This window comes from Pollicipes pollicipes, unplaced genomic scaffold (assembly GCF_011947565.3).
Source record: "Pollicipes pollicipes isolate AB1234 unplaced genomic scaffold, Ppol_2.1 Scaffold_1600;HRSCAF=1878_pilon_pilon_pilon, whole genome shotgun sequence".
Classification (NCBI taxonomy): domain Eukaryota; kingdom Metazoa; phylum Arthropoda; class Thecostraca; order Pollicipedomorpha; family Pollicipedidae; genus Pollicipes; species Pollicipes pollicipes.
This window is the reverse complement of record NW_023595962.1, coordinates 26,960,662-27,031,990: the sequence shown is the minus strand read 5'-3', so window position 1 is coordinate 27,031,990 and position 71,329 is coordinate 26,960,662. Positions and strand designations below refer to the sequence as shown.

At 52.7% G+C, this 71,329-nt stretch overlaps 2 protein-coding genes across 5 annotated transcripts; both read left to right on the top strand.

The window, feature by feature from the left end:
• Positions 1–6,173: 6,173 nt before the first annotated feature.
• On the top strand, positions 6,174–16,788 carry LOC119091222 (alpha-(1,3)-fucosyltransferase C). Of its 4 annotated transcripts, none has more exons than XM_037213887.1 (4): positions 6,174–6,329; positions 14,128–14,242; positions 14,582–14,862; positions 15,594–16,788. In XM_037213887.1, the coding sequence occupies exons 3-4, from the start codon at positions 14,695–14,697 to the stop codon at positions 16,485–16,487; spliced, it is 1,062 nt and encodes a 353-aa protein (XP_037069782.1). In that variant the 5' UTR covers positions 6,174–6,329; positions 14,128–14,242; positions 14,582–14,694; the 3' UTR covers positions 16,488–16,788. The 4 variants fall into 4 exon arrangements, with proteins under 4 accessions (XP_037069782.1, XP_037069772.1, XP_037069764.1 ...); XM_037213877.1 differs by having other exon boundaries at positions 13,993–14,242; XM_037213869.1 differs by lacking the exon at positions 14,128–14,242.
• A 36,576-nt stretch (positions 16,789–53,364) lies between these two features.
• Positions 53,365–54,819, top strand: LOC119091968 (uncharacterized). The gene is made up of 2 exons (XM_037214913.1): positions 53,365–53,444; positions 53,956–54,819. The coding sequence occupies exons 1-2, from the start codon at positions 53,389–53,391 to the stop codon at positions 54,416–54,418; spliced, it is 519 nt and encodes a 172-aa protein (XP_037070808.1). The 5' UTR covers positions 53,365–53,388; the 3' UTR covers positions 54,419–54,819.
• The last annotated feature ends 16,510 nt before the right edge of the window (positions 54,820–71,329 follow it).

Genomic DNA, 71,329 nt, shown 5'->3' with positions numbered 1-71,329 from the left:
GTTCCTTCAGGATACATTCTCAAAAGTATGTAAGGTGTTGGATGCAGCTGAAGTCTGAGCTTCACACTGTGGATCTGGTCCACTTCTTTTCTCGCTGGCTTATGTATGCTGCCTACAATGCCATCCATGATCAGGTGGCACTTTTAGCATACAAAACCAGGAGCAGGCACATAAGAACTGGAAAACAATCAAAATTGATAAAACTATCTGAAATCAATAAAAGCTCACAAAACTTGGGGCATGCATGATACCATAAAATGCTAGCTGCCCCCTCCCATATCAATCACACCTTCATGTAATTTGAATCACCAACTGCAGACTGTTTAAGTCACCCCCCCCCCCCCCCATCCTCCCCCATCAATGACATGGAATGCAGGAGAGCTGGAAATGTCCAAGGGAGCATCAGATATCAAACACCACTTTGTGATGAGCATTTGGCTGGCTGCATTTGTCACCAGCCAAATGTGCATCTGGGAGGGGGGAGGGGGACAACTGTGCATTGCTCTTCAAGATGACAGCCAGGCCACAAATGGCAAATACATAGACCTTTGATCTAGGCAATGCTCAATAGGAGTTTGAACTAGAATACTTGCAGGAATAAGAGTAGACCAAATGTAATGAATTTCTTGAAGTTAAGACAATCTGTTGGACTATGGTTCTGCCATACCTTCATTATCCTGCAACCCCTCTTTTCACCATTCTAGATCTCAATGCACCCCCTTTTCAACAATTCTAGATCTGTCATTGTCACCAGCTATGCACGATGCTAAGACGGACATGGAAACTAGTTCACCACTAGAATGGCTATGGCAACCCATTGTGATTACTTCACTACACTTAAATTTGGATATTTCAGTTTTCTTTAACACATTCTGCAACCATGCCTGATCTAATATGATGATCATATCCTGTGGTTGATCACACCCTGCAATATATCAAGCCCTGACATTGCCCACCTAACAGCTGACTATGACATGATGGGGCTTTACATCTTATCAAATGCCAAGGTGAACAAACCAACACAGTTAGCAGGTAATGAGCTTGGGGGCATTAGTTGTTACAACAAAACTGTCTTTGAGCTATGTACTCATACTGCTCCAAAAGAAAGCAAGCAATCATAATGAAGCAGAAGGACCATAAGATCTCATCACAACCCATAAAAGAGAACTTGTAATTGCTAATTGGCTCAACACCAAATTGTGGGGCTTTCTCTATATGAAGAATGGAAGACCATCTGGCAGTTATTGAAGCTTAATGATCAGTATGGTTGCAATGGTAAACAGTTCTACATTTAAAGAATTACCTAAATGCATATCAGTTCTACCATTCAATTACCATAAAATTTTATTGCTCAAAAGATCACTGTTTGTAAGGCAGTAGCAGTACCACTCCTTTGCAACTACTACAAGGCTTGTCTTATGGGTATTAGGTATCTGCATTAAAAATGATGCTCTATAGCCATGAACAACAATCTGCAAGCAAGTGTTCTGTGATGATGACACAGTAGTAGTGTAAAGAAGGTGAGTTTGGGCATGGAATGGAAACCCAACTTGCCATAGTTTACAGAACCTTTTGGAATCACAGATATCATAGGAAGCACAACATGTCAATCATGCAGAGCATGGTTTTCAATATCTGATGCTAACCCGTTTGCAACAAATCCAAGCAATACAATGGATGCCCAGGCAACATTGGTGTGCCGAGCCTCATGCTTGTGTAACCAAACTGAGGCCAAGCCAAATTGTACTGAATTTGCACTTCATTCCTTAATGAAGAGTTTTTAGAGTATTTTACATGAAACCACCACTGTGGAATCATGACCTGAAATAATGGTGCTGTTAACATTGCATCTGGTAGAGTTGGGTGCAGCAACTGAGCACCACACTCTATGCACTAGGATTTATAGCATACATAGTTCCCTTCAATTTTTGTAGCACTGGGGAGATGGAAGTACAGGGGGCAGATGACAGGTAACACGCCACTAAGGCATTTGTCTTGTCTGTATCCAGAGCTTGTACCCCCAAAATTGGATATTGCTAGCTGCTGATTGGACGCGCACCACCCCTTAGCAACAATCCATATAAACAACTCGGCATGCATTGCCCCTAAATCAATTGAACGTCAATCATATAATTGATATCCAGGACTACTTCTTTATACTTTGTCATACCTATTAAGTACAGGAGACGGCAACCCCACGGGCCCAGCTACCACAACTAATCGTCCCCCAACCCATTACATCACAGGCACTCCGTGCTCAATGCCACAAAGGCACAAATGCCGGGTAGAATGAAATTCAGTACATCAATTGCAGTATAGAACTAGAAATACACTAGATGCGCAATTAAAGTATATTTTTAGTTTATTCCACATATTTGGTAGCAGGTAATGGCAGGCGGCGTGGCGAAAATATTACACTATGAGTGCATTTAAAAACTAAGCGTGCATTCAAAGTGTTTGAGATCGTGAGGTTACATAAACAGCAGCTCGGAGCGACTGGGATCGGCAGGCCAAGTGCCTTGTACAATTTTGATGAAGCGGCTTACAAGAACGTTCGCAGGATGGATAAACGATAAAGTCTTGAGAAATATGTCTACATACCACGCGCAATGGAAGAGGAACTCATTATGGCAACTAACGCCAGGCAGCTAGATCAGCAAAAGCAAAAATGGCAAATTGGAAAATCAATGCACAGAACGATCAAAGTAAGAAACTGACAAGGAATGTCCACACACCTACCGACACTACACCGACAGGGACCTACGTCTTTCGTCTACCCCGCAGGGTGGCCGTGGCTAACTCGCGCGCTACTTCACATGCCGATGTGGCCACAAAGAGAGAGAGAGAGAGAAGAGAGAGTAGAGAGAGAGAGAGAGAGAGAGAGAGAGAGAAGAAGAGAGAGAGAGAGAGAGAGAGAGAGGAGAGGAGAGAAGAGAGAGAGAGAGAGGAGAGAGAGAGAGAGAGAGAGAGAGAGAGAGAGAGAGAGGAGAGAGAGAGAGAGAGAGAGAGAGAGAGAGAGAGAGAGAGAGAGAGAGAGAGAGAGAGAGAGAGAGAGAGAGAAGAGAGAGAGAGAGAGAGAAGAGAGGAGAGAGAGAGAGAGAGAGAGAGAGAGAGAGAGAGAGAGAGAGAGAGAGAGAGAGAGAGAGAGAGAGAGAGAGAGGAGAGAGAGAGAGAGAGAGAGAGAGAGAGAGAGAGAGAGAGAGAGAGAGAGAGAGAGAGAAGGAGAGAGAGAGAGAGAGAGAGAGAGAGAGAGAGAGAGAGAGAGAGAGAGAGAGGAGAGAGAGAGAGAGAGAGAGAGAGAGAGAGAGAGAGAGAGAGAGAGAGAGAGAGAGAGAGGAGAGAGAGAGAGAGAGAGAGAGAGAGAGAGAAGAGAGAGAGAGAGAGAGAGAGAGAGAGAGAGAGAGAGAGAGAGAGAGAGAGAGAGAGAGAGAGAGAGAGAGAGAGAGAGAGAGAGAGAGAGAGAGAGAGAGAGAGAGAGAGAGAGAGAGAGAGAGAGAGAGAGAGAGAGAGAGAGAGAGAGAGAGAGAGAGAGAGAGAGAGAGATGAGAGAGAGAGAGAGGAGAGAGAGAGAGAGAGAGAGAGAGAGAGAGGAGAGAGAGAGAGAGAGAGGAGAGAGAGAGAGAGAGAGAGAGAAAGGGGGGCGTCACCGGTCCGTGTTGTTCTGATATCCACGGACGGGCCTTCTCGATATCTAATAAATACTGAAACTGAACTGCGCTGATAAACTGAAAAAAGATAATCCGACATGAACAGAATTTGGCTCAGAGCCCTGCGTTTTCCATGCGCATGCAATATTTATTTTGTCCGTCCTGATGGCTTTTACCGTCCCGATAGCTCTGTTGGTAGGAGCGCCTGTCTTCCGATGCACTCACCCGTGGCGGGGTGGGTTAGAGTCGCTTCAAGCGCTCGCTATTTGTCCTTGACAGATATAGTCTGCGGTCGGTGGCAGCGGCTGCGCTAAAAATCAGATGACGTCAGAGGGTTGGGTGCACCGTGCCGAGCATTGCGGCACTTAAAGCTTTCGCCACCAAATTCTGCCGTAACCATGGCGTGGCGTGTCGGTTGGTAGGGGTCATCGCTCACACAACAAGCACTGCTTAGCGTGAGCTTTGATCTCAGGAATCCGTCCATTCAAAAGGTATGGATTAAATCTTTTGAATGAAAAACTACCTCCAAGTATCCCCATGGCCTACTCTATTTACCAACCTTAAGTACACTTATGTCTACACTACATTACACTACACATATTAGCTTAACCTAGAATACACTTGGCAATGTCCTTCCGCGCGTGCCGGTGGGATGGCGGCGGCGGAGGTGGTGTCGGTGCTGTGGCGGCGATGGGGGTGTGAAATCTGGTCTGAATATCTGTGTGGCTACGGGACGGTAGTACGGAGTCATGGACGCCCACAAGCCGCCGCACACAAGTTGTACGCGGCACGCACCTTACCTGACCGGGTTATTTTGGATCGGGCGACGTAGAAGGGGGAGGGCTTGGGGGCTTGGATGAATGGGTGTGTGATGGATAAGTGAGTGGCAGGTTCTGTACGGTTGGAGGATGTGCGGAAACCAGAGGTCGTAACAGAGGTGGTGCGGAACACGGGGAAGGGAGCACAACAACGGCCGGGGGTGATTGCCGGCGGCCGGCTGCGGCTGACCGCGTTGGCAGGCCCGCGTCGCGCCGGCCGCTCCGGTGGCCGACCGACCGCCCCGTACGGCCGTGTTGGGCAGCCCTCCCGCGTCCTCGGAGGCTTCCCGGGCCACTTGTAAGTTACCCAGCCCCAAACCGTGCTCCCTTGTGCACGGTTTTGACCCGGTTCGGCGGGGCGGGAGGGGGGGAGGGGGAGCTGGCCGGGATGGGACGCGGTCTCTCCAGCGTCCCAGCCGTCTCGGTTCCCGCCCCGGTATGGCTCGGATGCATACTCCGTGTCCGGGCGCGCCTGTCGACCAGGCAGCGCAGCAGTGGGACCTCCCTCCGAAGCGGACTAGTCGTTCATGGTTGCATAGAATATGGGCTGGCGTGAGCCTGACTCCGTGCTGACCGAGGCTCGCGGAGGTTAGTCGGTGTCCCTGGCGGCTTACGCTCCGCCACATCATCGACTGTGAATTAGCTGCCTGCTGACCGCTGCGGACGGCACGCGCAGCGGTCAGCAGGGGGAAGCGCGCGCCTCGGAGGCGTATTGGCCGTGGCGGGGACACGGCGGTGCGTCGTGTCTACTGTGCCATATTTGGCGCCGTGGTGTCGCGCTCGTCAGAGTCGCCTCCCCGTGATTTGTCAGAGTCGTCCACCCATGACTTGCCAGAGTCGTCCCCCCATGACTTGTCAGAGTCGTCCTCCCATGACTTGTCAGAGTCGTCTCCCCATGACTTGTCAGTGTCGTCTCTCCATGACTTGCCAGAGTCGTCTCCCCATGACTTGTCAGAGTCGTCTCCCCATGACTTGTCAGAGTCGTCTCTCCATGACTTGTCAGAGTCGTCTCCCCATGACTTGTCAGAGTCGTCTCCCCATGACTTGTCAGAGTCGTCTCCCCATGACTTGCCAGAGTCGTCCTTCCATGACTTGTCAGAGTCGTCTCCCCATGACTTGTCAGAGTCGTCTCTCCATGACTTGTCAGAGTCGTCTCCCCATGACTTGTCAGAGTCGTCTCTCCATGACATGCCAGAGTCGTCTCCGCACGACTCGTCGGGAGAGGTCTGGGAGAGACTGGGGAGAAATCTGGTAGTTCGTCCTAGTTATCGAATCAGCGTCGACCCGAACTGTTTGCTGGATAGGTCGCGGGTGTCGGCCAGAGACCGCTGCCGCACCTCTCGCCCATGCAACACGGCTGGAACTCCTCCCTCCAGAGTGGGTTGGTTGTCCATGGTTTGTAAAGCATACGATCGTTTCGTCCATTGATTAGAAATTCAGACGGCTTACTCCACTCTCAAGGTCGTCGGATGGACACACGTCTTATCATCGTACAAGCCTCCCACTAAATCCGAAAGTCTGCCCGTGCTCGAGCTGGCCACTTTGTATTACGGCTCATCCGGCCGATACCTGTTTGAGTGCGTGTGATGTCCGGATATCCCGCCGACTGAGGTGGAAACCTCTAGGTCCTGGGGAGTCCCATAGGTGGCGTTAGCATTCCTGCCAGGATTAACGCTCTATCGTCTGCGTCACATGCTGGAGGGCTTCCAGGACGGGTGTGGCGCGGTGCGCGGCCGGAGCGAGGCGTGTGATGTGTGGGTGCGAGGCAGTGGCAGGGGTAATGTAATGTCGTGCGTTATCGCGCTCGCACGCTCTTGGGGCGGCCCCGCTAGTCCACGGTGCGGTCTTCAGATACCGGCACAAGGTACGTGCATATGCTCCCCCAGTTCAGCAGATTGGGGTAGCGAAGGCGAATCAATCTGATGTGTTTGTGGGAACCCAACAGTGGTGGAGGGGCGAGTCCGCTGCGGGATTCGAACGAAGCAACGGCGGAATGATACTTGGGCAGAACCCACTCCATGGGGAAAACGTCACTATGGTGAGATAATATCACATTCCGGCTGGGTGGCGGCGGCGGCGACTGTCAGGCGGCATGGGCGGAGCCGGCGAGGCCAGCGGCGCCGGGCCGATCCCGTGCCGCGCGTGTCAGCTGGGTTGCGGTGGCAGCGGCGGGCGGCGGCGGGGCGGCGGCAGCAGCGCGGCGCGGCGGTGGCGGCGGGGCTGCGGCGGCGGCAGCGCGGCGGCGGGCGGCGGCGGCGGCGGCAGCGCGGCGGCGGCGGCGGCGGCGGCGGCGGCGGCGGCAGCGCGGCGCGGCGGCGGCGGCGGCGGCGGCGGCAGCGCGGCGCGGCGGCGGCGGCGGCGGCGGCGGCGGCGGCAGCGCGGGCGGCGGCGGCGGCAGCGGCGGCGGCGGCGACGGCCCTTTCGTTGGCCTTACCTGGCCGGGCCATTCTTGATGGGGCGATCACTAGCGGGGGGAAAGGAAACGGACATGGAATGGGTGGCCGGTTCCGTACGGTCGGTGGATGTGCGGGAAACCAGGGGTCGTAGCAGAGGTGGTGCGGAACCGGGGAAGGGAACACAACAACGGCCGGGGGTGATTGCCGGCGGCCGGCTCCGGCTGACCGCGTTGGCAGGTCCGCGTCGCTCGCCTGTCAACCTAGCAGCAGATTGGATGTCAACTGGCAATTGGATATCAATCTAGCAGCAGATTGATATCCAATTTCCAGTTGGATATTGCGGGGCGTCTCGATTGCCTTCAAATTTGGTGTGCAGGGCCTTCTCAACACGCTGATTCCAAAAATCACTGCCTTTGGGGTGGAATTTTGCGTAATTTTCGAGTTATACGCGACGTAACATCCCAATGTGATATTGCGGGGCGTCTCGAATGCCTCCAGATTTGGTGTGCAGGGCGTTCTCAACACGCTGATTCGAAAATCACTGCCTTTGGGGTGAAATTTTGCGTAATTTTCGAGTTACATGCTACGTAACATCCCAATGTGATACTGCGGGGCGTCTCGATTGCCTTGAAATTTGGTGTGTAGCGCCCTCTCAACACGCTTATTCCGAAAATCACCGTCTTTGGGGTGGATTTTTGCGTAATTTCCGAGTTATACGCCGCGCAACACAACAGTTGGATATTGCGCATATTAGAGTTACACGCCCCGCAATATCACATTGGGATGTTACGCGGCGTATAACTCGGAAATTACGCAAAACTCCACCCCAAAGGCAGTGATTTTCGGAATCAGCGTGTTGAGAAGGCCCTGCACACCAAATTTGGAGGCAATCGAGACGTCCCGCAATATCACATTGGGATGTTACGCAGCGTATATACGTATTACTCAAAAATTACGCAAAATTCCACCCCAAAAACAGTGACTTTCGGAATCAGCGTGTTGAGAAGGCCCTGCACACCAAATCTGGAGGCAATCGAGACGCCCGCAATGTCAAATTGGGATGCTACGTGGCGTATAGCTCGAAAATTACGCAAAGTTCCACTCCAAAGGCAGTGATTTTCGGAATCAGCGTGTTGAGAAGGCCCTGCACACCAAATTTGGAGGCAATTGAGACGCCCGCAGTATCGCATTGGGATGTTCCGTAGCGTATAGCTCGAAAATTCCGCAAAATTCCACCCCAAAGGCAGTGATTTTCGGAATCAGCGTGCTGAGGAGGCCCTGCACACCAAATTTCCAGGCAATCGAGACGCCCCGCAACGTCACATTGGGATGCTACACAGCGTATAATTCGGAAATTACGCAAAATTCCACTCCAAAGGCAGTGATTTTCGGAATCAGCGTGTTGAGAAGGCCCTGCACACCAAATTTGGAGGCAATTGAGACGCCGCGCAATATGACATTGGGATGTTACGCAGCGTATAACTCGAAAATTACGCAAAATTCCACCCCAAAGGCAGTGATTTTCGGAATCAGCGTGTTGAGAAGGCCCTGTGCACCAAATTTGAAGGCAATCGAGACGCCCCGCAATATCCAACTGTCAAATGGATATCAATCTGCTGCTAGATTGACAGGAGTCCGCGTCGCGCCGGCCGCCTGGGTGGCCGACCGGCCGCCCCGTACGGCCGTGTTGGGCAGCCCTCCCGCGTCCTCGGAGGCTTCCAGGGCGTACCGAAACGCTGCGATGCGCTGATGGGTACATCGGTGGTCTCCGATGGGTTCGCTCTGCAGCCTGCGGGCCGCAATGTTCTCATAATTGAATATGCTTCGAAAGTCGGAAAATTCACGGCGTTCTGCACGTGCACAGACTTCAATGAAAGATCAATCGTGACTCTTCATTCTGTTGCGACAACCGAGTGTTAGACGAAGCCACGTGTTTCTGAAATAGCTCCCTGGGCAATAAACCAATGGAATTGATAATTACAGCAATTTCCATTGACCTACCAACCGTCAGGTCTGAAGGTCAGACCGAGGTCAAAAGCAACTTGCATTTTTACTCGAGAGCCTGCCTACTGGGATAGTTTCTGAAGTTCATTTCGAATCTAATAATGACGGGGACCGCAGCAGTCATGTTCCAGGGGATTTTTTAGTGATGGGCAGGTCACTAACGTAATAAGATTTAGGTAAAAACTTTGTTCCCGAAACATGCTGCCAAGCGTCATCCTTGACGCTGGTTTGATTAGCAAAATAGCAGCCATTTCGTAGGTTTTGGTCACATTGATCTTTCTAATGTCAAGCAAGGTCACTAACCTTGATTGAACACAGCTGACCTTTCGCTTGGAACAGGCGATGGCATGAGGAGGTCTGGGGGCACGTCGGACACCAATTTGGAGTTTGGCCTTGTTTGACCTCGTATGACCTCAAGGTCATGACCCGTGTAGTATCCGGTCGGCTCTTGCTGTCCGCCCAAACACTAAGTCAGGTGTTACCGTGAGTATTTGCCCAATACTTTGGTGAAAACAACAAAAGCAATAATATAACGTCCGAGGCGTCCGAACACGCCGCGCCCCCGCCACGCGCTACCACCCAAGGCCAACTCTCTCGCGCCATCCACTTACCTGGCGCGTAGGCGCCCTAAACAACTGCCATATACCACAACCCGTGAACCTCAAATTTTGAAGAAAGTGTGCTTTCATATACCGGTCAACCTACCCTGGTTATCTCATTTTTTAGATATCAAGGAGTCCAAATGACACCCACCTGAGTGAAAGATATTCAACTGGCCTCCCGGGCGTGTGCTAGATAATCTAAAATCCTCTCGGGCGTATGCTTAAGTTCTGTCCGGTTTTCGGCGACTTTAAGTTGCATCCCCGTAGTCATAATTAAACGTAAAAAGTATTCAGTCGGTTGTTAATTGTTTTGATATGGAGGCACGTCTTCCCATTTAAAGCCAGTGTAACAGAAGCAAGGGTGATATCTGATGATGATACAGACATTGATGATGATGATTATAATAGTGGATATAGCGATGCGTTTGGGACCTAGTGAAGCAGCAGTAAAGGCACTTGCTGCATCTCATTGGCCAAAATCTCCTCTTTTTTTGCTCATATGCAATGAGCGTCTCGGAAGACCATTGAGAGGCTTAACACGCGCCCGGGTGGCCGATTGGATACCGTTCGCTCGGGTGGAGGTCAGTTTGACCCCATTGAGATCTCAGGAACTAAGGGAGCTAGAAACACCAAATTTACAGGATGTATTGACCTGTCCGTGAACTGACTTTGCCCAGAGTTTGATATTTCTAGGTTATGACCTTCGCTCAAGTAAGGTCAAATAAAGTCGAATTTCAGGTTGTTTTCCAAAGGGCCTCTGGAACCTAGATAACTCTTTTTAACAAAAGACCACATTCTCATCTTAGGTCAGTGACCTCGACCGCTTTGAGCTTTACAGCTGGGTAAGCGACGGAGATTGCGCTAGGCGGTATGTTCCTTAAGAAGTGCTTACTTAGGTCATTCTAGGCCAGTGTTCTATTCCGACCTTTAAGAAGTCCGTGGAAGTTGTATAATGTGGTTCCTGTTATCAATAAATTCGAAATGAAGACCAGAAGCTACCCTATACAGCAAGCCGTAGAGTAATAAAGCAGGTTGATCTTGACCCTGGTCTAACCTTTATACCTGGCCTTAGGTCAACGTAATTTGCTCATTTAATTGTTGTGTCGCCTAAGAAAGCATCTCAGAGATGTATGGCTTCGTCTAACGTTTCATTGTTGGATCAGATTGAAGTATTCCGTAGAAACTACATTCGCTAAAACCATGTCATCACTTTGACCTGCCATAGGTCAGCAACCTTACAAGGTAGATCTAACTTGTTGATGTCAGACGATCTGCTACTTCATTGACTAAAGCTATGCAAAATTTGGCGCGGCTACGCCGCGTCGTTCAGAAACAATTCTGGAGAAACCTTCAGGGGGTCAGTTTGACCCCCCACCCGAGCGCGTTTTGAGTGAGCGTCGGAGGGGGGGGGGCAAGGTTCCCCCGAAAGTAAACAAAGTGACGTCCATAGATGTCGAGTCAATCAAAATTGACATAACATCGGTTCAGAGCAGTGTGAAAGCAGGCCTTTAACACATGAACTTTATGGGCTAGTAGGAAAGCTGCGCTGTCGGGCGGCTGTGCTACCAAAGTGCTGGAGAGTGGGAGGGGGGGGGGGAACTTCATCATGACTTGCCGTGATCATTGCAATCAACTCTTGCCCTAAGGCTACATGGTAATGATGAAAGGATGAACAATGATCGAGTTTAGCGATGAGCTATGGTACTAGAGATCTCCTAGATGCACAATCAGGGGATAAAATTTCAGTTTCCATAATTATGTAGTGCTCTGAAATAGCATATAGCAAGGCGTAAACGTCTTAATGGTTATTTGCACAACTGCACTTCAATCAGGGACGGATCCAGGCTTTCGTCAAGTAAGAGTGACCACGCATCATTGAGTTAGATAGGCCACTAGAGTTTGGGGCCCCCTCCAAAAAATATCCTTGCATTCCTGTCATTTCATGTTAAGACAAAGAGTAGGTAGCATTTATATATATATATATATATATATATATATATATATATATATATATATATATACTATATATATACATATAGGAGGCCAAATTGAAGGTAGTTATTGAAAGTTCCTCGAAACTTGCATTTTCCGAGAGCACCAAAATCCGGGTTGCACTACAATTGGTTTTCCTTCCACTATGATAAAGTCCCGGATAAACCCCTTCGGCGAAGGGTTATCAAAGAGCCAAAAGCTCCATTTTGGGGCATTGTGGCTTTTATTTTCAAGAGACACACAATTACAGGCGGCACCATGAATGGCGCTAATACCTTCATTTTAATATGACCATGAATTCCAGGGACACCAAAAATGCCCCCAAATCTGTATTCTTGACTATGAATTCAAGTTCCAAGAACGTCACTATCAGAGGCGCACACTGGGGGGGGGGGGGGGAGGGGCAGCAGGAGAACGTAGCCCGCCCTTTGGTCCGGATGTCCGAAGATCTCAAGAAGCCCTTTGAGCTCATTGTGGCCGACGACGAAGGACCCCATTGGAAGATCCAAAGGTCTGGCCGGAGACCATATAAAAGCATCCCAGTCCGAAGGTCAGGCCCTCAGAGTCGGTCAGAGTATCTCTTGTACCGATTGGAGGCCCTCAGGGACATTGAGGGCCTCTATCCCAGTCAGCTGACTGAGGCTATCAATATCAAAGTGTCAGCTCCGTGCCCAGCTGCGCCCTGGCGGCATCTTTCCTAAGCAGTGACAAGATCTCGTCGCTGCCTTCTGACTGGCGGCTGCAAAGGCCAATCAGGAGGCCTCCTGCGTCGGTTAGGCCCCTGCCGTGGTGCAGGGCCCCTTGTGCTAGACAGGGCCCACAGCGTTTAGAGGGAGTCTCCCACCTTTGCAACAGATTTTAGAAACATTCTGTGGTGAAATCTCAGGGCCAGTTGCGTTTACTAAAAACACTGGGTAGTGTCATTGCGGCACCATCAAGATGTACTGAGGATGATTATTTCCATTACTTTCTTTACAATTTACGCTGTCGTGTTTCAAGCTTATTTAGAATGCATTAGACAAACTTAAGATGAATTAGTGTATTGTAGACATTACCGAGCACGCACCATGGAAAAAGCAAGGCAAATGGAAAGTACTATCTTCATAGTGGTGAACAGGGAGTCCAATGACACTTTTCTCGCCGGAGCGACTGCTTCAAACAAAAATTATAAGCTTTTCAGAAGGATTTCAAGAGAAGCGATAATCTCGATCAAGTTAGACGCGTCTGATCTAACAGTGCGTGAAAAACACAAAGATGGCATGCTCCCTTTTAAAAGGCGCCTTGTAACGGCAATGAGCCTCAGGTCTGCCAGAGGCACATTTTCTGAATACGAACAGAGATCGGACCCCTTATTTCAAAGCGTCTCTTGCGTTGGTTGTGGGCATCTTGACACACTTAAATGAGATTTGAGAAATGACGATGCCAAGGTTCTCATCCATAGGAGAGGCCCTGTGTCAGTCAGAGGCCCCAGAACCAAGCGCGGAGACCTCCATACCGCTTCGACGTGGGACTTATAAGCCAAATCGGTGTATCGGTGCCAATTACTGAAATCCCTGCGCCGGTGAGGGATCCTTCCGCATCAGTCAGCGGAAGTCATCAGTCATCATCAGTCATCAATCCGGTGTCAGATGCCCTGGCCAGAGGGCCTGCCGCATCAGGTCTCTGGCCCCCCTGGCTCCTGATCGATGCGGGCCTGCGTGTCAGGACACTAAGTGTCCCGTATAAGCAGGCGCTGGGGGCCGCGGGCGGGGGCGTAATGGCCTTCAGCATTGAGCGCCTGCCGCGCAGCCGCTAACCGATCTCTCATTGGACGAATGCCTTTCTACGTCATTCTGCCTGTCGCACCTGCTGCGCCGCCGCTAATCGATCTCTCATTGGACGAATGCCCTTCTACGTCATCCTGCCTATCGCACCTGCCGCGGCGGTAACATCGACCGAATGTTACCTGTGTGAGCAAAGCCTATCTTTTCGGAGCGCGGCGAATGGCCAACCACAGAGCAACGGGCCCGTGACTTGGGTGACACGCGCGAACTCCGTAACGAGGGGGTAGGTGTTCCGTGACTCGGTGGGCGTCGGCAGTCCAGTGACAAAACGTGGGTAGAAGACGCGGCATTTTTTCAACATTTTCGAGCTTCGAACGCGCGTCGATCGTGATAATCCACCAGCACTTAAGTAGGCGCATTTGCTGAGGAGGTCCCATGGAGCTTGGCCAGGGAAGCATATGCTGACGACGGATAGCGACAGGGGCTGGACCTGAAGTGTCGGAGATCCGCTCACTTTGCCTGAGCCCTCTGACAATGCCAGGAGATATCAATCAATCTTAGATCTACTTGGACATGCGAAATCCAACATTCACGGTGGCGAGGAATCTGGTTGCCTTGTTCTTTTTCCAAACGCGCCCGACAGCTCACGGCACGTGTTGGGTGACAGCTCACGGCACGTCTGTCACGTGCTGTGTCTGTCACGTGCTCTCTGACTGTGGGCGGTACGTCTGTCACTAATGTTGTAACCAGATATTTGTGTTATGAACCAGGCGTCTCTGCTATGAGCCAGATGTCTTTGAGCCAGATGCTCTGAACCAGATGAACGCCAATTACAGCTGGCGTGACGCCCATAAAGCGATCATTATCCGTCGCCTTTGGGAAGAAGAATCTTTCAATGTTTGCAGGATATTCGAAAAAGTTTAAATTGGTCACAAAAAATCTTAGCATCCTGAAATTCATGGTTCCAAGATATCCTAGAGAAACCTTGAGAGAAGCGGACGCACCGAAGCCCTTGGGCCGGTAAGCGGGCGGCTGGTTTTGTCTTCCGAAATGATCCCCGCTTATACAGGCTTTCTCTGTCAGTAAAGGTCTTCTCTGTTGCATGAAGCAAAACTTCTTGCCTTGTTGACCCTAAGCGTCTTTCTCTTGACTCTTCACATCTCTCTGTCGGCTTAAACTTCTTGCCTTGTTGACTCTTAACTGACTTGCCGACTAGCTGACTTGTTAACGTCCGAACTTCAGCACCCGTGGCAGTTTCGTTGCATTGTCTGCATGTTCTCGTCTCATCTTATTCCAAGGTATCGCTGCCATCGACACGTGCTGGTGCTATTCGAGAGAGTATGACGCTCTGTATTTCAGGTTCTCACAGGGCTGCGCACGTGCTGGGCAGACGATGGCGGCGTCTCTTGCTGCTGCTGCTGGTACCAGCCTGTCTCATATATGTGTTCTACGACTCTCTGGAGCCCCACTTCATGGCAGTGGGGTGGCTGGTGCAAAACCGCTACTGGCACCAGTGGTTTTATCGGGCACCGGAGCTGTCCAGCGACCTGGAGAATGCCAGTCTGGTCCTCTACTGGACGCCGGCCTTCCACGACGCCGCTTTTAATGGCTACGGCATGAAGCCATTCGCGCACTGTCCAGTACGTCTTAGCTTTACGAGGTGTAATTTTTAGCTTACCAGCCGCGTTACGAGACTGTCTCGTACGTGAAAGGACAACCGGCGAGATTTGTAAGGCGGTGACGCACACCGCGTCATGCGATGCATGTTGGTGTATGTGCTGTGAGCTGCCATGTGTGTGTGTGTGTGTGTGTGTGTGTGTGTGTGTGTGTGTGTGTGTGTGTGTGTGTGTGTGTGTGTGTGTGTGTGCGTGCGTGCGCGTGCGTACGCGTGCGCGCGCGCGCGTGTGCGTGTGCGTGTGCGTGTGCGTGTGCGTGTGCGTGTGCGTGTGCGTGTGCGTGTGCGTGTGTGCGTGTGCGTGTGCGTGTGCGTGTGCGTGTGCGTGTGCGTGTGTGTGTGTGTGTGTGTGTGTGTGTGTGTGTGCAGGTGACGACAGGCAGGATCACGCTCATTTGGGCTAGCTTAAGCGTGAGCTTGCGTTTCTTGCGAGGAAATTTGACCATTTACATTTAACGGTCACTTAAAGTAAAGGTAGAGCTTCCACCGGTGACGTTTTTACTATGCGATGGGTCTCTGATATTGTTTTTACGACAGAGACCCCCGCATACCATAAATTTGTGTCGTTGGTTAGGCTCTCGTGGTGGCCAAAGTATAACACTGGAAACAGGTCTATTAGTTGATTATCCTTGTTGGATATGTCGCGCTTGGTTTCGAATGTCCGTACATTCTTACATGACCTCCCCATATTTACAGGTCAACAACTGCGTGGGCACCAATGACCGGCGCTACCTGTCGCGGGCGCGAGCGGTGCTCTTCCACGGCGCCGACATCAGCATGTGGGACGTGCCTCCTGAGCGGACGGTCGACCAGCTGTATGTGTTCTGGTCCCTCGAGTCGCCGCCGATGCTGAACATGGCGTTCGGCGCCCTCAACTCGGTCTTCAACCTCACCATGACGTACCGGCTCGACTCGGACGTTGTGTTTCCGTACTTCGAGGTCATCCGCCGCAACCGCTCGGCAACGGTCGCGCCTGCAGCGGCGGCCGGACCGACAGCGAGCGGCGCGCCGACGCTGCCGGCCGGGCCGGAGCCGACCGTCGCCTGGTTGGTGTCACACTGCACCACGCCCAGCCGCCGAGAGCAGTATGTGGCTAAGCTCCAGCGCTACCTGCCGGTGCACGTGTTCGGCGCGTGCGGCACGCGGGAGTGCGGCGATCCCGCAAAGCGGCGCGACACGCTGACCTGCTTCCGCGAGCTGGTCGGCAACTACACCTTCCTTCTGGCGTTCGAGAACTCGCTGTGCCAGGACTACATCACCGAGAAGCTGTTCCATGCGCTGCAGGTCGGCCTCGTGCCGGTGGTGCGCGGCGCGCCGCGCGCCTCGTACGCCGCCGTCGCGCCGCCCGACTCGTTCGTGCACGTGGACGACTTTGCTGGCCCACGGGAGCTGGCCGCGCACCTGCACCACCTGGCGCGAAACGCGTCGGCGTTGGCGCGCCTCACTGCCTGGCGCGACAGCTTCACGGTGCGCCCGGTAGAGGGCTGGTGTCGCCTGTGCGCACGGATGCTGCAGCCGGACGGGCCGGTGCCGGCGCGGTACGACGACCTGCGCCGCTGGTGGAACGACGGCTCGCACTGTCGGTCGTAGCTCCGTCCGTGGACTGACCTGCTGCGGTGGCCGGCGAGTGGCTGCCACACGGGTTCGGGTACCGACAGGGGCCTGGGAGCCCGGGATCCCAGCCCATCTCCCTCCAAGGGACCTCACTCCGATGCGTGTCGCGGCGCGTGCTTTACCAGCGCATGCCTGCAGCTCCGAGAGCAATCTGACATGCGCAGAAGTCATAGCTTACTTGATGTACCAAAGGTCACTCGCATCCACGCGAGTACACTCATGGGTGCCACCACGTCTCTAAGATAAAGGTGCGAACCATAGCTGGGGGGGGGGGGGGGGGGGGTAAATAAACTGGAATCTGGAGTGAACAACCGGACCTCAAGATGATATTTTCACTGGGCAAGCGTGACACACGATCATTTGTGCAAACCTGTGGGACAGAATGCCGCTTTGTGAAGGCTAGAGAGGACTAACCGCACTCTTCCTAGTGGTTACCCCCATGGTCGCCTGTGGGACGCAGCTACGCGTCGGCACGCCCCGGCCGGTGGCGTGCTGCTCCTATGGAGACTGATACACTAGCGGTGCGTGCCTGAGGCTAGATAGGCTCACTTCCGTCCTGCCTGGTGTAGCACTGAACCGTGCCGTTCATTTGTTATCGCTGACGGATTTGTTCTCAGCTTCACACAGTCATGTGGGCGCCTGCGTCGTATTTCACAATGGTTGTACATGTTCGGGCGTAATAAAGGATTGAGACGAGACATTGACATCACGGATGAATTCGGAGTGTCGTTCTCGTTTGGCGTGTCGTTACACAGCGTTTCGGCCAGTTAACTCTCTGGTCGTCGGCAGGCGCCTTGAAGTCCTGAGAAGGACTGAATGACGCTTGGCTGCCGCCACGTCCGCATCACAGCCCAAATGATCTCCTTAGCATCGCTGAGAGTTGAACCAGGGTCTTTTCGATTGCGGGTCCAGTGCTCTATAACGTCCTGATGGGTCCCCCCCATTCGAGTTCAGCCGTTCTCAGGACTCCATAACAGCTGGCGACGGCCGGACAGTCCCTGGGCGAGACGTTACCTCACTAACGTCGGGGGTGTCACTCCCTACGACCGTTCGGGAGAGGGGCTGAGTCCATAAGGTGGCTTAAGCTACATCTAAGATGATTTCTCCTCGGATTTCGGTCACTTCAGTTGGCGTCCCCGGGGCTGAATGTAAAAGCAAAATGCCGATGACGACATTACGTTTCCGCGAAAGACTTCGACTTCAAATTTCCAGGCAATGCAAGTTGCAATTTTTATGGACAGCTTAGAAGCGGGTGTAGTTCAAGCAGAAATGTCTCTGAATTAAGTTCTTGTGTTGAATTTGGTGGTGATTCCAATAGCGTTCAAACTGCGGTGGCGTTCGAAGGACCTTTTAATGGCAGGACGTAAAACGTTCACGAGCTACATGTTATCTGAGCCGGGCTGTACTTCTTATGGCCGCCGCATGTCACAGTAAATTATGCTTTCCCCAATTCAAGTACTGGCATGTGAAATCAGTTGCAGACAGGCATAAATATGAGGGGGTTGGTATGGCAAAACCATTGGATACGTATAGGATGTTTTTTGGTAGAAGATAGCTAAGACAATTTGTTTGCACTTCTTTGGTCGAGTATTCCGTTTTTGGTCATATCCATTGAGGGGGGAGGGGGCCAAGTCAGCTTTGGCTGGTGGATGGTCGGAGCCCCTCCCCCCCCCTCCCCCTTGACTAGCACACCAGGCGGGGACGGAATTGCGGGCAATTATTCGAACCGCAGTTCTACATATATTGAGGCTGGCACGGCGAAGCACCACAATTTGACCCTAAAACGACCCTGGGCTACTTAACTGCAGCAAGCAATGGTGTCCATCGCGATCAAAAGCGCGGGATATTCGGCTGAAATGTCGTGAACATCGACACCTCTCAGCACGCGTGTTCAGGCGCGGCGATGCCACATCTGAGTCCCGAGTGACGCGTCTGGAGCGTGGGCACCAGTCGGCAGAGCTGGGAGGCGTGCTGACCCCGGAGCCGGCTCGGGCGACAGCCCTGGTCTGGTGGCGTGGGCCGACATGCATGTAAGCGGGAGAAGGAGCCGCGAGTCACCGGCAACACGACCTGGGGAGCTGCCTCGGCTCAGTGTTTGGGGGAGCGCGGAGGCGTGCTGACCAGGGGGCTCTCCTTCCTCTTATTTTCCCTCCAGGCATAATATAGTCTAGGGCCAGCCCTCAGGAGCATTGCATTGGGATCATGTGAGGCCCAAGCACAGTTGTTGTGGGTATACATGTACCTTGGGTGTATGCTGTTGACAATGAGCATTGTGTGGGGAGCATGCCAGGCCTGGGCACGGTTGTACGTAATTAGTGTTGTGGGGAGTGTACATGCCATTGGCTTAGGGTGTGCTTGGAAAAGCACAGTTTATCAGTGTTTGTTAGTGAGGGGTTGAGGGGGAGGGGGAGAACACTGAAGCATGTTAAGGGGAAGGTCACCAACAGCAGTAACATTTGATATTAGTCCCATGTTGTACAGAAAAAAAATCATCCAAACGTGCTGCCACTGTGATTGTTCGTTTCCTTTCACACCGGCCCGTGTGAAGCTGCCTATCAGTCCTTTCACACAGGTTTGTGTGAAGCTGCCGATCAGTCCTTTTCTTTTCCGAGAGCAGAGACCGAGAACCATAGGACATTGCATCTCAGTAACTGATTCCTTGTTTTGTGTACAGTGACGGGTATGCTTAACCCTCAGGGGTGTGTAGATCACAAAACTGAAGATGGTTTTGACTCATCGGAAGACGGAGATACCGGCCCATCTTATATTCTGCCAGGTCAGCATGTGTATATGTGTGTTGGCGTTTGTCTGTGCTGCCCTCACTCTCCCCCCCCCCCCCCTCCCCTCCGCGTCGCCATTGTAGTGCAGTCTCATTCGGCAACCGTCTTCAACTAGACGCATGCAATGGCTGTGGGTGCTATCCGATGTTGGCATCGACTCTGACGTCACTGACTGGTGCGACATTCAAAGTTCAGGCCAAAGTTGGCCAGTTGAAGGCTGAACAGCCAATTTACGCGGCTGTCTAGCCTTTCGCATGGCTAGAAATATCGCTCCTGGACCTGGACTTCGTGTGTGTCGCAAACGCTGTTGAACGTCGCCCCATCTCACACTGGTGGTAGTGTAGACGTCTGGCGTTCTAACATGTCACACGGATCGCGACACTATCGTTATGTGCCGTCACAATCCCTCACACTAACTGTAGTGATGGGGGCAAAACACTTTGCCATCAGTGGCGAAAGTCTGAATACGACCCAAGAATCGCACAGGGTGTTGCGGTGAACGCTTGGAAGTGTTTGTGGTATGTTAGGAATTCCGAAATCGGCAGCGTTTTATCGCTACCTTTAAACGTCCGGATACATTTGCCAGATCAAAAGCGATTTGATAAGCAGAAAAGTCGTTGCAATCAGCACTGAAGTCTTTACAGACATAGAATGCACGGCTTATGTGGCACATCATGTCCTGTTCCGATCGGACAGAAAGCATGTTCTCACCATGTCTTTATGTAGCTGAAGAGCCATTGTTGTAGCAAACTCGTGCTACCCGGGTTAGCTCCATCCAGATTGATTGCTGAAGGGAAACGTCGTCGTTCATCTTGCCAAAATCAAAGCGAACGGAAAATTGGGCTGTGTTACTCTGAGTCAGAGCCGACGTCGATCTCATTTACTGTGATTCGGAGTCAGAATCGATAACGCGAAATCAAAATTATCAGCGGAATGACGCCACGTGTGAGTGTGGGACATTATGAAATCTGGCTCATTTTGCCCATTTATTTTTTCTGCCTATAGTTCCAACCACGACAGCACTAAGGGAGCGTATAGAAGTCGAAACGAAGGATGTCGTTGACCTAGTACCGACGAACCAGTGTTTATCCTGCCAGGTGAACATATAACTGTCATGTGTGCGTATGTGTGTATGTGTGGTATATGAGTGTATGTGTGCATGCGTAGTATGTGTGTGTGTGTGTGTGTGCATGTGTGGTATATGTGCGTGTGTGTGCGTATCAGTGCACGTGTGGTGTGTGTTGGCGTATGTGTGCACGTGGTATGTGTGCGAATGTGTGCATGTGTGGTATGTGTGATGTGTGTGCGTATGTGTGCATGCGTAGTATGTTTGCGGAATTTATTTGCGTATGTGCCCATGTATAGTACGTGTGCGTAGTGTGTGCATATATGCGCATGCGTGGTATGTCTGCATGTGTGATATGTGTGCGCATGTGGGCATGTATATGTGCATGTGTAATATGTGTGCGGAGTGTGTGCGTATATGCGCATGTGCGGTATGTTTGCATGTGTGATATGTGTGTGTATGTGGGCATGTATATGTGAATGTGTAGTATGTGTGCGGAGTACATGTGCGTATGTGTGCATGTGCAGCATGTTTGCATGTGTGATATGTGTGTGTATGTGGGCATGTATATGTGCATGTGTAGTATGTGTGTGGAGTACATGTGCGTATGTGTGCATGTGTTGTATGTGTGCGGAGTGTGTGCGCCCACGGATCGCTCCGCCGTGGCCCGCAATCTGGCCCGTCAAGCTCTGAGAACGTGAACCGACGTTAGCATGCAAACGTAGTACGATCAGAAGTCATTCATAACTTTGTCACCGGCGATGCTCCCGCGATCGAGTCGGACCCGCTGCCGGCTCTTGAGCGGGACATCCCGGCCATGCCTGGTGCCTCGACGTCGGGTAAGGCTCGGCCATGCCTGGTGCCTCGACGTCGGGTAAGGCTCGGCCATGCCTGGTGCCTCGACGTCGGGTAAGGCTCGGCGCCGGCGGAAACACCGGTCCTCCGCATGCGGATTGGTTTTATTGTGAGTGGGATGGAGGGCTGGGCGGGTCATAGCCTCACGCAAATTGAGCGGAAATTGTGGATCCTCAGCATCCTGGCACGTTCAGGCTCAGCTTGTGTTAGCAACTGCGTCAGAGTGGCCTGCTTAATGAAGTATCTCGAGCACTCAATCTGGCATGTAAATCAGAGCCAAACTAGAAGCGTATGAAACTTAGTTTGACACCAGGAGCTTGCGCAACAAACGCCCGTAATATGCAAATGCTGCATTAGCTGCGGGCCTGAAGAGGATGCATTTATCACCCATCGCTGCCTGGCAATGCACGTTGTTCGCCTGCGCGGTTCTGTACTGATGTTCCTCTTGACCGTCAGGCCGCAATAACGCCGTTGTTGGTTTACAATTTCTGGGATGCTGAAGCGCCGGAATGAGTCATGCTAAACCTGCTGACGTCATCTTACTTTTGAGTGGTCAGCTTCCAATTATCGCTAGATGTGGATGCCGTCTAAAAATGGTTTGTTTCAAGGTGCTTCCTCGCTCGCCTGTCGCCACTGCGGTATCGAGTGCGGAGGTCGAGAGGATCTGACAAAACACGTGGCACATTACCACCGAGCCGAGAGGCAGTCAGGCATCGAGCCACACGGCCGCCGAATTGTTGGTGATATGCGATTTCGCTTTAACAGCGTCATCAAACATCGCAAGACCGGCGACGGCAAGAAACCGTGCACGTGCACGAGAAGCTTTCGCGAGAGGTCTTTTCGTGCGAAGACCAACAAGGACCGTGGCGTTGGTAGTCGCGCCGGTGCCCAGCGTCTGGTCTGTGCAGTGCGCGAGAGGTCGTTCAATGGCCGGCACGGGCTTGCAGCGCACATTTACAGCCTGATCGGTGAAGAGATGTTCAGGCGCGACCTATGCGGCGCGTCGTATCGTCACCGCTACGGCCCGGCTTGCCATGTCCGGATCCATACCGGAGAACGCGATCATCCGCGCTGTGAGGTCTGCAGCAGGCTCTTTACCTGGCGCATGTCCTTCGCCAAACACGGGCTACATTGCCGTCGGCTAGGACCCTTAGAAGACGCTGGTGATGTGCGGCGCCTGTGTGGCGTGTGTGGACGGTAATGCATGACGCATATCAGTTGGATGAGCACCTCAGCGCCCACGCCGACGAGCACCTCAGCGCGCACGCCGATGAGCACCTCAGCGCGCACGCCGGTGAGCACCTCAGCGCCCGCGCCGACCAGCACCTCAGCGCCCGCGCCGATGAGCACCTCAGCGCCCGCGCCGACCAGCACCGGCGTTGTGAAATGTGCAGCCAGTCGTTCAGGACTCGAAGCTCCCTCTTAAAACACTTACGACACGATCACCCGGCGGAGGTCCCAGAAGTGCCAGCTGATGAGCCGCGCAGCTGCGATGTGCGTGGACAGCGACACATCACGAAATATCACCTGGATAACACCAGCATTCACACTGGTGTGAAGCCGTCTCATCCGCAGCCATAGCTGCCGTACTGAAAAGGCGCATCGTTGTGGCGTCGCTCTGTTGTTGTTGTCGCTCTGCTGTAGTTGTGAAGATTGTCGGTTGCGACGTAAGTAACCACCGTAGTTGACGCGCCCGAAAACCACAAATATACGAGGGATGACGATCGTTGGTTCTGGTATTGATAAGACAGCAGCCTTAGCCTTGTTCCTCGGAGAAACCAGGAGAATAGAGGCGCAGAATAGAGATAGAATATATAAAGATAGTAAGAACAGAGATACATAGAATAGGGATATAAGAATAGAGATACATAGAGATAGTAGAATAGAGATATAACCTAACTATATCTCTATTCTCCTGTGTTTTCTCGCGGACTAAGGCTAATACTACTGTCTTATCTATGTGCCTAATGTTCCTCGCTAATGCACCAAACAACTTACGTAGTTCTGGTGTTGACATTAGATGTGGTGGCCATCTGCGGAGTGTGCGAAGGCTTAAGGCTGATGGGTGATCTGGGGAGGACACCCCGGGCCCTTCAGGCGATACAACGGTCTGTTTCTCTTCCCCTGGGGAAACCGGTTTTTAAGAGGCGCACTACGGGCAGGGTCGTGCTTGGTTATGCTTGGCTTGGCCATTACAGCCAGGGTCGTGCTTGGTCGTGCTTGGCGTCCCGTCCCTAAATCCAAGTCGGATGCTCCCTCTCACATTGTTATGTAAAATACCAAGAGTTTGTTCGGCCGACTTATTGCCAGCATATTACTAGCACGGGGGCTTGTTCCAGCTTCGTTGAGCGCTGTCATGGACAATTCTATGTTCTTTTTACACCCACTTACATGTCAGTAAACGTGCTACGTAAGCGCTCACTTGCGTGTTCGCTTTTGTGTTGGCATACAGACGCGTTCGGTGCGGCGTGAACTTGTCTAAGTGTCTAAGTGTGGCGTGAACTTGTCTAAGAGGGCTGTGGCGGATACGGCACCCGTCTCCTATGTTGCTAGCACACCTCTGCTGTCAAAAGTGCGTGAATCGGCCCTCGTCATACGTGCCTGCGCCGTGAGCCCTGGCTCCCATCGGGGCACCCTCCCATCTCCCATCTCCCATCTCCCGTCTCCCATCTCCCTCCCATCAGCTCCCATCGGGGTACCCTCGAGCGTCAGTGTGGCACCGGCCAGCGCCGGCTCACTGCCGGGGTAGGCAGTGGCGAGGCCGCTGCCACGGGACGGTGCGGTGGGGAGACTTGGGGCGTGTTTGCAGCCGCCCAGAAGACAAAGAATTCATGCCATCGACGTTACTCATCGTGTGATACGTCACAGATCCTGCCGATTGTGGTGGAGCGGCCGCGGTGGGGTGGTGTGGTGCTCATCCCTGAATATTTCGGGTCTGGTTTCGGTCCCCGGCCATAACACCGCCGCAGTCCACGCGGTTCATAGCAAAGACATTGCGTCTCTTCATGACCTTGGCAGTCGGCGAGGTGAAAAGTCCCTATAGTTTTGATTTTGCACCTTTTTGGTGTTCGCAACGACTCGGATGACAAAGTTTCTGGGACGTCACGTGTTATCTTTGCCGGGCGCGCAGAATCTTTGCTACTTGATAGAGGTGAGACAAATGGCGCAAATGGCTCAATTATAAACAACGTAAGTTTCCGCTTCAGAACGACCACGACTGGTGGAAAAAATTGATGCATACCAAACAGCATAACTTTAAGTTCTACTGTTCGGAGCACGCGTTGCATGCGCAACTCAGCAGAAGACGTGTCGCACTGTGAACATGTCCGGCAAAGATTTTACGTGACGTCCCGTAGAATAGTACATTCTAGGTGCGCTGCGGACGCACAATTGGTTTATTCATAAGAACACTGGGATTTAGAAGTGTAACATCAGCATGTTTTGTGACCAGTCAAGCTTCCAAGAACGTCACTCCATAGCTACCTCGCGTCCCTGGTGGTTCTGTACGTGATTACAAACGGAAGCGCTTTCATGTCACAGCGAAGTGAGCATCACAAGATAGAAGCCGGTCGTCACAGGAGTCATGGCGTCAGGGAAGGCGCACCACTGACACTGTGAACATATGATCGTGGAACGTGAGGTGTCCATTCTTGCTCGCATGGACCACCCAACACAGATGCCCGGCCATGTCCCACATGATAGCCGTTGCACATGCACCTGCCAAACAGCGACTTTGTTTGCCGCATTGCGGTTAAATGGGCCGCCCAGTCCAAGCTGGCCGTCCGGATGTTATATGATACCGCTGCACGTGCAGCTGTAACAATGGCGGCTGTTTTGTCGCATTGCGGTTAAATCGGTCAGCCTCTTCCCCGGCCTCTGGCTGGTGTCGCAGTGATCTCTTCTGCTGTCAGAGCTTGGACAAGCAAAACGTGAAAGCAAAATGGCTCCTCTTCTTGCCGTTGTCGTCATTGTTCCATCGCATCTGCGCCTTGAAGGAAGTATGCCACCTTTTTATAATTTTCACTTATTGGTAGATCGGACACGTACGATTTAATCCGTAATTCCAGTTTTTTCCGAAACCCTCCTGAACAGCTCAGCTTTTTTATAACCAGCCGTTCCGGCGGGAGAAATCGTATGGAACAACATGCTCATCACTATGAATGTAATGCATTCCACGTGCCCTGCTTTTTCCAACGTGTGTGGTCTGCAATGTTCGCAACACTCTAACTTATCTGTGTTATAAATGCTATGAAGGGTTAAAATCCCCCGCTGGGACAACAACATGCGAGCGTGAAGCTATGATACCGCGAATTTAGCAAAGCGTTATATTTTGGCTTTGATTTCCCCCGGCCATTGCTGCAGTGGCTCATTTCGAGGCGCACCTCGGCTTTGGGAATGGGACTATCACATGATCCATGTCGCGCACTGATTCAGGCTTCAACTAACCAACCAACTTCTTTGTTACAGGCCGTTACCCCCTGGGCCAATAACAAGCGTTCTTTTATTCGCGCCAGTAAAGAAGGCACCGTCGTTGTCATGACAACGCTGGTCGCGACTACAGGAAAGAGGTGCAGTGCTATAACAAAAAGCTTAAAGCGTAATTGGGACTCAAAAAGAATTAAAATTCATATCCTTTTTACGTATTGACGGTGCTGCAATGGCATTACCCAGTGGTTTTATTAGGCCAAATTGGTCCAGAGGTTTCACAAGAGCATGTTTTTGAAATACACCCCAAATGGTGGGGCACTTCGTTTAAATCAACCCGCTGTCCTCTACTTTGAATTATTTTGGTCACAAGCTCCGATTCTCTTATCACGGGGGGGGGGGGAATTGGATGTTTCTGTATTATATAATGGTCCTCTCCACATAAATACACGTCCAGGAGATTCTTTCCCAGAATCCCCTTGGTTTTGTGGCCGGTTAGTTCTTGCCAGACTCGTTGACAGCAAGGGACTGTTCCGCTCATAACTCAAGCGGTCGGACCATTTGAGCTGACGGGCGGCCTACCACGGTACCATTGCGCGGCCCTTCCTCAAATTTACCGACATAACCGGACGCGACTGCAGCACTTGCTTTCGAATCGAGCGGAATGAATTCAGACCGCCGCCCAGCACAACAGAAAGTAAACCCATCAACCATTGCAATGTGGCACCGACCGCGGCCTCGTGCCTGACGGCACGTAATTACTGGACTCACACCAGCCGTCGCGTTGCCGCCGCGTCCATCCAAACGGTGGTTTACGGTGGTTTGTTCTGTATGACCTGCGGCGACGGAGGGCGACGGTTTCGACAACTGCGATGGTTTGTTCGGCATGACCTGCGGCGACGGAGGGCGACGGTTTCGACAACTGCGATGGTTTGTTCTGTATGACCTGCGGCGACGGAGGGCGACGGTTTCGACAACTGCGATGGTTTGTTCGGCATGACCTGCGGCGACGGAGGGCGACGGTTTCGACAACTGCGATGGTTTGTTCTGTATGACCTGCGGCGACGGAGGGCGACGGTTTCGACAACTGCGATGGTTTGTTCTGTATGACGTGCGGCGACGGAGGGCGACGGTTTCGACAACTGCGATGGTTTGTTTTGTATGACGTGCGGCGACGGAGGGCGACGGTTTCGACAACTGCGATGGTTTATTCTGTATGACCTGCGGCGACGGAGGGCGACGGTTTCGACAACTGCGGTGGTTTGTTCTGTATGACCTGCGGCGACGGAGGGCGACGGTTTCGACAGCTGCGGTGGTTTGTTCTGTATGACCTGCGGCGACGGAGGGCGACGGTTTCGACAGCTGGTAGCCACAAGCGAAGCACGGACCTCTCTGTGATGTACGGACCGGTTGGGTGGCGACAGCTCTTTGTCGCCGCTGTTCCGTATCGCTTTGGTGAGTGGTGCTGAAGGTGCTGGTGGAGCTGCAGATGCTCGTAGTGCTGGAGGTGTTGGTAGTGATGGAGGTGCTGGTGCCTTTAGTTCCCAGGGGTCGTTTAGTCCCTGGGCCGAAGATTAGGGTCTGATTTAGGGGTCCGAGCTGCACGAGGAATGTGGCATAATATTTTGTTGTGTTTTCCATGGGGGCTCAAGCCCTTATTTTGAGGACGAAATGAACCCTTTCGGGGAGAAGCATGGATTTTGGATGGCCCGATTTTGATGGCAGGTCTAGCCTTCGCAAACACCCCAAATGATTTTGTGGAACTAAACCCCTGGCCTTGGCCGGCTCGAGCCACGCGATAAAACAAGTGTTCACACTAGAACCAAACGTTTACATGAAAAAAGTCAGCAATGTCATACACTACAAGCTTCAAAAGGCGTAAACAACATAGCGTGCACCGCATCCAAGCAATCCGTCGGGTGGGTGAACCAACATTGCTTAGTTTCGGGGAGCGGTGGGGACCGGTGCCAGCGGCAGCCGGCTCTGGGGCGCGGCTGAACACTCTATGGAGATACGAAAAACAGGCGGCTTCTCGTCGAGGCGAGAGTGCTCTGCTGTGATGCCTTGGTGCGCGGAACACCACCGCACCCCACACCAGATGGTCGGGGACGTGATGGCGATGACACACCCGAGATGACACCCGGGTCACAGGTCACCAGCGCCGGTCACCACCATGTTTTCATCGGGACTAGTGCCCCATAGCTAATACGTAATTATGGCCTTGCTGTCAATATGTGGCATCGTTCTGCAACGTAACAAAAGGTGCGAGCAAACAATCTAAATAAAATGATTTTCGTAATCTCAGGTAATTTCAGAAACATACACTAAAAAACGACAACTTTTCTTGAAAACCATGCAGAAGAACGAACAAGAAGCGCGGAGTAGAATGCGACGGATAAGCGTCTGCTCGCGCCTCACAGCCGCCGTCCGCTGACCAGGTATCTACCTAGGTCAGCCGGCTCCTCAGTCTCGCTGCCCATGTTTGGGAAAGTAGGGTAGAGTTAGGTGCTGATTGTTGAGGGGAAGACAATGGGGAAAAGAAGGAGGAGGGTGTTGAGCCACTCACACGAGATGATCGCCCTTATCAATGACCGCCAGAGCGGACGGGTCCGTATCCATGTTGATGCATTGTGTGTAGGATTTTCTTCCTTCGATTAATCCCTCTCATGCACGCCTCGCCACGTGGTCTTCACACCTGGAACTCCTTCACCGGCGGCTTGGCATTACCCATGGCGAAGGTGAGGCGTGGTCACGGAGACTGTGGTGACCATCCCAAGCGCCGCCTTGACCTCCCCCCTCCCCACTCCCCCCCCCCCCCCCCCCCCCCACCCGTGCTGACATCTCGCTCCCCAGCGTCACTGAGGCGGCGGCTCCAGAAGTCGCGATGGCGGCTGGCGGCTGGCGGCAGTGCTACGGCCGCTCTAGCCGGTTCCCGAAGACGGCCAGCTCGGCAAAGTCCATGACCTCGTTTCGGCGAATCAGGCGGACGTAGCGGCCGGTCAGCGGCGTGGCGCAGCGGAACAACCGGGCGAAGTCCTTCCACACGAACTGAGCCTCCCGAAGAACGCAGCGCGCCGAGTGGCGCTCGTCGAACGCCTGCGGATGGCTGCCGACGCGGATCTCTGTGTTGCGGTTGCGGCCAGAATAACGATCACGGGCCACGTACAGCACGCTGCTCACCTGGACCGGGGCGCCCAGGTCGACGGTCCAGGTGCGCACCGGCGGCGCAGTGCCGTCGTTCCGGCCATGGAGGATGCTCACCGGGTTGCCGTCGTTGCCGCGCTGGGGCGGATATGATATGTGATGCCGGTTCATCCAGCTGAGCTTGCCGAGCGCCAGGTTCTCGCCGACGTACTGGCAGAGCGCCGGGCCGCGATTCGAGTCGCAAGGGATGTCGTTGACGCTTCCGGCGAAGTAAATCTCCACGCAGTCTTCCACGCCACCCCCGTTACTCGGCTCACCAGGAGCCCAAGTCACGTTTGCCGGCGTCCCGTCGCTGGAGACGAAGCTGTCCGTGTTCACCAGGTCGTCAATCCCGACGACGGGAAGGGTGGCCTGCGGCGGGCCGAGGACAGCCAGCAGCGCCATCGGCGGGAACGGTGGCGGCGCGGCGATGGCGCCGTCCAGGTAGCATGTCCGCGGCGCCTCCGCGGCGGTGGTGACGTTGCGGGTCACGAGGTGCACATCTCCCACAAGGCGGTAGTCGGGTGGTGGGGTGCCGTCCGGCCGCGGGAAGTGCCAGACGAACGACTGCACGTCGCGGCCCGAGCCGGTGTCGCTGGTGATGCTCTCCGAGTAGAACGTGCAGCGCTGCTCGGTCGTCGCGAAGTCGAAGGCGATGCAGGTGAGGTTGTCGGCGCACACGACAGCGCAGTCGTCGGTGGATGCTCCCGGAGCCTCGAACAGGACACTGGAGGTCAGCCGACCGGTGCCCACCGCGCTGAAGTTGCCCGTCTTGCGGCAGCGGCCGTCCTCCTCCTCCAGCGGCGGCCGGCACGCGCAGGTGCTGTCCTGGCAGATCGCGCCAGTCACAAGTAGCGAACAGTCGCTCGCAGTAGCACACGGCTCGCCCAACTGGCGGACGCCGGTGCGCGCGTGCCAGCGCCAAACATCGGTGCTCGTCTCCATCCTCTCCGGCGTTGGCAGCAGGTGGGTCAGTCGGCAGGCGGCCGAGGTGTCGCTGAAGCCGTACCCACGGCAGTCGGGATCTCCGAGGCAGAGGTAGCGGCAGTGGCACTCGCTGACGCCGCCCGGCTCGGACCCGTCCCCCGGCGGCATCTCGGCGTTGCTCTGCGGCAGCGGCTCGAACGCGAACGCCCTGGCCGGCAGGGCCGCCCCCTGACGCGCTGACCCGTCCACCGCCGCCGCCTCGGCCAGCCAGAGGAGGGCGATAATCAGCCGGAGGCGCCCCATGGCGTGACTGACCTCCGCCACTGTCTGAGGAGGGACTGGGCGCTGGGGAACGCGGCGACGACGACGACGGCCAGGTGCAAAGTCAGTCGATCGCTGCTAAGCGCTGCAGTCAACACGGTGATGTGACGTTCAAACCAGCCGTTGGATGGTCTTCTGGACGTGGAGCGCAGCTCTGAGCCATCAATTCATATTCCGTTGAGGATGGGTTCGTCGTTACGGACGGCGGCGTTGTTGGAGACCGCTACATAAAAAGAGGTTCCGTTACTCGCTACTCCGTTACTTTAGGAAGGTAGTTCCGTTATTCGTTACTCCATTCCTGTACAGGATAAGTAACGAAAGTTGTTTAACCCTGTTACTCCGTTGCGTTTTTAGAAACACTTAAAAAACAGAAAATCCGTCTCGCACATTTCACCAATTAGTTGTTTCAAGCCATGTGTAGTGCAAAGCTTTAATGGAGGGGAAAGTTGCGTGGATGTATATGTACACAATGATGTATACAATATACAAGGAATGAAATCCCCCGTCATTTTTGGAAATAGCTTTGCATTTATTGGATGAAATTCAGGGGGGGGGGGGGGGGGGTAACGACATCCCTGAGATTAGGAAACGGATCAAAACTGGGGAGGTTAAGCTGGAAAGAAGGAACGACCTGGCCGAAAATTGTATTTGGAATGGGGAAGTGTACAAGGTGCATTACACATGCAAAATTCGATGACAAACCCCATTCCGCGAGAATTTTGGAAGATGTCCCCCAGTCGTTGTAGCAGTTACACCAATCGTACACGATATTTTGCACGCATTCAAAATGTGCAGCTCCGGTTCCGTGCAGTCCGTTTCTATGCAACCAGACTCACATAAGTACGTGCGGCAAGGGCAACGGGGGTGGCGGTGGCAACCGGAGACGTGGTGACGGCGGTGATGGTGACCGGAGCAGTGGTGACGGTGGTGATGGTGACCGGACCGGTGGTGACGGTGGTGATGGTGACCGGAACGGTGGTGACGGCGGAGACGGTGACCGGAGCAGTGGCGGCGGTGGTGATGGTGACCGGAACGTTGGTGACGGCGGTGGTGATGGTGACCGAAACGTTGGTGACGGCGGTGGTGATGGTGACCGGAGCGGTGGTGACGGCGGTGGCGATGACTGCCGCAGTTGTGGTGACGGCTGGGAGGGGTAAGGAGGGCAGCATTCTCTGTTATGTCACGGTCACGCAGCCAGGCCCTGACCTGGCCAGGGCTGCTAAAAGTGTACGTTTTGTCGCCGACAAAATTTTTCGAGGAAAAATTGTCGGCGACAAAACAAAATTGAGTAGCGTAATGCGATACCACATGACAAAGAGGTCATTTAGTCCATGCCCAGAAGCGTGTCAGCAATCAGCCTATCATCAAGAGTTTCTTTTATCACTGCAATTTTCAATATCATGTACATAACGGAAGCATTCAGTCATACACTGCCCTTGAAGGAATGTCGGGATGAGTGCTACTGTTAGGAAAGCAAGCGCACCTTTTCTAGACTAATGAGACAGCCCAATCACGACAGGAGTTTTCTTCCACCTTCGGGACTTGCCGGGACCTCACGTTTAAAAGCCATCTACGGCTGGATTTGCTTTCCTCCACCCCAAGAAAAAAAATAACGAAGGACCTCGATTGCCGGGGCAGCAGAATGCATGGGAGATTCCGAACCAGTAGCAAGCGACACTGGGAATGACGTCAGATATGGGGGCCTCCACGAGGCATATATGCAATGTGTTCCCAAAATACCGATGTCTGCCAGCTAAGTACACTTCTCCATAAACTTAGGGGAGAGGGTTTCAGCCGTGAACTGAATAAAAAGTAGGAACACTCATGATTTGAAGATCTATGTGACTGGTAGCCTTTCTCAATCAGGACAAGCACAAAATGGCATAAATTGGTATTTCAGAACTACTATCACCTCCTGTCATTCTTCTTCACGAGGAGTGCCATCAGACTTCAACGTCAAATCCACGGTTCTTTGAAGGGGAAGAAGGCTGATCGCTTGTGACTGCTTCAATGAGTCAACAGCCTTTTCGGTGTCTTGAAAAGGTGAGTTGGATAATCACAGGTAAATTTCTACCTTGATCGAATCATTTCGCCGACTTACCCTGAACTGTCAATGCCCCTCGTCGCTGAGGACAGCATACTAATCACGGCACAGTAAACGAAGAAAACAAGGCCAGAAATTAAACTCTTAGCTGGTATTCATGACATTGCAACGGAAATGCCACTTGCAAAGTTGCAGTGCATCGAAAGTCACCGCCCACTTCGTATTGGTCGCGTCGCAACACTTGAAACACGCCCTCGCGGCCAGATGAATTCCCATATGTAGATCTTTTTCAGCACTTTATGCTGTCTTGTTTGGGACACTGAGAGGCTGTTAAAAGGGCTGTTAGGCTGAGGCTGTTAAAAACAGTGGATCGGCCGACCGACCGGGCCATACGGAATACACTGATTTGTCGCCGGCCTATCATCGAGTTGGCCGACCAACTAAAAATCATCGGATGTTTTTGTCGCCGGGTCGGAATGAAACCTAGGAAAGATACCAGGGTGCAGTAGAATACGGCAAATAATCTTTACAGAGATGTTTGCTTGTGTTGCGTGACGAAATTTATTACCACGGAGGCATTATATCTATGCATGGAAACCTCATGTTATTTTGCATAGAGTGTTGTATTTTATCGTCTTCACCATCACCAAACTTTGCCGCCAGAAGCCCTTTTTGGCACCAAGCTTCGCATGAATATATGCACTTTTTGTCGCCTGTCTTCTCCAAGTCGGCAGGTTTTATCACCCCTGGACCTAGCTCTGTAAAATGGCCGTAAAATGGCCGCTAATAGCCGTCTGTAGTACCGTTAAATGACAACATGGAGGCAGCAGTGCGAAAACCACCTTGAAACCATTGTGACATTGATGTCTATTACAGGCCTTCTCAACTGGGGAAATTTTCCCCAGCAAGAAAACTCGAAGGTTTCAGAGAAGTCATTACGGCGTCGCCAACTCACGTAGGGGTCAAAAAAGATATGTGGTTAAGCAGCACCAAGGGTGGGTGCTGCGTGGAAGGCAGTGTTATCACATACATCGCTATGTGCTCAGGGGCGGATCCAGGATTTCGTCAGGTGGGTGGAGGGGGGGCACGCAACATTGTTGGGCCCCGTAGAGTTTGGGGCCGGCTATATATATATATATATATATATATATATATATATATATATATATATATATAGGTATAGGTATATATATATATATATAGGTATACATATATACGGGGTATATATATATATATATATATATATATATATATATAGCCCTATATAGCTAGACGTGCTATGTATGCATATACATGAAGCTCATTCATGTTCTACAGATCACGTTAAATCCTGTAAGTTGAGGCTATGTATTATGGAACAACAGGCAAAGTGAAGTACGGAAACCCATCTTACTGCGTGCAGCTCTAAAGCTAGGCGTGCTACGTATGCATATGTATAGAGGTCCATCATGATCTACAAATCAATGGGTGGATAGTGCCTGACAGATTATCAGATGGCCCCTGCAGGAGTGTAGGGGCCTAAATTCATACACCAAGACCCAATATGCAGGGCCTCTGAACGCTAGGTCCCCAACATGGCCGGGCAGGCGAACACATGGGCTCCCGACAAGTGTGTAGGGTCCTCCATTCAGATAGCAAGTACGCAGGACATTATGTGGAGGGCCCCGAATAATCGAGGGTGCCCGAGTAAGTTAACAGATTGGACTCTGACAAAACGGACAGCGTTTGGGACGATGGCCTCCCTCGATGCCGCAATGGCACGGCGTAACAGCTGATCGATTTCGTGGCTGCTTGAGCGACCGATCACTAGCGGCCGTGGTGTAAAAATACGCGACTCTCCCAGTGTCGCACGCGCGGTGCGGCGGTCAAATGTCAGTCATAGGGCCCTTTGTATCGATTGGGGGCCCTCTGAGTTGACGAGAGTCTCTTTGTCGGGCAGCACCACCAGCGTCGGATGGCCGACTCCGTGTCTGTCTGGGCCTGACGACACATCTCCCAAGCAGGGACAAGGCCGCCGCCAGCGACCTACATTGGTCGGGGCTCCTGAGCAAGTAAGGGCCCCTGTGTCAGCCAGGGGAGCACAGTGCCTAGCGGGGTATTCTGTGTTTGCAAGGGGTCCCAAGTCAGCCAGGGGAACATTTCGGGCACGGGGGCAGGAACGTCACCCCGAATGCTAGGGGGCTTGTTGTGTGAGTCGGGCCCTGTGACAACAACAGAAGATACGAGAACTTATGACCAGAGCCTCAGTGGGACGGTAAAAGGGCGCTGTGTCAGCAAGGAGACCCAGTACCGAACAGGAGCTCTCACGCACATTTCAGCCGAAGGCTGGTTAAGCAAACTGGAGCCTTTGTGCTAATGATAGGGCCCCATGCAGCGAAACGGGATCTTTTTGCTTGAGTTAGGGCTCGTACGTCGATGCGGGGTCAGGTGGTTGGGTCAGAGGGCCTCCCGCGTCAGGGGGAGGACCAACATATGATGTCCCCTCTGAGGTCCGCCGGATCGACCAGGCATCGCCGCCTCCGTGTCGCTAGAATGACGGCCGGTAGGCACCTCGCGCGGGAACGGAGAGGCCCTTGAGACCCTAGCCGGGAACGATGATGTGCCCCCTAGGGCTCTATCCATCGAACATCTCGTCTGGAAAAGGTAACGAGTCTAAACAATGTTCAGTAGCGTGAATTAAAATGAGGTTAAAAAATGACAAAGGACAGCTAAACTATCTGATCATACTGAGCGCAGCCCTATAAAGCTAGGCGTGCCCCGTATGCATACACATGGAGCCTACTTACTTTCTACGGATAATGTTAAATTCTGTGATTTTGAGCCTGAGTGTTTCTAAAAAAACAGGCAAAATGAAATCAAGTTGGCTGCTAAACACCATCAAAACCAAGCACGGACTTGATAAGCTTATTTACGGCTGGCCGGTTAGGCGATGTTAACAGCTGATGGCTGATGACTAACGCATCATTTTTCCTTACATACAAACGAGTACAAAATATCCCAGCATTCAAAATGTGCTAAAAACGTCATGCGCGATAGTAATAAGTTACGTACTCAATAGCCTAGGGAAATGACACATACAGCGTCGGTGGCACGCAAAATTACTTTCGACAATTGTGCGCAAAATTTCGTCGGCGCATACCCGACTGCTGCTATCAGGCCAAGGTACCAAGGCCAAAAGAGACGAAACTTGGGCGATCATGGGTGCCACAAGAGGACAACAAACAGGCTCTCGTCAGTAAGTATAGGATCCTAAAAGCAAGCAAAATAAACTCAAGACCAACGTCATGGTCCCCTAAACAACTGGTGGTGTTCCGGCAGGCGGATATATAAGGCCCGGCCAAAGCACAGAACCCTCTGAGCAAAGGGGAATCACCCAGAACTATGAATTAATACCCCTGTGCGGTCAAGAGTGCACGGCCAGGTTAACTGCAAGAGACTTGACAGGAGTGAAAAGTCCTCCGAAATGATATCAAAGGGAAAGAGCCTCCGATCAGGATGGAGGGCCCATGAGCATCGAGTGTCTCCGTACCTTATCATGTATGAGTTCCAGCAAGAGTACGAGGCCCTCCGAACAAGTGGAAAAACCCGATACTAATATGAAGGGCCCCTGGGCAACTGCGTGTACTCCAACGTACGGGGCCTCGGAAAAAGCGTACAGAGCCTGTCGGGCGAACGGGAAAATCTCTAGAGGAAAACCTGCATCGATCAAGAGTGCTCACACACGGAAGCAGATAGCGTACCAAAAGCAGCGTTAGGCCCTGCGAGCAAACGCAAAGATATCAAGGGTAACGTGGAAGCTTCTTAGCGATCAGATTGACCGGGCAAGTAGACATATAGGGTCCGGACAACAGCGTAATGCCTCTGAACAGCGTAATGAGTCTCAAAATTCCCCCCAGCAACACCGTCTCAGTCAGCAAAAAATTAACGTTGCTTATAAACTCTTTACTTTTGCCAGCAACTGTTCTTGGTCGTCTGTAGATCCAAAGAAGTTCTTTTTAGAAGGCTGCGTTCGTTCGGCCGGTTATGGGCTCCTTTAGAACCTATGGGTCCCCTCGGCATGGACCCCTGCCTTCCCCCCCCCCCCTCTGTATCCGCCACCAGCCCGAGCAGCTTAATAGATGGGATCTGCCAAGAACATAGGGCCATCAATTGAAATAAGGAGTACCTAAGACGCAACAAGGAGAACCCTGGAATAATCCAGTGCGCCCGAACGGGTAACAGATGGCGCCACTGACAAGATAGCAGGGCCAGTGCTCCAGCAGGTTCACATACATATAGGCGAAGTCAAGTCAAGGTACCCGTCGAGACCGAAGGGTCCTCCATCAAAATAGGAAGTACCTTAAGGCAGAGGGCCCCCGAAAGATGGAGTGTACCCGAGAAGATTATCAGATTACCCCCGCAAGACTGTAGGGACCTAAATTCAAATACCAAGACCCGATATACAGGGCCCCCGAACATTTCAGTGTGGCCCAGGTGGTAAACAGATGGCCCCAGACAAGAGCGTAGGCCGTTCATTCAAATCAAAACTACCCAAGACACAATGTGCAGGGCCCCCGAATAATCGAGTGCGCCCGAGCAGGTTAACAGATGGGGCCGCCGACAAGGGCGTGGGGCCTTCCGTTCAAATATGATATGCCCATCACATGACGCAGAGGGTCCCCGAATGACCAAGTGCGCCAGAGTAAGCTAACAGATAGGCCCCTATCAAGAGCGTGGGGCTCCCCATTCAAATAGAAAGTACCCAAGGCCCAACGCAGAGGCCGCCCAACAATCGAATGTTTCCAAGCAGCTTATCAGAAGCGGCCACGACAAGAGCGTAAGGCCCTCTGTTCAAATAAGAATTACCTTAAACTCATTGTGGAGGGCTCCCGAAAGATGAAGCATACCAAGCAGATTATTACATGGCCGCCGACGGGAGCATAGGGCTCTGAATCGAAGCACCAATAGCCAATGCACAGACCCCCCGAATAATTCAGTGCGGCCGAAAAAAACGAACAGAGGGGTCCCATTCAAGTATGACGTACCTAAGACCCAATGTAGAGGGCCCCCGAACGATCGAATGTGCCCGAGCAGCTTATCAGAAAAGGCCCCGACAAGAGCGTGTCGGTAGATTAACCGAGACCAACGTGAGGGAACCCTGAGCAACCAAGAATACCCCGGCAGGTTAAAGGTGTGAGGCCCTGGCTATAGCCCACAGAGCCTTTCTTGCGAGAGGAAAGAATCCGTGGAAGACCTTTGACTGATAAGAGCGCTCCGACACGCTAGCAGGAAGTGCCCAGCAAGAGCGCAGGGCCCTCCGTGCAAACACAGAGAAATCAAGAACAACATGGAAGGCTCCCGCACGATCAGAATGGCCCTGCAAGTAGGCATATAGGCCTCCGGAAACAGCACTGAAAGCTTCTTCGTGATCGGAATGACCCTGCAAGTAGGCATATAGGCCCCCGGAAACAGCATGGAGCCGCCAGGGCAGCGTGATAAGGCTTAAAATTCCCAGCAAACAACTCTTCCAATATTGAGGATATTTATCTTCTTCTTGTGGGCCGTTCGCTTTCGCTTGCAACTGTTCTTGCTCGCCTGGAAATCCAAAGATGTCCAATTTTGTTGCGTTTTGTATTTAAAAACTGTACCTGTTCATTCAACTAGGGGCCCCTCGGAGCCTATGGCCCCTTCGAGGCTCAAGGGGACCGTGGCCCCGTGGTCATCCCTTCTGAATCCGCCCCTGATAAAGTGTTCAAAAGTATCCCTGTCTGAGACGTGCGATCATTTTCGGCCGCCCGTTGGCCCCCGCTCAGCGTTAGCCAAGGGCCCAGCACCGCGTGGCCTATGGAGTCTGCAACGTCGGGCGTCGCGTTTTTTCTTGAAGAATTGCAAGTCGCGTGTCCAAGAATATGTGACGTAATTTTTGTCACAAATCGAATCTAAACAAAGTTAGAGTGTGTCGAAAATAATGTGGGTTAATCATGTTACTGCGGATGTTTGACCACATTGGAGACGTTCAGTGTCCAAGGGTCTTCAATATCTCTGTAGTACCCAGAACAAATTCTGCTAGCACCTCTGAGATCAATCGATTTAGAAATAATTCACTGAGCCATTGTAGAATAAATATCACCAATGGTGTTTTTCTGTGCAGTCACCCGCTTCATTTAGTTTATTCGCTTCAAACTACGACTCAAATTACATTTTCAGGTAGTATTTGGGTTCTGTTCCAGTTGAAGAATATTGACGTGGAGAAAATCAACGAAAATCGTGTGCTCCTCGACACTAAATCCGCCATAAGCAAAGTTATACTTTCTTCATTTTTTTTTGGGGGGGGGGCCTGACCACTTGGAGACCCTTTGTCAACCCTGCCCGCCCTTACCAAGACCGTGGCGCGTCCATAGGAGAGGTGGGGCCAGAACCGGATGAGCCCGGCTCGTTACGGCGTTCCGAGTCGACCTGCACGCCACCTCGAGGCCGTAGTATCACCGTCTTGCTGTAGCGACCGTGGCGTACTGCTCCGCGTGTCCCACGCCAGTTAGGACGGCGTCCGTCCTGTGCAGCGAGGCGCCGCGGTGGTCGTACCGCCCCCCCCCCCTCGGGTCTGTTGCCACCCTCGCCGGGTCAGTTGCCACCATCGCCAGGATCGTGACCACCCCCGCTGGGTCAGTTATCATCCTCACCGGGTCCGTTACCACACTTCGTGGTCCTTTCGTATTCCCGCCGGGGCAGTTACCACACTCCCTGGTCCGTACCATCCCCGCCGGGTCCGTTACCATCCCCGTTGGGTCCGTTACCACCCCGCCGGGTCAGTTACCACCCTGCCAGGTCCGTTACCACACTCCCTGGTCCGTTACCGGCCTCGGCGCGTCCGTTACCACACTCCCTGGTCTCTTGCCAACCTCGCTGGGTCCGTCGCCACCACACTCACTGGTCTGCTACCAACCTCGTCGGGCGCGTTACCGCCCTCGCCAGGTCCATTACCGCCCTCGTTGGGTCAGTAACCACACTCCCTGGTACGTTGCTACACTCACTGATCCTTTACCTCCCTCGCCGGGTCCCCGTTTTTTATATTTTTACTTCAATCGAAGTGTTTGCGTTTGTTGTATACTTTGTGTACACTCCATACTAAGATCGATGGATTGATTGAGTTCATGCTGACCTTTGGATGACCCAATCGCTCTACCTAATGTTGTACAGTGATATGGGATCCCGCGCCTCCTCTCCACTTTTTTGTGACAGCGCTTGAAAGTAGTCTTTCTTCTTCCCTGTTGTCCTTGGCGGCCCTTTACGGCAGACAGGGGCCTCTTTGAGTTCGCGGTCTTCAGAATCATCGTATTTTCTGATGCACGATTTCCTTGAGCCAGTTTTACATGCAACATAGGTGTGAGGCTGACATGCTTTTTTAGAATGTTGTTATCCAGACCACGCGCGGCAGTCGTGAGTGTAATGTTTATGTACGATCCGATAGACTCAGATCAGGAACGGAGTCAGAGTGGTCACTGAAGGGGAGCGGCGCCCTCCCTCAGACCGGACTGTAAAGACGCTCCCACGTGCCAACATCTTTGACAGCGACCGCTTCTTCGCCCGGGCTCCGCAACTAGCTTAGACACGCTCTCACCACCCCACGGACGCATATCTCTCAAGTCATATTACAGCACCACACATTCCGTGACTACCGCACATAGCCACGGCTCGGCTGGGACGATCCGACTCCCCGAGCGACTGCTGGGCCGGTGCAGTCTGGCATCAAAACATTCCTCCAGAACTGGCGGAAGGTCAGCTGTGTGGCGGTCTGCGGGGCTGATGGCAGCCCCTGCGCCCGCAGCCGCGCCGGCCGCCACCTTATTGCCTCCGAAGCAGGCGAGAAGACGGAAGATATCAAACCGCACCATATACGCAGCGGGTGCGAGGAGGACAAGCAGATGGCGTCGTGTAGGTTTCCCTCTGCATCCGTACGCTAACCCTCCTGCCACCCACAGCACCGCACCCAAACCCGCCCGCTACCCACAGCGCCGTGCTCAAATCAGCCCATTACACGTAACGCCATACCCTTATCCGCTCATTCACCGCAATACCGTAAACTAAGCAGCCCATTTGTAACGTCGTACCCTAAACCACCCATTACCCGTAGCGCCGTACCCTGACCCATCATCACCCGTAGCACTGTACCCTTACCTAACATCACCCGTAGCACCGTACCCTTACCTAACATCACCCGTAGCACCGTACTCTGACCCAACATTACCCCTAGCACCGTACTCTGACCCAACATCACCGGTAGCACCGTATCATTACCCAAAAACATCCGTGGCACTGAACCCTGACCCAACATTACTTGTAGCACCTTACCCTTGCCCAACATCACCTGTAGCACCGTACCCTGACCCAAAATCACCCGCAGCACCGTACTGTGACCCAATGTCACCTGTAGCACCGTACCCTGACCCCAACATTACCCGTAGCACCGTACCCTGACCCCAACATTACCCGCAGCACCGTACCCTGACCCCAACATTACCCGTAGCACCGTACCCTGACCCAACATCACCGGTGGCACCGCACCCTGACCCAACATCACCGGTAGCACCGTACCCTTACCCAAAAACATCCGTAGCACTGAACCCTGGCCCAATGTGACTTGTAGCACCGCACCCTTACCCAACATCACCCGTAGCACCGTACCCTGACCCAACATTACCCGTAGCACCGTACCCTGACTCAACATCACCCGGAGCACCGTACTGTGACCCAACATCACCCGTAGCACCGCACCCTGACCCAACATCACCCGTAGCACCGTATCCTAAGCCGCCTGTTGCCCGTGGAATATGAATACCCGTTCAGCACACGCAATTTCATTTCCTTCGATCTCTATAATAAATCGTGATGAACAGTGCTTATGTTATGTCTAACACATCAATTGAAAGCATTTTCAGCAACATTTGTTTCTTCAGCATGCATTCACAGGCTTGGGCGGCCCTTCGTATGCTCTCCGGGGGGGGGGGGGGGGAGGCTCAGCCCTCCCCCTCCCCCAGTGTTGACTTGAGCTCCCTCAATGCTCTTTTGAGCCCTCCCTCTATGCATATCAGTAAAAAGGGCATATTGGGCCAATGCGATGTAGCAAGCGCCTGAGCTGTTGGTACACTAGGTCACGAACACATCACCACCCATAGCATTATCAACCTTTATCATCTTGATCACCCTGGCATCGGTTTCCAAGGGAGGTTGTTTCTCAGCATAAACAGAACAAATGGAAGCGACCAAATATTTGTTATCTAACTTTTGACATGAGGGACCCTATTCAAAGCGACTCAAGTCCGGGGAGAAATAAGGCTTGAATTGTAGGTTCGGTCGAAATTATTTGCTCAGCCTTCTAACTGATGTCAACTTTATCTGTTCGGCCTTCAAAGTGACTGTGGAAAGTGACACCTCTCTCAACAGCCGTGGTGCAACTGTCTATGGCACAGTCACTTACTGACCATGTGATGAATATTCTGGTCTCCGTAGAGGCCATGGCAGGTATTATGTCGTGCGTGAACCATCCGATCAGCCCCAGGGCGTGCGTCTGGTTTGGCTATAAAGGTGAGCGGGCCAGCCAGCTGTCTGAAGCAGGTAAGGGTCTGCTGATCAGAGAGGCGTCCCTGTCCCCGTCCGCCTGTCCGCCGTCCCTGTGACAGGCGGGCCCACAGTCGGTCTTCGGTCGCCCGGGGAGGCCAAACCTGGCGTCAGCAGCAGAGGGCGAATCAAAAGTTCTTGGATGTCGGTGCGTTGTACTATCGACTGTGATCGCCCTTTTTGTTACCATGTGTCGATGCCAGATGCGCGCCGGCCAAATGCGGTCAAACACTTAAATGGCAAAACTCCCCACACAATGAGTGGATCCAAAATGCTGAAGCATTTTTTGGGGCAACAAGCCAGAGCCCTGAGTCAACTAAGCTAATCTAGGTCAGTCACCTGAGTCTACCAGGCTAGCTTAAGTCAGAGACCTGAGCCAGCCTGTTGACTGACCATATCTCGAAGAAATCGGGACTCAAATGACTCGGTGTTAAAACCGCAATCATTCAAAAGCTTCCTGAGTTAATTGGAAGTCGACTCCACTAAAAACGTGCTGAAACCAGTCAGATTTTGGTAAACTATCACACTCAGAGTCAGAGTGGAGATCGAATTCTTTTGTAAATGTGGTCAAATCAGTAGGGTTGCTACAGCAGTGGAGGTAGGATGTGACCTTCGTTACACACCAATGCCAACGGCCATTCGCAATATTGATATGCTTGGCACCAGACATGGAAGTGCGGTGCTACGTGTACTTACATGTATGTGCATGGATGCCATGTAGTCGTCAAAAGCAAGACAGTCATGAAATCCACAGAGATAGTGCTGTGGGACCACTTGCAAGTTCACAAAATGTGGCCCCTTGGTCCCCAAAAAACGAAAGGCCCGTTGGCTTCGAGTACAAATCACTTGAGGTCTCGAACTGTCACAAGGCACGCCGCATCAGACCCAGAGCAGCAGCCACCTGTGCCGACCGAACCTGCCATCTAGCGACGTGTCCAACAACCAACCAATGAGGGCCAGACCGTGTCCACAATGCCGCCATCTGGCGGGGACGACCGGGTGCGTCAGGTGGGGCCGGAGTCCTCCCTCGCTGCAGCTAGAGAGACCGCCCGGGCCCGGACATCTGCTCAAGGGAAAGAGGGCGGGGGCGGGGGGGGGGGGGGCCCCGGGAATGCAGGTATATATGCGTTCACAGCATTCCCTGCCTGCCGATCACCCGCCCACTGTCCACCTTGGAGGGAAACACGCCCGATCATCCGCCCACTGTCCACCTTGGCGGGAAACACGTCTGATCATCCGCCCACTGCCCACCTTGGCGGGAAACACGTCCGATCATTCACTTATTGTCCACCTTGGCGGGAAACACGCCTGATCGTCCGCTTATTGTCCACCTTGGCGGGAAACACGCCTGATCGTCCGCTTATTGTCCACCTTGGCGGGAAACACGCCCGGTCGTCTGCTTACCGTCTCCAACAAGTTACCTGTACGGAGTAAATCTCAGTAGCAGATGGCATAAATCTGACTCCCAGATGCATGCGGCCCTGCCCAACACTCAGCCAGTCCCCTTTCCATAGCTTTCAGATGATCATTGTTGACCGAAAGGACTGTAGCCACGACTGAGCGAGCCCTGAATCAGACAGGCGTAGGCGCTGCACTTCAGGGGAAGTACGCTGAGGACCTTATCAACGCTCTAAAGACGTCACTCTGTTGCCAAGAGTTCATGACTGAGCAGTCCGTGTAACGCATGCGCTTCGTGTAATAGCAGGGACTGGGGACTACGACACCAATCAGAGTGCTCTCAGATAAAGCCAAGTTCATGACAGATAAAGCCAAGTTCTCACTGGGTGCGTGCATGGCTGCCGATTCTACAGCCAAAGCCAGACAGCAACACAAGGCAATGTGACAAAGATGCCCCCCCCCCCCCTTACCCCGGCGGCGCCCTGGACGTGTGCTCCTGAATTCGGAGGCCGCAGTGCGTACTGTTCCGGGCGACCGTGCGTGATTGACACCGTGCTGAGGGCTGTGTCAGCCCCGGGGGTCCGCGGTGCTGAGCCGGTCCTGTCGTGGTCACCTCCCAGCAGGCGTCACACAGACCCGCCCCGTTGCGCTGAGGTGTGACGCCTGCTGGCCGGCAGATGGCGCAGTTACTGTCTGTCGTACTGGCCAAGCGTCGGCAGGCAGGTCGTGGTCAGAGAATGTGTTTCTGTTTCTTGGATGCAGTGAGCTTGCTACTCAGATCATCTCTGTGTAGTGTGTTGATTTTGAGTATATAACGGTGAAGCGTGCCATTACTGACGTCACACAAGACTGGTGTCTTATTTTTCCCCCTGAAGGATCCGGTCGTGCGTTCTCCGTATTCGTTATAATTCTTAGCAAAGGGTGCAGGTACTTCCCGAGCAATGCGTACGCATTTTAAGTACGCCCCTGTTTGTTTTGCATTGATATCGAGTCGAAAATCGTGTCGTCTGTAACGTCTGTAACGGCTTCTTTGGTTTCAGCCCTTCGAATAAATACGATTGCTTCCGTTGCAATATGAGGTGGGCGAGCTTCGTACGTTCGTGCTGTGCGAGGTCTTCCACTATAATCTGCCAAAATCGTCGGAGCTACGCCGTTTCCAGCGAAATCAGTATTGATGGCAATGCTCGAAACTTGCCGAGGAGTTTCGTTCCTGTCGTTTGTGTACAAACCGCTCGGACTAAAATCAAAAAAAGGAGGAATACGATAAGTGTAAATAATTTTTTTCTCGAAAAGCTTGGATCGATATTGTGACTAAATACAATAACCACATTCAAAAATTATGGAGGAAAAGCAAACTTTTCTAAAAAACATGGCTTATTTCTGACCGACAAAACTCGCCGTTGTATAAGACGCTTACATTGAAATGCCGAATGGTTTAAGCGTTCCCGCCTGGAAATACACCACAGGTGGAATGCAAACATCATAAAACTACTGCCTCCCACACTGCGGGTGGATTTCGGACTATGCGCTGGCACGAAGTCGCCAGCGGGTCTGATCGGTAAAATATATCTGTAAAACCATGGCCGGCGCTTGAAAATGGACATAGCCGGGCCATGCGACTGGATATCTGTCGACATGTCCATACATACACACACATATCCATCTATCATCTATCATGCTGGCCTGGCAGATCGCGCCGGCTACCAGAAGCGAGCAGTCGCTCGTAGTAGTACACGGCTCGCCCAATTGGCGGATACCGGTGCGCACGTGCCAGCGCCAGACATCGGTGCTCTCCTCCATCCTCTCCGGCGTCGGCAGCAGGTGGGTCAGTCGGCAGGCGGCCGAGGTGTCGCTGGAGCCGTACCCTCGGCAGTCGGGATCTCCGAGGCAGAGGTAGCGGCAGTGGCACTCGCTGACGCCGCCCGGCTCGGGCCCGTCCCCCGGCGGCATCTCGGCGTTGCTCTGCGGCAGCGGCTCGAACGCTGTTACGCCGCCCGGCTCTCTTGCCTGTTACCGCCCTCGCTGGGTCAGTAACCACACTCCCTGGTACGTCGCCACACTCACTGATCCTTTACCTCCCTCGCCGGGTCCCCGTTTTTTATATTTTTACTTCAATCGAAGTGTTTGCGTTTGTTGTATACTTTGTCTACACTCCATATTAAGAGTTATGGATTGATTGAGTTCATGCTGACCTTTGGATGACCCAATCGCTCTACCTAATGTTGTACAGTGATATGGGATCCCGCGCCTCCTCTTCACTTTTTTGTGACAGCGCTTGAAAGTAGTCTTTCTTCTTCCCTGTTGTCATTGGCGGCCCTTTACGGCAGACAGGGGCCTCTTTGAGTTCGCGGTCTTCAGAATCATCGTATTTTCTGATGCACGATTTCCTTGAGCCAGTTTTACATGCAACATAGGTGTGAGGCTGACATGCTTTTTTAGAATGTTGTTATCCAGACCACGTGCGGCAGTCGTGAGTGTAATGTTTATGTACGATCCGATAGACTCAGGTCAGGAACGGAGTCAGAGGGGTCACTGAAGGCGAGCGGCCCCTCCCCTCAGACCGGACTGTAAAGACGCTCCCACGTGCCAACATCTTTGATAGCGACCGCTTCTTCGCCCGGGCTCCGCAACTAACTTAGACACGCTCTCACCCCACACGGACGCATATCTCTCAAGTCATATTACAGCACCACACATTCCGTGACTACTGCACATAGCCACGGCTCGGCTGGGACGATCCGACTCCCCGAGCGACTGCTGGGCCGGTGCAGTCTGGCATCAAAACATTCCTCCAGAACTGGCGGAAGGTCAGCTGTGTGGCGGTCTGCGGGGCTGATGGCAGCCCCTGCGCCCGCAGCCGCGTCGGCCGCCACCTTATTGTCTCCGAAGCAGGCGAGAAAACGGAAGATATCAAACCGCACCATATGCGCAGCGGGTGCGAGGAGGACAAGCAGATGGCGTCGTGTAGGCTTCCCTCTGTATCCGTACGCTAACCCTCCTGCCACCCACAGCACCGCACCCAAACCCACCCGCTACCCACAGCGGGTGGATTTGGGCACGGTACCCGTGCCCAAATCAGCCCATTACACGCAACACCACACCCTTATCCGCTCATTCACCACAGTACCGAAAACTAAGCAGCCCATTTGTAATGTCGTATTCTAAACCACCCAATACCCGTAGCACCGTACCCTGACCCAACACTACCCGTAGCATTGTACCCTTACCTAACATCACCCGGAGCACCGTACTGTGACCCAACATCACCCGTAGCACCGCACCCTGACCCAACATCACCAGTAGCACCGTATCCTAAGCCGCCTGTTGCCCGTGGAATATGAATACCCGCTCAGCACACGCAATTTCATTTCCTTCGATCTCTATAATAAATCATGATGAACAGTGCTTATGTTATGTCTGACACATCGATGAAAAGCATTTTCAGTAGTATTTGTTTCTTCAGCATCCACTCACAGGTTTGGGGGCGTCCTTTGTATGCTCTCCGGGGGGGGGGGCTGACCCCCCCCCCCCCATTGTTTAGTCGCGCTCCCTCAATGCTCTTTTGAGCCTTCCTTCGATGCCTCTCAGTAAAAAGGGTACACTGGGCCACTGCGATGTCGCAAGTGTTTGAGCTGTTGGTGCACTAGATCACAAACACACCGCTACCTATGGCATCATCAACCTTTATCATCTTGATCACTATGACATTGGTTTCAAAGGGAGGTTGTTTCTCAGCATAAACAGAACAAATGGAAGCGACCAAATGTTTCTTATCTAACTTTTGGCATGAGTGACCCTATTCAAAGTGACTTAAGTCCGGGGAGAAATAAGGCTTGAATTGTAGGTTCGGTCGAAATTATTTGCTCAGCCTTCTAGCTGATGTCAACTTTATCTGTTCAGCCTTCAAACTGACTCTGGCAAGTGACACCTCTCTCAACAGCCGTGCAAGTGTCTGCAGTCACTTCCTGACCATATGAGGAATATTCTGGTCTCCGTAGAAGCCATGGTGGGTATTATGTCGTGCATGAGCCATCCGATCAGCCCCAGGGCGTGCGTCTGGTTTGGCTATAAAGGTGAGCGGGCCAGCTAGCTCTCTGAGGCAGGTATGGGACTGCTGATCAGAGAGGCGTCCCTGTTCCCGCCCAACAGCCCCCCCGTCCCTGCGACAGGCGGGCCCACAGTCGGTCTTCGGTCACCCGGGGAAGCCAAACCCGGCGTCAGCACTGGTGCGGTGGCGCGGTTTGACGCAGCGGGCGAATCGAAAGTTCTTGGATGTCGGTGCGTCGTGTTACCGACTGTGATAGTCCGTTTTGTTAGCATGTGTCGATGCCAAATACGCGCCGGCCAAATGCGGCTCAACACGAACACGACTTAGTACGATCGCCGGTCATCCGAGAAAGGCCTTGAGCTGGTAGCCTCGAATTCTCACTACTACGCTGTCCCTCGTTGCTGTCTTGCAATGCTGGACACTACTGGATGGGAGACATTCTCCTTTTCGCTCTTTCTGTCTCCCCAAAAATGGTAGACAATGAATATTGCTACAAACATACGTTAACTGCAAACTCTCCACGCAATTAATGGATCCAAAATGATAAATCGATGTTGTTGTCAATAACTTAAAGACCTGAGTCAGCCAGGCTAGCCTAGGTCAGATACCTGAGTCAACTATCCTGACTTAAGTCAGACACCTGAGTCCACTAAGCCAACAAAAGCCAGGGACCTAAGTCAACTAGTTGATTGACTCTCGGAGAACTCCGGACCCAGATGACTCAGCGCAGACACCGGAATCATTCAAAGGCTTACTGAGTCAATGTGGTATGGACTCGACTAAAACCGTGTTGAAATCAGTCAGAGTGTAGTCAACTATCACACTCAGAGTCAGAGTGCAGTCGACTCTAATTCCAGTGTTAATATGGTCAAATCAGTAGTGTTGCTACAGCATTGCAGGTAGGTCGTGATCTTCGCTGCACATCAATGCCAACGGCCATTCGCAATATTGATATGCTTGGCCCCAGACATGGAGATGCGGCGCGTGGCCACCTTACATGTACGTGCATGGATGCCATGTAATCGACAAAAGCATGACAGTTATGAAATCCACAGAGATAGTGCTGTGGGACCCATGCAAGTTCACAAAATTGGGCCCGTTGGTCCCCAAAAAACAAAAGGTCCGTTGGCTTCGGGTACAAATTACTTGAAGTACCGATCTGTCACAGGGCATGCCGCATTAGGCCAAAAGCATTAGCCACCTGTGCCGACCTAACCTGCCATCTAGCGACGTGTCCAACAACCAATGAGGGCCAGACCGTCTCCACGATGCCGCCATCTGGCGGGGACGACTGGGTGCGTCAGGTGGGGCCGGAGTCCTCCCTCGCTGCAGCTGGAGAGGCCGCCCGAGCCCGGACATCTGCTCGAGGGAAAGAGGGGGGGGGGGGGGCACCGGGAATGCAGGTGTATATGCGTTCCCAGCATTCCCTGCCTGCCGATCACCCGCTCACTGTCCACCTTGGAGGGAAACACGCCCGATCATCCGCCCACTGTCCACCTTGGCGAGAAACACGCCCGATCATCCGCCCACTGTCCACCTTGGCGGGGAACACGTCTGATCATCCGCCCACTGCCCACCTTGGCGGGAAACACGTCTGATCATTCACTTATTGTCCACCTTGGCGGGAAACACGCCCGATCATGCGCCCACTGTCCACCTTGGCGGGAAGCACGCCTGATCGTCCGCTTTCTGTCCACCTTGGCGGGAAATACGCCTGATCATCCGCTTACTGTCCACTTTGGCGGGAAACACGCCTGATGGTGCGCTTACTGTCCCAAACAAGGTACCCGCACGGAGTAAGTCTCAGTAGCAGATGGCATAAATCTGACTCTCAGATGCATGCGGTCTTGTCCAACACTCGGCCAGTCCCCTTTCCATAGCTTTCAAATGGTCATTGCTGACCGAAAGGACTCTAACCACGACTGAGCGAGCCCTGAATCAGACAGGCGTAGGCGCTGCACTCCAGGGGAAGTGTGTTGAGGACCTTATCAACGCTCTGAAGACGTCACTCTGTTGCCAAGAGTTCATGACTGAGCAGTCCGTCTAACGCATGCGCTTCGTGTAATAGCAGGGACTGGGGACTACGGCACCAATCAGGGTGCTCGCAGATAAAGCCAAGTTCATGACAGATAAAGCCAAGTTCTCACTGGTTGCGTGCATGGCTGCCGATTCTACAGCCAAAGCCAGACAGCAACACAAGACAATGTGACAAAGCTGCAATGCAATGCAATGTGAGGTGGGCGAACTTCGCCGGTTCGTGCTGCGTGAGGTCTTCCACCATAATCTGCCACAATCGCCGGAGCTGCGTCGTATCCAGCGAAATCAGTATTGATGGCAATGTTCGAAACTTGCCGAGGCGTTTCGTTCCTGTCGCTTGTGTACAAACCGCTCCGACTGAACACAAAAGAAAGGAGAAATACGATAAGTGTAACTAAAAAAATTCTCGACAATGTTTGGATCGATCTTGCGACTAAATACAATGACCACTCCCGAATATAATGGAGAAAAAGAAAACTTTTCAAAAAAAAATCATAGCTTATCTCTGACCAACAAAACTCGCCGTTGTGTAAGATGTTTACATTGAAATGCCGAATGGTTTAAGCGTTCCCGCCTGAAAATGCACCACAGGTGGGGTGCAAACATTATAAAACTACTGCCTACCACACTGCGGGTGGATTGCGGACTACGCGCTGGCAAGAAGTCGCCAGCGGGTCTGATCGGTAAAATGCATTCGTAAAATCATGGCCGGTGCTTGAAAATGGACCTGACCGGGCCATACAACTGGATGTCGTGTCTACATATCCATATATACACACACATACCCATCTATGTACATACGTCACACCAATTACTCGAGTACTCGTCCCACAGGTTTTAGCTGAAAAACTAGGGCCGAATGGGCCGGAGACAGGCGACAGTTACCACCCGACCACGGTAATCAGGAATCCAAATACAAGTTTGAGTATGTGGTGACAACATGTCTCTGTACGCAGGCTTGGGAAAATTTTGCCGGAGCTACAACTGCCTAAGTTTAAGAGACCGCCTGCACAGCCTTCTGCAGATTCTGACATGTCTTGATCTGATCTGATTTGATCTGATCTGATCTGATCTGATCGCGATCTGATATGTCTTGGCCGGGAGTAATTCCAAGAACAATGTTTTCTCCTACGAATGTGAAAACGTCAAATCAAGGTTCCATTGCAGTGACTACCCACGCCCAGTCCAGGTCACGCCGTTCCTCGGCGGCGCCTCACACATCTATGGCGTGACTGGAGGGGGGTCACAAGCTCGATGGCTTATGCAAACCTGATAAGATATGAGACACCGCGTTTTATTTGTCTTCATCATGACGCATCAGTAATATTATCAACTGGCATCATCTTCATGATCTAGGACTGGCAGCACGGTTTTGCCGATCGGTGGAAAATCGCAGCAAAACAGGCCTATCGTCGTTCCATTGGGAAGAACAAGGACAAAACTTCCAACACAGACAAGCAACATCTTGCGTGGTATTTTAAATGTCCGACAAGGCAAGGTCCTCTGGCTTGCATGAGGACCCAGTCCTACAGGCTGGGGCCTCTGCGACTTCCGGTCATCCCCTCTGACCCTAAAATCGGGGCCTTTATCGCCAGTTCTCAGGGGCCCTCCGAGCCCCTCGGGACCTAACAAAGGGGGAGGGCACATACTGCTTTGTCTCCCCTTGCCTGCACGACGGACTAAGGCTGCCTAGGTTACCTTATTCCAATAATAACTATGTCCAAAATGATATTTTGCCACACATCATATTGCATGTCTGCTGGCACAAAAAGCCTTAATATATTTAGGATATATGCATAACGAGATTATTGCTGATGAAAACGTGCCACCATCTACAGCTGTTACATTTTTAGCCCGCAAGCGTAGAACGGTAAACAGGCCTTGCCGTCCCGTCCCATGTAATCCGAGGTTGACCTGAGCTGGGCGTGAAGCTGTGACACCATGGACAGGGTACGGTTTCTATTAGTTTCGTTGGCTGGGAGGCTTAAGTTCGAATTTCGTGCTGGAATGTTGCCAAAAAATGAAACTCGTGTCCGTGAAATTCACTACGCACTACTTATTCCGTCAAATCTTATTCACAAGGTGCAGCTTGTCTAAATGCAGACCCAGCCGGCCCCGGTGCCTGCTTCGACAGCCCCTCGAGACAACACGAGGCACGTCTGAATGCCGCAGTGGCAGTGCGCTCCGCCCCAGACATGGGGAAGAGGGCGAGCTCAGCTCGTCAATATTATTGCACAAGCTCAGCTTGGTCTACCGCACACTGAAACACAAGCGATGGGGAACGCCATCGATAAGCGTCAAACTCTTCTAACCCGGAGGTGTCCGCCAAGTTAGCCTCGAAACGGGGCAAACTCGGCGAATGACCACACGGCATAACCTCTTCATCTGCGGCCCGGCATCGAGTATGCATACGTATGTGCAATAAGGTGTATAATGTTCAATGTTTGTGATGTTCAAGCGTGGGGTTGGAAGCGCCACAACGCAGCCCCCTGTCTTGAGCTTTGGTTGCGTGAGGTCACCTATATGCAGCTCCGGTCCCAAGTGACCCGCACCAAACTTGCATCTGAATAACGTGTTAAACTTTCATTGAGCATTCCAGCAAACACTGATACCCACTTCGCAGGAATTCTGACCCTTTCGATGCCAACGGCATCGTGCTAGAACGACAGCGGCCCGCAGGGAATCGCGGGTCGCATTTTCCCGCGACCCCCCGGCCTACAACCGGGGCCGGCCGGGTCGGCGCAGTGTGCTGCGGCCGGTGCGGCCCGAGGTCACGGCTCGGCGCCCGCCGCTGCAGGCAGACGACGCCGCCCGGCGTGGCCCAGGGTCACGGCTCGGCGCCCGCCACCGGAGGTAGGCGACACGCGTCCGCGGCCGGGCCAGCAGCGAGCGGCGCCGCTGCTGCTGTCAACAGCCCAGCGGGAGATGCGCCATCCGACGGCCGCAGGCGCTGATCGTGCGTACGCTCCCGTTGCACCCTGCTCATGCGCATCACTCGCGTCAGCCGTGGAGGCAAAACTCAGCAAAACATGGCGGAACATTGCCACGATTATTAATTATTTCATGCTGACAGGCCCGAGCCTGACCACAGCAGACTACAACATACCATATACCGAGGAAACCGGGGCCAATTCACGTCCTCCCCATGGCAGCCACTGCCATGGGGAAGCAGCCACATTGATTATTGTTGAAAGATTAACGAGCGAAGCGCGTGGACGGGACTTCGATCGCTCCTCCATTTCTGGGCAGACAGCGGGGACGCTGACACCATGCGCTCCGTATCGCTAGCGGCGCTCGTCCTGGCCTTGGCGAGCCCGGCTCACGGCCACTGGGCCTCGTCCCGCCGCGGTCAGAACCGCCGCCTGACGGGCGTCTCCGTCGCCGAGACGGTCCCGGGCATTTCGGCCGCCCAGTGTCAGCTGGTCTGCCTGCAGCGCGGCGACTGCCGCAGCTTCAACCACCACCGGGTGGACGCCGTCTGCGAGATCTTCACCGTCACCGTCTGCGACCACCACAGCTACTACATCACCAGCACTGGCGGCTGGATCTGGTACGACGTTGTCTCCGACCCGTCCCAGGAGTCCAAAAGCCAGCTGTGGACTGACAGCATCTGCACGGACGGTGGCCGCTGCCGGGACGACATCTGCCTGCGCAGGCTGGATGAGCCGTGTCGGGAGCACAACCAGTGCCGGTACCACGTCACTGGCGGCACACAGTGCTCGTCCAGCCAGTGTGTCTGCGACTCCGCAAGCTGGAAGTACAACACCACACTCTGCGAGAAGACCAACATCGAGCTCACCACCGACGGCGAACACTGGGTGTTCAAGGAGCTGGTCAACGGGATCTGTTCCATGGAATTCGACGCGCAGGCCACTGACGATCTACGGTTTGTGCTCACCGAGTCCAACACGCATTACTCCAACCGCTACCACTTTCGCATTGGCTACAATGGCAACAGCGCCACCTACGCCGAGAGGATTCAGGAGGGTGTCAGGAGTGACACCTTCGCCTCCTACTCAGGTGATCTGCTGGACGGCAACAACTACCGCAGGTACGGCCTGCACTGGTGCAGCGGCCAGATACGCTTCTACAGGCCGGGAATCGACACCTACATCAGCTGGGATGACCCAGAGCGCTTCTCGCCCGGCTACATCGGCATCTTCACCGTGCTGCAGGGACGGTGGCGCTTTACAAAGGACATGGTGGACCTCTGGATGGGAGACTGGTCCGATGACCGCGTCTACACCATACCCAGGTGAGGCTGCTCAGAACGCTAACCCACAAACTGCTAAAAGGCGCAGTGCGAAGGGTTGTTCCAACCATGTGGTGAACCTAATGATTTCTTGTCTTTCGGGCAATACCGCGCAAGCGATTTCAGAAATTTGTGATGTAGTGCCATCGGCGAGCTTACTCGCGCGAAAAATTACAGCGTACATCGTAAATATGAATTGAAAACATAAATGGACACTCATGCTTCATCAGAGCGGGCAACCAGCTTCGAATTTCGCGAGATTTACATGCTAGGAGCAGCACTGCGCAGCATCTTCATCCAAACGACTCGGCCCAAATCAAGATCTAACGCGTCCATGCCTAGACCTGCAAAGGATCATTTGGAACCAGAGGGTTGGTGAATCTGAGCTTTGGTGCGTCTGGAATCGCTTTGATGTCTGCAGCGAGTGCTTCTGCGACCAAAGCAACGACAGACAGGGCTTCTGAACCTTGAAATAGGTCGCGCCATTTCATAACCTTACCTCCGTCGCCGTCAGGTATTCCACGTTGTTCCGCCGCGCGACGGAGCAGACCTTCTCGGTGACGTTCGACTGCCGCGCCTCCAACGACTGCAACTGGCTCGCCAGCGACACCGTCATCTGGGACCACTCACACATGTACAGCATCGTCATCGGAGGCTGGGGCAACCAGTACAGCAGGGTGCAGCGCCACACTCCCGGCGTCGGCTGGGCGACTCTGGCCTCCAAAAAAATGTCAGGTATTGTCAGCCGGAGTGAGCTGCGCAAGTTCCGAATCCGCTTCGAGCCCGGCCGGATCCGCGTGTACAGAGCCAATAGACCGAATGCGTTCCTGGACGCAACTGACCCGTCCCCGATCACCATCAACTTTCACGGTCCGCGCAGCTGCTGCGACAGCGCCGGCATGGACGTACGACTGGTCAGGTACGACCGCAGCTGGAGCTACGAGGCCGGCTACCGCTGGGCCGAGGACCTGCAGTAGCTGCTGCAGCGCGTGAACTCACAGCATCAGCCATCAGCTCTCATGAGCCACCGCTATGCCGGTTAAGAAATCAGCCGCAGCCAGGGTGGCGGGCAGGTGTATGAGCTCCTGTCCAGTGGAGGTCCGCACCCCTCCCCCCCCCCCCCCGCCACACACTTCGGGGGGAAAGTGAGCCAAATCCGGAAAGGTCTCCTGGGTGTGTATTCGATGTTGAAGCTGTGATCTCCAATATCCTCCTCAGGATCACAATGCATTCGGGAAAACTTAAGACGTACTGAACAAGAGAAGTGAATAAAAAATGTATTTGAACTGGTGGGAACGCCACCTTAGCACACCACTGTTGGTGACCTGTTCATAATGTATCACGTGACATCCTATGGGCACATACCTAATCTGTCTTAAGCGTGCCAACTCCTGTGTATTCTTGCTTTCTCTACACTCTGCCCAGTCAGTGTTCGTCATAACAAACTGGTCTGTACTTCCAGCAGTTGAAATAAATTTTGAGAATGCCGCGTAAGATCAATTTCCCCCCCACACATATATGGGAATGCGACTCCTGTCAGTGCCAACGAGCCATGCTGCATGGTCTCTTGTTCGCACATGCCAGGCCACGCTATTTTTCAAAAGCTTGCAAACGTCTCGTGCTATAGTCTATGCAAGATAAACGAGACCAATTTTCGTTGATAGTATCGGGTCGTTTCAATGTATCATTTGACCATGGATTTCATACTATTTTAAGCTCTCACGGAACGAAAAGGTCACGTTGACTTGAAATGGGTAGTCAGATTCTTCCTCGACAGACGATCGTTTAAGCGCATAATAAACGTTGATATAATCCTATCAGCCATGCTCAAATATGCTGCGCAAAAGGAAAGGTGTGGCAAGTGTCCTTCGACCAAAAGGGCTGCTGATGGAGCTTTATGAAATGGGCTATAAAGCCGGTCACCAACCAGCTCAGTCAGTTCTGACTTGGTCAGCTCTGACTTAGTCAGTCCTGACGTCTGGTGATCTGACGTGGTCAGTTCTGACGTCTGGTGATCTGACGCGGTCAGTTCTGACGTCTGGTGATCTGACGTGGTCAGTTCTGACGCTGGTGATCTGACGTGGTCAGTTCTGACGTCTGGTGATCTGACGTGGTCAGTTCTGAAGTCTGGTCGTCTGACGCGGTCAGTTCTGACGTCTGGTGATCTGACGTGGTCAGTTCTGAAGTCTGGTCGTCTGACGCGGTCAGTTCTGACGTCTGGTGATCTGACGTGGTCAGTTCTGACGTCTGGTGATCTGACGTGGTCAGTTCTGACGTCTGGTGATCTGACGTGGTCAGCTCTGACATGGTCAGTTCTGAAGTCTGGTCGTCTGACATGGTCAGTTCTGACGCTGGTGATCTGACGTGGTCAGTTCTGACGCTGGTGATCTGACGTGGTCAGTTCTGAAGTCTGGTCGTCTGACGTGGTCAGTTCTGACGTCTGGTGATCTGACGTGGTCAGTTCTGACGTCTGGTGATCTGACGTGGTCAGTTCTGACGTCTGGTGATCTGACGTGGTCAGTTCTGACGTCTGGTGATCTGACGTGGTCAGTTCTGAAGTCTGGTCGTCTGACGTGGTCAGTTCTGACGCTGGTGATCTGACGTGGTCAGTTCTGACGCTGGTCATCTGACGTGGTCAGTTCTGAAGTCTGGTCGTCTGACGTGGTCAGTTCTGACGTCTGATCGTCTGACGTGATCGTTCTGACGTCTGATCGTCTGACGTGGTCAGTTCTGACGTCTGATCGTCTGACGTGATCGTTCTGACGTTGCCTGGCCAGTTCGGCGTTGGCATAGAAAATGACAAGCGCATTTGTAATGAGCATTACTGAGCGATGTGTATTGTTCGACCATTGTGTTTTGTCTGCGTGGCGTGTGTTGCTTATAATCAAATATCGATTATGGATTCGAAATGATTATGTCCGACGCGCTGACGCCCTTGGTCTGAACAAATCCAGTACGACGTCATTCTTCATGATTTCTGAAAGAGACGTGTCAATCGCGGCCGGGGTCAAGTGTCAGAAATTAACAAACAAATTACTCACCTCCCCCGCCCCCTCCCGCTAAAGGCATTGGTACTCCCTGCAACACAATCGGCGTGGGGAAGCAATAAGGACCAGGTTCCGCCGCTCTCCATCATAGAGCAAGTCATGTTCTGTCGCGAATGTCGCTAACGCAAGGTCACTTTTGGTTTTTGCACTCTTATATTGGTTGTAGCTGTTTGATTTACTTTCTCTCGATGCATGGATAGCTGGTTCCTTTTGAGGAGTCTTCTAAAGGGCTGACAGGATTTTGTCCGTGAGGGAGAGGATTTTATGCCTGAGGTCAACTGGATTGCATGTGTTAGTTTTTCGGCAGCCTCTTCAATTTTAGCAATAGTTTCAAATTTTGAAATCAATAAGATAAACAACTGCACGCAGTGTTAGCTTATAAAACAGGTGAAGGAACGTTTGTTTTTAGATGCATGGCTTCTTGTGGTGCCTTTGTATTGTGATGAAATTAGACACGTGCATAAGGAATGAGCAATGGAGTCTCTTAATGTTAGCTGTGAAAAAAGCACAGGTGAGGGAACGAATATGTTTGTAGGCTCCTTACAGCTTCTTATTTTACCACCAAGAAGTATTTAAGGGTAAGTACGCATGCATGGCATGACAAATTTGGTGGACGTTGCAGGCTTTTGGGGAAAACTTTCCTTGCGGGGCGGATGCGAGTTTTCAAACTTGGATCCATGTACCTGGTACCATGATTGTGCGAGCAGGTGTAGGTAAGCGTATAGCTTGCTGTAGGTCCAAACCACTGCTCGTGAAGGAAATCTCCTGCAAATGTCCCAAATGCCAGAAACTTTTCTGCTGGGCTGCTAGGTCCACGAAATACCCAACGCAAACAACATACGCCACTGCGGGTGCGCGGTGGAAAGGCAGCTTAGTCGTAAGAGTTCTTAAAGGGAGCTCGGGGATCAAAAAGCAACGATGCTGGGCGAGATGAGCAGATTGCACGCATGGGTGGTGGAACGGGAGGGGGGAGATAGGGGGCTAATTCCCCCCTACTTTTCAAGATGGGGGCCAGCAATGCTAACTGCCCTTCCCCACTTTTCAAGTTTAGATTGTGTTTAGCTTACTTTTGTACCACTACAAACATGCATGCCGATTTACCTAGCTCAACAGTCATTTTACTGAAGATGCGTCGTCATTTTCGTTTACCCATTAGCCATCGCATAGTGTCACAGCAGCAAGGCCGACGCCGTGCCGTCTATGGAGACTGCAACGCCGGGTGTCGAGGATGTTGCTAAGATTTGTGAGCACCCATGTTCATAATTATTTTTCTGTACTTCATCCCGACTGAATGTAAAACATTTTAAGACAAACATGAGCTACCCGGGTCATTACCAATTTGGGGCCCCATTTCGACTTACAGTCCACGTTCAGGGGTGGTCAATATCTCTGAAGAACAGGAAACTGAAGTCTATGTGAAGATTATTGACCACCTGCGGCGATCAGAGAAACTTTGCGTCAATAACAACTCCTGCGTTGATCCGGGGCCACGTGCGCGGATCAGAAGGCCTCCTGTGTCAGGCAGGAGAACAAACTGATGTGATGCATCCCTCCGAATCGACCAGGGGATCCCGCCCCGTGTTGCCTGAATGGCAGCCGGCGGACACACCGCGATGGGACGGAATGACCCTTCAGCCGTTGAGGGGAGCAGTAATGTGTCCCAAGTGTTCTTCTCAAGGGGCCCGTTGCATGGAAGAAAAGAAGGAGTCTCCCTATTTTTGAATAGAGAGGGTCTAAATGAGTTCAAAACGAAAAAAGACACTCCAAGTTTGCCGGAATACATTTATGATTTTGCAGAATCGATTAGTGAAACAAACTACATCAAAACCGAAAGGCGTTGGCCACTGCAACTGACTCCAGGAGGCGGGCGCCATGGTAAATCTGACCGAATAGCAGTTACAGAAGCACCAAAAATAATGATTTTACCATTACCCTTCCATTTTCACCACCAGATTCCAGCTCACATCGCCGTGCCGTAGGGGTCAATCCTATCTTATCATCAGTCTAAAAATCGTGTATGTGAAATACACGCCCAGACTACCTTCTTAATGTAATATTTGATACTTTAAAGCGTACAAAAATGTTTTCCTCAGGAGCGTCATCATTGTTGTCCACAGGTTGGCCACGGCTCAGTATTGGCTGCTGGAGCCGACGTCGCATGGCCCACGGAGACTGCAATGCCTGGAGTCGAGGTTTTTGTTGCGAAGATTTGCGAGCGCGCATGTTAAATAGCAAGTTACATAACTTGCACCGCTAATCGATCATGACTGCATGTTGAAATTTCCATGCAAACACGGCTTTGCCTTATTATTGCACATTTTTTTTCACATCTCGATTTTCAATCTACATCCGCGGGATCCTTAATGTGGCTGTAAAACTCATGTAAAAGATCTGACAAAGCTTCTGGACTTCATCGGTTAAAGAATAGACCACTGAATCGGCGTAAATTAAGAGCGCCGTAGATTTATTTCATGCAGTCGCTCAACGCCTGATTTCTGCGGGTTATTGACTTCAAAACGCAAATAAAATAAATTTCGTGGTAGCTTCTGGTTTCTGTTTCTGTTCTAATTGCAAGCATGGGCGTAGGAACAGGGGTGAGGGCAGGGGGGTCACGTCCTTCCCCCCTCTTTTCAAGGTGGAGAGGCTAGCATTGTTAATTGGCCCTCGCCCCCACTTTCCAGATCAAGGTTGTGTTTAGCTTATTTTGCACAACATTTAGATATACATGCCGATTTACCCAGTCCACCAGCCATGTTCCTCAAGATGCGTCATCTTCTTCTGCTTATTGGCTATCGTTTAGTGTCACAGCCGCAGGCCGAGGCCACGCGACCTATGGAGACTGCAACACTGGGCGTTCAGGCAGCTGTTGCCATGGCCTGTGAGCCCGTGTGTTCAAAACAATATTTTATGGTTTTTTATCTGTCATAAATTTTGTCTGAATCTTACACATTTTAAGACGAACATCGATTAGCCATCTTAATGCAAGCTTAGGGCCCCATTTCATCTACAATCTACTTGCTGTTTCCGGGCGCCTATATGCCTACTTGCAAGATCATTTCGATCACGAAGGAGCTTTCAGTGCTGTTTCCGGGGGCCTATATGCCTACTTGCAGGGTCATTTCGATCGTGCAGGAGCCTTCCATGTTGTTCTTGATTTTTTTGCGGTTGCTCGGAGGGCCCTGCACTTTTCCTCCTAGCGTGTCGAAGCGCTCTTATCAATCATAGGTCTTCCACGGATTCTTTCCATTCGCAAGAAAGCCTCTGTGGGCTATAGCCAGGGCCTCACATCTTTAACCTGCCGGGGTATTCTTGGTTGCTCAGGGTTCCCTCACGTTGGTCTCGGTTAATCTACCGACACGCTCTTGTCGGGGCCCTTTCTGATAAGCTGCTCGGGCACATTCGATCGTTCGGGGGCCCTCTACATTGGGTCTTAGGTACGTCATACTTGGATGGGACCGCTCCGTTCGTTTTTTCGGCCGCACTGAATTGTTCGGGGGCTCTGTGCATTGGCTATTGGTGCTTCGATTCAGAGCCCTACGCTCCCGTCGGGGGCCATGTGATAATCTGCTTGGTATGCTTCATCTTTCGGGGGCCCTTCACAATGAGTTTTAGGTACTTCTTATTTGAACAGAGGGCCTTACGCTCTTGTCGTGGCCCCTTCTGGTAAGCTGCTTGGAAACATTCGATTGTTGGGCGGCCTCTACGTTGGGTCTTGGGTACTTTCTATTTGAATGGAGGGCCCCACGCTCTTGATAGGGGCCCTATCTGTTAGCTTACTCTGGCGCGCTTGGTCATTCGGGGACCTTCTGCGTCGTGTGATGGGCATATCATATTTGAACGGAAGGCCCCACACCCTTGTCGGCGGCCACATCTGTTAACCTGCTCGGGCACACTCGATTATTCGGGGGCCCTGCACATTGTCTTGGATAGTTCTGATTTGAATGAACGGCCTACGCTCTTGTCGGGGTCCATCTGTTTACCTCCTCGGCCACACTGAATTGTTTGTGGGCCCTGTATGTTGGGTATTGGTATTTGAATTTAGGTCCCTACACTCTTGTTGGGGGTCACCTGATTATCTGCTCGGGTACACTCCATCTTTCGGGCCCTCTGCCTTAAGGTACTTCCTATTTTATTGGAAGTCCCTTCGCTCGTGACGGGGGCTCTACATGTAGGTTAACTTGCTGGAGCACTGGCCCTGCTATCTTGTCAGTGGCGCCATCTGTTACCCGTTCGTGCACACTAGATTATTCCAGGGTCCTCCTTGTTGCGTCTTGGGTACTCCTGATTTGAATTGATGGCCCTATGTTCTTGGCAGATCCCATCTATTAAGCTGCTTGGGCTGGTGGCGTATACAGACGGGGGAAGGGGGGGGGGGAAGGCAGGGGTCCATGCCGAGAGGACCCGAAGGCTCCAAAGCAGCCCATAACCGGCCGAACGGACGCAGTTTTCTAAAAAAGGACTTCTTTGGATTTACAGACGATCAAGAACGGTTGCTGGCAAAAGTAAGGAGTTTATAAGCAACAATAATTTTTTCCTGACTGAGACGGTGTTGCTGGGGGAAAATTTTTTGACTCATTACGCTGTCGTCCGGGCCCTATATGTCTACTTGCCAGGTCAATCTGACCGCTAAAGAGCTTCCACGTTGCGCTTGATATCCTTGCATTTTTTCTCAGGGCCTAACGTTGCTTTTGGTACGCTATCTGCTTCCGTGTGCGAGCACTCTTGATCGATGCACGTTTTCCTCTAGAGACTTTTCCGTTCGCCCGAAAGGCTCTGTACGCTTTTTCCGAGGCCCCGTACACTGGAGTACACGCAGTCGCCCAGAGGCCCTTCATATTAGTCTTGGGTTTTTCCACTTGTTCGGAAGGCCTTGTAGTCTTGCTGGAACTCATACATCACAAGGTACGGAGACACGCGGTGCTCAGGGGCCCTCCGCCTTGATCGGAGGCTCTTTCCCTTTAATCTCATTTGCGGAGGATTTTCACTCTTGTCAGGGCTCTTGCAGTTAACCTGGGCGTGCACTCTTGATCGCACAGAGGCATTAGTTTATAGTTTTGGGTGATTCCCCTTTGCTCCGAGAGTTTGCTCTGTGTACATATACATCCACGCGACTTTCCCTTCCATTAGAGCTTTGCAATGCGCATAGCTTCAAACAACTGATAGGTGAAATGTGCGAGACGGATTTTCTTGGTTTTTGTTTTTGAGTTTCTTGTTTTTTTAAGTGTTTCTAAAAACGCAACGGAGTGACAGCGTTAAACAACTTTTGTTACTTATCCTGTACAGGAATGGAGTAACGAATAACGGAACTACCTTCCTAAAGTAACGGAATAGCGAGTAACGGAACTTCTTTTTATGTAGCGGTCTCTACCAACGCCGCCGTCCGTAACGACGAACCCATCCTCAACGGAATATGATCTGGTGGCTCAGAGCTGCGCTCCACGTCCAGAAGACCATCCAACGGCTGGTTTGAACGTCACATCACCGTGTTGACCGCAGCGCTTAGCAGCGATCGACTGACTCTGCACCTGGCCGTCGCCGCCGTCGCCGCGTCCCGCCGCGCCCAGTCCCTCCTCAGACAGTGGCGGAGGTCAGTCACGCCATGCGGCGCCTCCGGCTGATTATCGCCCTCCTCTGGCTGGCCGAGGCGGCGGCGGTGGACGGGTCAGCGCGTCAGGGGGCGGCCCTGCCGGTCAGGGCGTTCGCGTTCGAGCCGCTGCCGCAGAGCAACGCCGAGATGCCGCCGGGGGACGGGTCCGAGCCGGGCGGCATCAGCGAGTGCCACTGCCGCTACCTCTGCCTCAGAGATCCCGACTGCCGTGGGTACGGCTTCAGCGACACCTCGGCCGCCTGCCGACTGACCCACCTGCTGCCGACGCCGGAGAGGATGGAGGAGAGCACCGATGTCTGGCGCTGGCACGTGCGCACCGGTATCCGCCAGTTGGGCGAGCCGCGTACTACTACGAGCGACTGCTCGCTTCTGGTAGCCGACGTGATCTGCCAGGACAGCATGATAGATGATAGATGGATATGTGTGTGTGTGTGTATGGACATGTCGACAGACATCCAGTCGTATGGCCTGGCCATGTCCATTTTCAAGCGCCGGCCATGGTTTTACAGATATATTTTACCGATCAGACCCGCTGGCGACTTCGTGCCAGCGCATAGTCCGAAATCCACCCGCAGTGTGGGAGGCAGTAGTTTTATGATGTTTGCATTCCACCTGTGGTGTATTTCCAGGCGGGAACGCTTAAACCATTCGGCATTTCAATGTAAGTGTCTTATACAACGGTGAGTTTTGTCGGTCAGAAATATGCCATGTTTTTTGAAAAGTTTACTTTTCCTCCATAATTTTTGAAAGTGGTTATTGTATTTAGTCAGAAGATCGATCCAAGCATTTTCGAGAAAAAAATTATTTACACTTATCGTATTTCTCCTTTTTTCGTATTTAGTCCGAGCGGTTTGTACACAAACGGCAGGAACGAAACTCCTCGGCAAGTTTCGAGCATTGCCATCAATACTGATTTCGCTGGAAACGGCGTAGCTCCGACGATTGTGGCAGATTATAGTGGAAGACCTCGCACAGCACGAACGGACGAAGCTCACCCACCCCACATTGCAACGGAAGCAATCGTATTTATTCGAAGGGCTGGGACCAAAGAAGCCGTTACAGACGTTACAGACGACACGATTTTCGATTCGATATCAATGCAAAACAAACAGGGGCGTACTTAAAATGCGTACGCATTGCTCGGGAAGTACCTGCACCCTTTGCTAAGAATTATAACGAATACGGAGAACGCACGACCGGATCCTTCAGGGGAAAAAATAAGACACCAGCCTTGTGTGACGTCAGTAATGGCACGCTTCACCGTTATATACTCAAAATCAACACACTACACAGAGATGATCTGAGTAGCAAGCTCATTGCATCCAAGAAACAGAAACACATTCTCTGACCACGACCTGCCTGCCGACGCTTGGCCAGTACGACAGACAGTAACTGCGCCATCTGCCGGCCAGCAGGCGTCACACCTCAGCGCAACGGGGCGGGTCTGTGTGACGCCTGCTGGGAGGTGACCACGACAGGACCGGCTCAGCACCGCGGACCCCCGGGGCTGACACAGCCCCCAGCACGGTGTCAATCACGCACGGTCGCCCGGAACAGTACGCACTGCGGCCTCCGAATTCAGGAGCACACGTCCAGGGCGCCGCCGGGGTAAGGAGGGGGGGGGGGGGGGGGCAGCTTTGTCACATTGCCTTGTGTTGCTGTCTGGCTTTGGCTGTAGAATCGGCAGCCATGCACGCAACCAGTGAGAACTTGGCTTTATCTGTCATGAACTTGGCTTTATCTGAGAGCACTCTGATTGGTGTCGTAATCCCTAGTCCCTGCTATTACACGAAGCGCATGCGTTAGACGGACTGCTCAGTCATGAACTCTCGGCAACAGAGTGGCGTCTTTAGAGCGTTGATAAGGTCCTCAGCGCACTTCCCCTGGAGTGCAGCGCCTACGCCTGTCTGATTCAGGGCTCGCTCAGTCGTGGCTACAGTCCTTTCGGTCAACAATGACCATCTGAAAGCTATGGAAAGGGGACTGGCTGAGTGTTGGACAGGACCGCATGCATCTGAGAGTCAGATTTATGCCATCTGCTACTGAGACTTACTCCGTACAGGTAACTTGTTTGGAACGGTAAGCAGACGATCGGGTGTGTTTCCCGCCAAGGCCGACAGTAAGCGAACGATCAGACGTGTTTCCCACTAAGGTGGACATTAAGCAGACGATCGAGCGTGTTTCCCGCCAAGATGGGCAGTAAGTGGACGATCGAGCGTGTTTCCCTTCAAGATGGGCAGTAAGTGGACGGTCAGGCGTGTCTCCCGCCAAGGTGGCACCGTAGCTCACTCATGGCTAATGCATGCAGCTTGCCACGCAAACATGGGGTGTCACGTACACGCAGCATGGAGCGAGCATTGGGGGGATAGGGGTCGCACGCCTCTTCGCACCCACCGCTACCTATAGCCCAAGCGAACCATCGGGTGCGTTTCCCGCCAAGGTGGACAATGGGCGGAGTATCGGGCGTGTTTCCCGCCAAGGTGGACAGTGAGCGGGTGATCGGCAGGCAGAGAATGCTGGGAACGCATATATACTTGTATTCCCGGTGCTCCCCCCCCCCCCCCCTCTTTCCCTCGAGCAGATGTCCGGGCTCGGGCGGCCTCTCCAGCTGCAGCGAGGGAGGACTCTGGCCCCACCTGACGCACCCGTGTGGCCCCGCCAGATGGCGGCATGGTGGACACGGTCTGGCCCTGATTGGTTGTTGGACACGTCGCTAGATGGCAGGTTAGGTCGGCACAGGTGGCTGCTGCTCTGGGTCTGATGCGGCGTGCCTTGTGACAGTTCGAGACCTCAAGTGATTTGTACTCGAAGCCAACGGGCCTTTCGTTTTTTGGGGACCAATGGGCCCAATTTTGTGAACTTGCAAGGGGTCCCACAGCACTATCTCTGTGGATTTCATATCTGTCGTGCTTTTGACGATTACATGGCATCCATGCACATACATGTAAGTACACGTAGCACCGCACTTCCATGTCTGGTGCCAAGCATATCAATATTGCGAATGGCCGTTGGCATTGGTGTGTAACGAAGGTCACATCCTACCTCCACTGCTGTAGCAACCCTACTGATTTGACCACATTTACAAAAGAATTCGGTCTGCACTCTGACTCTGAGTGTGATAGTTGACTAAAATCTGACTGGTTTCAGCACGTTTTTAGTGGAGTCGACTTCCAATTAACTCAGGAAGCTTTTGAATGATTGCGGTTTTAACACCGAGTCATTTGAGTCCCGATTTCTTCGAGATATGGTCAGTCAACAGGCTGGCTCAGGTCTCTGACTTAAGCTAGCCTGGTAGACTCAGGTGACTGACCTAGATTAGCTTAGTTGACTCAGGGCTCTGGCTTGTTGCCCCAAAAAATGCTTCAGCATTTTGGATCCACTCATTGTGTGGGGAGTTTTGCCATTTAAGTGTTTGACCGCATTTGGCCGGCGCGCATCTGGCATCGACACATGGTAACAAAAAGGGCGATCACAGTCGATAGTACAACGCACCGACATCCAAGAACTTTTGATTCGCCCTCTGCTGCTGACGCCAGGTTTGGCCTCCCCGGGCGACCGAAGACCGACTGTGGGCCCGCCTGTCACAGGGACGGCGGACAGGCGGACGGGGACAGGGACGCCTCTCTGATCAGCAGACCCTTACCTGCTTCAGACAGCTGGCTGGCCCGCTCACCTTTATAGCCAAACCAGACGCACGCCCTGGGGCTGATCGGATGGTTCACGCACGACATAATACCTACCATGGCTTCTACGGAGACCAGAATATTCATAATATGGTCATTAAGTGACTGTGCCATAGACAGTTGCACCACGGCTGTTGAGAGAGGTGTCACTTTCCACAGTCACTTTGGAGGCTGAACAGATAAAGTTGACATCAGCTAGAAGGCTGAGCAAATAATTTCGACCGAACCTACAATTCAAGCCTTATTTCTCCCCGGACTTGAGTCGCTTTGAATAGCGTCCCTCATGTCAAAAGTTAGATAACAAATATTTGGTCGCTTCCATTTGTTCTGTTTATGCTGAGAAACAACCTCCCTTGGAAACCGATGTCAGGGTGATAAAGATGATAAAGGTTGATGATGCCATAGGTAGCGGTGTGTTTGTGATCTGTGCTACGGCTGACGTTAGGTAAGGGTACAGTGCAACGGGTGATGTTGGGTCAGGGTACGGTGCTACGGGTGATGTTGGGTCAGGGTGCGGTGCTACGGGTGATGTTGGGTCAGGGCACGGTGCTACGGGTAATGGGTGGTTTAGGGTACGGCGTTACAAATGGGCTGCTTAGTTTACGGTACTGCGGTGAATGAGCGGATAAGGGTATGGTGTTACGTGTAATGGGTTGATTTGGGCACGGTGCTGCAGGTTGCAGGCGGGTTTGGGTGTGGTGCTGTGGGTGGCAGGAGGGTCAGCGTACGGATACAGAGGGAAACCTACACGACGCCACCTGCTTGTCCTCCTCGCACCCGCTGCGTATATGGTGCGGTTTGATATCTTCCGTTTTCTCGCCTGCTTCGGAGACAATAAGGTGGCGGCCGGCGCGGCTGCGGGCGCAGCGGCTGCCATCAGCCCCGCAGACCGCCACACAGCTGACCTTCCGCCAGTTCTGGAGGAATGTTTTGATGCCAGACTGCACCGGCCCAGCAGTCGCTCGGGGAGTCGGATCGTCCCAGCCGAGCCGTGGCGATGTGTGGTAGTCACGTAATGTGTGGTGCTGTAATATGACTTGAGAGATATGCGTCCGTGGGGCGGTGAGAGCGTGTCTAAGTTAGTTGCGGAGCCCAGGCGAAAAAGCGGTCGCTATCAAAGATATTGGCACGTGGGAGCGTCTTTACAGTCCGGTCTGAGGGGAGGGGCCGCTCCCCTTCAGTGACCACTCTGACTCCGTTCCTGAGCTAAGTCTATCGGATCGTACATAAACATTACACTCACGACTGCCGCGCGTGGTCTGGTTAACAACATTCTAAAAAGCATGTCAGCCTCGCACCTATGTTGCATGTAAAACTGGCTTAAGGAAATCGTGCATCAGAAAATATGATGATTCTCAATATCGTGAACGCAAAGAGGCCCCTGTCTGCCGTAAAGGGCCGCCAATGACAACAGGGAAGAAGAAAGACTACTTTCAAGAGCTGTCACAAAAAACGAGAGGAGGCGCGGGATCCCGCATCACTGCATAACATTAGGTAGAGCGATTGGGTCATCCAAAGGTCAGTATGAACTCAATCAATCCATCAATCTTAGTATGGAGTGTACACAAAGTATATAATAAACACAAACACTTCGATTGAAGTAAAAATATAAAAAACGGGGACCCGGCGAGGGAGGTAAAGGATCAGTGAGTGTAGCAACGTACCAGGGAGTGTGGTTACTGACCCAGCGAGGGCGGTAATGGACCTGGCGGGGGCGGTAACGGGCCCGACGAGGTTGGTAACAGATCGGGGAGTGTGGTAACGGACGCGCCGAGGCCGGTAACGGACCGGGGAGTGTGGTGACTGACACGGTGAGGGTGGTAACGGACCCGGCGAGGTTGGTAACGGACCAGGGAGTGTGGTGGTGGCGACTGACCCAGCGAGGTTGGTAAGAGACCAGGGAGTGTGGTGACGGACCCAGCGAGGGCGGTAACAGACCAGGGAGTGTGGTGGTGGCAACTGACCCAGCGAGGTTGGTAACGGACCAGGGAGTGTGGTGACGGACCCAGCGAGGGCGGTAACAGACCAGGGAGTGTGGTGGTGGCAACTGACCCAGCGAGGTTGGTAACGGACCAGGGAGTGTGGTGACGGACCCAGCGAGGGCGGTAACAGACCAGGGAGTGTGGTGGTGGCGACTGACCCAGCGAGGTTGGTAACGGACCAGGGAGTGTGGTGACGGACCCAGCGAGGGCGGTAACAGACTAGGGAGTGTGGTGGTGGCGACTGACCCAGCGAGGTTGGTAACGGACCAGGGAGTGTGGTGACGGACCCAGCGATGGGCGGTAACAGACCAGGGAGTGTGGTGGTGGCGACTGACCCAGCGAGGTTGGTAAGAGATCAGGGGGTGTGGTGACGGACCCAGCGAGGGCGGTAACAGACCAGGGAGTGTGGTGGTGGCGACTGACCCAGCGAGGTTGGTAACGGACCAGGGAGTGTGGTGACGGACCCAGCGAGGGCGGTAACAGACCAGGGAGTGTGGTGGTGGCGACTGACCCAGCGAGGTTGGTAACGGACCGGGGAGTGTGGTAACGGACCTGGCAGGGTGGTAACTGATCCGGCGGGGTGGTAACGGACCCGGCGGGGATGGTAACGGACCCGGCGGGAATGGGAACGGACCAGCAAGTGTCGTAACTGACCCGGCGAGGGTGGCAACAGACCCGGTGGGGGCGGTACGACCACCGCGGCGCCTCACTGCACAGGACGGACGCCGTCCTAACTGGCGCGGGACATGCGGAGCAATACGTCGCGGTCGCCACAGCAAGACGGTGATAATACGGCCTCGAGGTGGCGTGCAGGTCGACTCGGAACGCCGTAACGAGCCGGGCTCATCCGGTTCTGGCCCCACCTCTCCTATGGGCGCGCCACGGTCTTGGTAAGGGCGGGCAGGGTTGACAAAGGGTCTCCTAGTGGTCAGGCCCCCCACCCAAAAAAAGAAGAAAGTAGAACTTTGCATATGGCGCATTTAGTGTCGAGGAGCACACGGTTTTCGTTGACTTTCTCCTCCTCAATATTCTTCATTTGGAACAGAACCCAGATGCTACCTGAAAATGTAATTTGGGTCGTAGTTTGAACTGAATAAACCGAATGAAGCAGATGACTGCACAGAAAAAAACCCCATTGGTGATATCTATTCTACAATGGTTAAGTGAATTATTTCTAAATCGATTGATCTCAGAGGTGCAGGATTTGTTCTGGGTACTGGGTACTGGGTATTGAAGACCCTTGGACACTGAACGTCTCCAATGTGGTCAAACATCCGTAGTAACATGATTAACCCACATTGTTTTTGACACACTCTAACTTTGTTTAGAATCGATTTGTGACAAAAATTACTTCGCATATTCTTGGACACGCGACCTTGCAATTCTAAAAGAAAAAACACGACGCCCGACGTTGCAAACTCCATAGGCCACGCGGTGCTGGGCCCTTGGCTAACGCTGAGCGGGGGCCAACGGGCGGTCGAAAATGATCGCACGTCTCAGACAGGGATGCTTTTGAACGCCTTATCAGGGGCGAATTCAGAAGGGATGACCACGGGGCCACGATCCCCTTGAGCCTCGAAGGGGCCATAGGCTCCGAGGGGCCCGTAGTTGAATGAACAGGTGCAGTTTTTAAATACAAAACGCAAAAAATTGGACATCTTTGGATTTCCAGGCGAGCAAGAGCAGTTGCAAGCGAAAGTGCGCGGCCCACAAGAAGAAGATAAAAATCCTCGATGTCTGGAAAAGTTGCTTGCTGGGAATTGTAGGCCTTATCTTGCTGTCCTGGGGGCTCCATGCTGTTTCCGGGAGCATATATTCCTACTTGTAGGGTCATTCCGATCGTAAAAGAGCATTTTACGCTGTTTCCGGGGGCCTATATGCCTACTTGCAGGATCATTCCGATCGTGAAGGAGCCTTCCATGCTGTTTCCGGGGGCCTATATGCCTACTTGCAGGGTCATTTCGATCGTGCAGGAGTCTTCCATGTTGTTCTTGATTTCTTTGCGTTTGCTCGGAGGGCCCTGCACTTTTCCTTCTAGCGTGTCGAAGCGCTCTTATCAGTCAGAGGTCTTCAACGGATTCTTTCCATTCGCAAGAAAGCCTCTGTGGGCTATAGCCAGGGCCTCACATCTTTAACCTGGCGGGGTATTCTTGGTTGCTCAGGGTTCCCTCACGTTGGTCTCGGTTAATCTACCGACACGCTCTTGTCGGGGCCCTTTCTGATAAGCTGCTCCGGCACATTCGATCGTTCGGGGGCCCTCTACATTGGGTCTTAGGTACGTCATACTTGAATGGGACCGCTCCGTTCGTTTTCGTTTTTTCGGCCGCACTGAATTGTTCGGGGGCTCTGTGCATTGGCTATTGGTGCTTCGATTCAGAGCCCTACGCTCCCGTCGGCGGCCATGTGATAATCTGCTTGGTATGCTTCATCTTTCGGGGGCCCTCCACAATGAGTTTAAGGTACTTCTTATTTGAACGGAGGGCCTTACGCTCTTGTCGTGGCCGCTTATGATAAGCTGTTTGGAAACATTCGATTGTTGGGCGGCCTCTACGTTGGGTCTTGGGTACTTTCTATTTGAATGGAGGACCCCACGCTCTTGATAGGGACCTATCTGTTAGCTTACTCTAGCGCACTTGGTCATTCGGGGACTCTATGCGTCGTGTGAAAGGCATATCACATTTGAACGGACGGCCCTACGCCCTTGTCAGCGGCCCCATCTGTTTACCTGCTCGGGCACACTCGATTATTCGGGGGCCCTGCACATTGTGTCTTGGGTAGTTCTGATTTGAATGAACGGCCTACGCTCTTGTCGGGGTCCATCTGTTTACCTCCTCGGCCACACTGAATTGTTTGGGGGCCCTGTATGTTGGGTATTGGTATTTGAATTTAGGTCCCTACACTCTTGTTGGGGGTCACCTGATAATCTGCTCGGGTACACTCCATCTTTCGGGGGCCCTCTGCCTTAAGGTAATTCCTATTTTGATGGAGGTCCTTTCGCTCTCGGGGTCTCTATATGTAGGTTAACCTGCTGGAGCACTGGCCCTGCTATCTTGTCAGTGGCGCCATCTGTTACCCGTTCGTGCACACTAGATTATTCCAGGGTCCTCCTTGTTGCGTCTTGGGTACTCCTTACTTGAATTGATGGCCCTATGTTCTTGGCGGATCTCATCTATTAAGCTGCTCGGGCTGGTGGCGGATACAGACGGGGGGGGGGGGGAAAGGCAGGGGTTCATGCCGAACGGACCCGAAAGCTCCAAAGCAGCCCATAACCGGCCGAACAGACGCAGTTTTCTAAAAAAGGACTGCTTTGGATCTACAGACGACCAAGAACGGTTGCTGGCAAAAGTAAAGAGTTCATAAGCAATGTTCATTTTTTGCTGACTGAGACGGTGCCGCTTTGGGTAAATCTTGACTCATTACGCTGTTCAGAGGCATTACGCTGTTGCCCGGACCCTATATGTCTACTTGCCAGGTCAATCTGATCGCTAAGGAGCTTCCACGTTACCCTTGATATCCTTGCGTTTGCTCGCGGGGCCTAACGCTGCTTTTGGTACGCTATCTGCTTCCG

Coding starts and splice junctions, on each gene's coding strand:
- LOC119091968 (XM_037214913.1), top strand. CDS start 53,389: ATGGTGGACCTCTGGATGGGAGACTGGTCCGATGACCGCGTCTACACC. Junction 53,445..53,955: donor CGCGTCTACACCATACCCAG/GTGAGGCTGCTC, acceptor CGTCGCCGTCAG/GTATTCCACGTTGTTCCGCC.
- LOC119091222 (XM_037213869.1), top strand. CDS start 6,251: ATGTCGTGCGTTATCGCGCTCGCACGCTCTTGGGGCGGCCCCGCTAGT. Junction 6,330..14,581: donor TCTTCAGATACCGGCACAAG/GTACGTGCATAT, acceptor TCTGTATTTCAG/GTTCTCACAGGGCTGCGCAC. Junction 14,863..15,593: donor AGCCATTCGCGCACTGTCCA/GTACGTCTTAGC, acceptor CCATATTTACAG/GTCAACAACTGCGTGGGCAC.